The sequence below is a fragment of the Macrosteles quadrilineatus genome, unplaced genomic scaffold (assembly GCF_028750875.1).
Source record: "Macrosteles quadrilineatus isolate MER2022 unplaced genomic scaffold, UCM_ALF_1.0 Scaffold_1__1_contigs__length_201487025, whole genome shotgun sequence".
Classification (NCBI taxonomy): Eukaryota; Metazoa; Arthropoda; class Insecta; order Hemiptera; family Cicadellidae; genus Macrosteles; species Macrosteles quadrilineatus.
This window is the reverse complement of record NW_026542594.1, coordinates 129202341-129268628: the sequence shown is the minus strand read 5'-3', so window position 1 is coordinate 129268628 and position 66288 is coordinate 129202341. Positions and strand designations below refer to the sequence as shown.

At 33.7% G+C, this 66288-nt stretch overlaps 1 protein-coding gene across 3 annotated transcripts; it reads right to left on the bottom strand.

Moving 5' to 3' along the window:
* Positions 1-32992: 32992 nt before the first annotated feature.
* On the bottom strand, positions 32993-63266 carry LOC128984831 (protein BCL9 homolog). 3 transcript variants are annotated; one of them, XM_054404205.1, is made up of 9 exons: positions 63191-63266; positions 60492-60836; positions 58411-58506; positions 49593-49834; positions 48870-49058; positions 45144-45324; positions 43603-44229; positions 40568-40775; positions 32993-35264 (listed from the first exon to the last, which is right to left on the bottom strand). In XM_054404205.1, the coding sequence occupies exons 2-9, from the start codon at positions 60769-60771 to the stop codon at positions 33689-33691; spliced, it is 3399 nt and encodes a 1132-aa protein (XP_054260180.1). In that variant the 5' UTR covers positions 60772-60836; positions 63191-63266; the 3' UTR covers positions 32993-33688. The 3 variants fall into 3 exon arrangements, with proteins under 3 accessions (XP_054260180.1, XP_054260175.1, XP_054260188.1); XM_054404200.1 differs by having other exon boundaries at positions 62987-63258; XM_054404213.1 differs by having other exon boundaries at positions 49593-49831; positions 62987-63258.
* Positions 63267-66288: the final 3022 nt, after the last annotated feature.

Here is a 66288-nt window from a genome sequence, read left to right as displayed (position 1 = left end):
ATTGCATTGATTGATCCAACTCATTACAAAATTAAAGATTGACTCCTGTTTTTAAATGTTGACCCTGTCTTCATATAGTTAAAGTGTTGTTTAGAATATAGCTCAAATAAAATGTATCACTAATATACTAAGTACTTCTCAATATAACGCGTCATATTTAGTTTTTCTCAGAAGAAATCAAAGTACTTTCGTATTATACCAACCACACCTAAATTGGTAAAATAAACCCCTTAGACTAGGTTAGGAAGATTATGTTATTTAAACTAATTAAAATGTTATTTGGAAGTCAATTTATCGGTGTGTTCGGTATATTACGAAAGTGCCGAAATCGGTTTGCGTCCAACGAATTTCGTAGGGTACCGTTTAGAAACCTGTGTACTCATATTAGCAAGGGAAGAATTTTGTGCCTTAATCGCATACGGTGGATCACTTATGATACAGAAAACAAATAAATCATACAGTTTTGTAATTGAACTTTTTTGGTGACAATCGTCTGCAAATATCGTTAAAAACATATATGTGAGATAACAAAGTCATACAATAGGAAATCACTATAAATGCAGATATGTGTATAATGCAGGATAAACATAACAAGTACAATTTCTAAAGGGTACAAAAACTGACTTTTGTATTAAATGGCGATTGCATTTCAAACAAGATCATTCGTTTTCATTACGAGCTCATCTAAAATCAAAAGCAATCGCTGTCGGCTACATCAGGCATCGAACTCAACCAATAAGTTACCCACAGTTTCATCAAACCCTTTATAAACATGGTCAAATTCTCATTTGTTTATATCTTGGGGGAATCCAAGTCCCATACATTGAACTATTAGAGATTCACACTATTAGATATCATTTACAAAATTTCTTTAAGCTAGATATTAAAAAAAAAATCTAGAGATATCTTAGGATCTGATTCTGGTAATTTAAAATAAAACTTTAGTCTCATGATATTCCACGGACTAGACCCATAATATCTGTAGCAATTGGAGGCAGGGAGGGGGAATTGGTTTTGCCTCGGTTGGTAATAAAATGAACCATAAATAAATTATACTACTGGCTTAATTTCATCACCATTGTTGGACTCCGTACTTTACCATTCTGGTAAAATTTCTGCTTCTCACCGGGACTCTTTGGTCTCTTGATATTTTACATATTCATGTATATCCATTTTAAAACTCGATACTTTCCTAGTTGCCAGAATGTATAACATTTTATTACATGTGGTACATATAGAACAAACGTTATATTACTATACAGGAATAATTAAGTTAAACATTGTGTTTTTAGGTTTCCAAGAGGAATGCCGTAATATTGGACATTACTTTATAACTATGGTTATCAAACAACATTAAACGAGTTAGATTAATACTCAAAGAAAATTAAATAGTCTAATAGCACTTTAAGTGTATCTGCACGTACTCACTTATTTAAAATTTATGGAAGAGTCTTAAAAAATCAAACTTTTTGAAATTAAATCTCGTGAATGTTCTAGAGATTTAAAACCACATAAATTGATTAGTCCAAATAACATATCCTTTGTTTATAGGACAGTCTATAGATGGTGAAATGTGTTCTATGTTTCTACGGTTTAATTTAGATTTGAATAACTAGAAGCGACGTGTTCACATTATGAAACCCATTGAAGTTGAATAATAGAAGCCCGGTCTTCTAAACCAAGTCTTGGGAGATTTACTCATGTTTTAAGAGACGATTAGAGACTATTTATATTTAGTCTAGGCATATTAGGAAAGTTAGCGGAAAGTTTAGGTACAGTCCTAATCATTACTTTTCTTTATGTTTTTTGGGTCGCTGAACACGAATATGAGGTTTGCTGACAGATATTTTGCCCGGAACATTGTTTATTTTGTGAAAAACCTTAAAATTTAGGAATTTTTTTTAGGTTTTTCAGTCAAATATCGGAAAGTATGGGTTTTTGAGAAAAACCTGGTTTGTAAAATTAAAGATGACAAAATTTACTACAAGTTTCCTGTATATTATTTGTTTCTACGACGAACCGTTACGCCACTAGAGCACGCTAAAAATGGCCAGAATTACCAAAAATGAAAGTAAACCCTAACTATTTTACAAAGGTTTTACTTTAGGTTTCCATGGAAACAACCCATGTTACGATAATTTAAACTATTTATTCATGATAATGAACTGAAACACACTTGATAAATCTATGTCAAGATGTATGACTGACTGCTGGAACATTTCCCGTTCCCACAAAACCCCCGTTTATTTTCTCAGCACAGGGAAGTTGCTGGCCACAGGGTTGACTGCTATAGTGATTGAGAAAAAAGGATGAAAGACATTAAAAGAGTTGTAGATAACTTAACTTTGGTATCGTCAATTTCAGACGAGCAGACCGTGTCCAGACACTTGCCATAATAAATAACGCGATGAAAGTAGAGAATTCTTACCCGTAAACCCCAACACATTGTTTCAACGTTTCAGCATCGCTAAGATGTTATTGTTTTAGATGAAGAACTAAAACACTTCTTGTCCTACAAACTGGGTCCATACTCGTTCTCGTTGTTTGATAATAACGGTTTGCACAAGGAACCAAATCAAATCTTTATAGGCCTAAGCCCCTGTCCTCATTGAAAACAAGCACTTCCATGGTCAAGTGCAGTATGTTATTGATGGTGGGTTCCTACTACACAAAGGTTATGGCCAGAGCATAAACCTTTCAACCATAAAAAACCAAACATCAACCAAGAAAAACTTAATCGACAACATACTCACCACTCCTTTCCTTGCTATAAAGAAGAAAACTGTAGGCAGCTGAGAATATTCAAAGCTAAACTTGGTCCTCAGTTTCTTACCCTTGAGGAAGCCTTAGGAGCAAATGAGGATGTGGAAGAAGATGCTTTTTCTCTCCTTTTGGGCCCATCAAAAAAAGGATGGATGGAATGCCAACCTTCAACCCGAAAAGAGTTAATTGCATGATCCTACCAACCAACCTATTGCTATTCATGAGGTTATTAATATTAAAAAAAAACTGTCACCATTTTCCCCAATTTAATGTTAAAAGACGGGTATTTCTTTCAGGTGGAGGCTTGTGGTCAGAGGCACTAGTTTCTTTATTTTTAAGTGTGTTTCAGTTTATTATCATGAATAAATAGTTAAAATTATCGTAACATGGGTTGTTTCCATGGAAACCTAATGTAAAACGGCAGCATTTAGCAATGTTTTAAATTTTTTGTACTTCTGGCCTTTTTTAGTGTGCTCTAGTGGCGAAGTGGTTCGTCGTAGAAACAAACATTATATAGGAAACTTGTAGTAAGTTTTGTCATCTTTAATTTTACAAAGCAGGGTTTTCTCAAAAACCCATACTTTCCCACTTATATTCGTAATATGCCTAGCCTAATTAGATCATCAAGCCCTATTGGGTTTGATTTACCTACAGATTCAACTTGCGAACGAGTTACAAGTTAACGTTGATAATAAAATAACACCTATTTGTCTTTAGAGTTTGCCAAATTACAAGTTTATTCTTTTAATATCGCCTATGATCTTGGTAAAACTATTCATACATTTTTGAAGTGGACATGAACGTTTTTCATTTAAGATATTTGGTTCTCGCTGGGATCTTTGTGTACAGTTGGTTATGGTTAATGGTGAGTTTACGTTCTGAAAATGATTGTTGTGGTCATATTCCATTCACAGGATAGGAAATACCATTAATCATGGAAATTGTCCATAAATCATGGAAATTGTCCATAAATCATGGAAATTGTCCATAAATCATGGAAATTGTCCATAAAACATGGAAATTGTCCATAAATAACGGAAATTGTCCATAAATCATGGAAATTGTCCATAAATCATGGAAATTATCCATAACTTTCTTACTAAACTGTTTTGCTTATAACTAATAAACGGGTTTTTATTATTTTTATTTCGTTCAATTGGTCATTATCTCACTAAACGAGTATCAAGATGCAAAAAAATCAAATAGCATACTGGCTCCACCTCAGCGTGTAATCCTAATCCATACAGATTATTGGGATCAGTATATTACACTTATTACATAATCCCAGAGAGTACAGAATAGAAAGAAGAATTTCTATTCTGTGCTCTCTGGATAATACATTGATGAGATATTCCATTAGTTCAATGGAATTACTAAACCTAATGGGGATCTAGCAATGGCGTATCTCCCATGCACAATTTCGTAGACAAACACTTAATGGTTTGTCAAAAATATATTCTCCATTTAATCATAAGGTGAGTTGTATCTCTATGACGCATTTTTATTGTTTTAATAAACTAGTGCATAAGATTTAGGGGTTTGCAGCCATTATTTATACATTTCATTTTATGATTATAAGAAATATTTGACCAATTATATAAGTATACACATTTATAAACACCTTTTCGGGAAAGATTTTTTAAATCAGTTTAGTTTATTTATTTGTATGCATCTGTGGTATTTTTTGTCACGTTTACTACGTTTCGTTAAGATTATTAATCGCAAAAATACTGCTTCACAAAAAAATGAAGTATTGATTTTGACCTAGGTAAAGAATTCTTCAATTATATTTTATAAAATGGCAATAATCGTCACAAAACTATTCCAACTTTTCAAGAAAGTTATATCCAACTAACGTTGCATCAACTTGGAGTGGTGTGTAGAAATCAGAAAAAAATACTTTTTGAGCCAAGCTGCAACGATGCAAATGTAGTTTACAAAAAGTTCATTGTTTTAAATTTCGGAAAAGATGATTGACAAATTTGAAAACTCATAACCAAAACTTTTCTAGCTAGAACGTTGATATCACTCATAGAATAAACCTAGCCTATTATAGGATAATTTAGAATATGAGAATATGGAACTGGAACTACTGTCGGACAATTCCAAGATTCTGCATTGCGAGTAACTAAATGTACATTGTTGATGAGTATGAATGTTTCTTATATTTGTCCTGTTCATTCGAATGAAGGCTGTTACTTATCATAAATGTTATGTGGCTTCGATTATTGGTTTTACTGTATGTATACAGGGTGTTCATTTGAAAACTTTCCATATCTATTGTGTGCAAAGGTAAGGCTTTTAACACTTGTTTGTTCTCATTTCCCCCTAATTTGGACATGCCAAATCCAATAAAATTATTTTCAATTTTGAAAAATGCCCCAAAAGGGCCCAATTTGGGGGGTAGGGGTGCTTTTTGAGAAATTTTCAAATGTAAACATGGGTTGTGTGATACATCAATTTAAAGCTCTAATCACCCCGATCATTTTGGTGCAAAAAAAGTTTAATTATCTTTAACCGTATTTACAGGGTGGGTCAAAACGTTTTAAAAAAGGACTTTGAAGTTAAGTACCGTATTACCCTAACTACTGAACGGAACAGCGCCAAATTTCTTTCCAAGCTTATTCTTGAGCTACTCTTTAAGATAACTTGTAGTAAGGGCATTTTCCATGTTATTTTCTAATTTAAAAAAAATCTCAAATTTTAAGAATAAAAGAAAGCTGAAAACTCAAAATTCTTAAATAGCAAGGTATGACAAATTCCATACCAGGTGAAAGGTCCTTTTTTAACAAACATTTTACGTATTTAAGTTTTCTTTCTATCTCTTACCGTTTAAAAATTGCAGTAGAAAAACATAATTTTCTATGGTAAAATTGTAACTAGTTTTCTAATAAAACAGCCAAAATTCGTCTTTAGACACATTAAGTGGTGCAATAACTGAAGGAAACAATTCATAATTATTTTTAGGCAGATAGGCAAACAAGTCATTACGTTTTACTTTGTGAAAAACAAGTTTAATAGCTGATGAGAAAAACCCAAGCGTGGGCCGCTTTCTGTAGTACCATTGACTAGTCAATGGTAGTACTAATTTCAAAAGTACCATTTCCTGTAGTACCTAATCAAATATGGTGTAAACTTAAAAAAATAGACTTTATTTTTACTTATTGGTCACAACAAAAGTGTTCCAGGATAACTGCAAAGTTTTTAACAATAGATATCCAGGTATAACATTGAGTCATATGGCAGTAAATGATTTAGTTAGGAAGTTTTCTGAAACTGGCTCAGTTACCAATGAGAAAAGAACAGGATGAATTCTGACACACGTAAAAGTAGTCGATCAATTTGTTATGAATCCTACTACATCGTTGTACAAAGTGCAATGTGTTTTATTAGAAAACTAGTTATTTTACCATAGAAAATTATGTTTTTCCACTGCAATTTTTAAACGGTAAGAGATAGAAAGAAAACTTAAATACGTAAAATGTTTGTTAAAAAAGGACCTTTCACGTGGTATGGAATTTGTCATACCTTGCTATTTAAGAATTTTGAGTTTTCAGCTTTCTTTTATTCTTAAAATTTGAGATTTTTTAAAAATTAGATAATAGCTTGGAAAATGCCCTTACTACAAGTTATCTTAAAGAGTAGCTCAAGAATAAGCTTGGAAAGAAATTTGGCGCTGTTCCGTTCAGTAGTTAGGGTAATACGGTACTTAACTTCAAAGTCCTTTTTTAAAACGTTTTGACCCACCCTGTAAATACGGTTAAAGATAATTAAACTTTTTTGCACCAAAATTATCGGGGTGATTAGAGCTTTAAATTGATGTATCACACAACCCATGTTTACATTTAAAAATTTCTCAAAAAGCACCCCTACCCCCCAAATTGGGCCCTTTTGGGGCATTTTTCAAAATTGAAAATAATTTTATTGGATTTGGCATGTCCAAATTAGGGGGAAATGAGAACAAACAAGTGTTAAAAGCCTTACCTTTGCACACAACAGATATGGAAAGTTTTCAAATGAACACCCTGTATAATCCTTATTTTAAGTATTGCTTTTATTAATTTTTAAGACTCAGTTGTAGTTATTTTATTTTGTTTTTATTTTGTTCCATAATTTCTTGGAGTGATGTGTGTAACGTATGTTGTATATATTGTCCTAAGAGCTAAAAACTCAAAAATGCGGGATGTATTTTTAGATATTAATAATATAATTTATATTAGGTCTGACTCTATTCTTTGTAAATAATTTACTTGTTACAGAATAAAGAAGTTTTGAATGGAATTGAATTGAACCCAAAGAGGAAATTACCTAAGACTGCATTGTGTTAGAACTCCTTACCGTGATTTCAATTCTAATTCACCATTAAAATTTAGGCATAATGTCTGGTACCTCAATAAATTATTGTATTCAACTATTTTTTTTTTTATTTATAAATAAATTGCACACATCCACAGTACGACACCGTTCTCTGATAATAATAAGTATTTTAGAAGATAACGCAAATTAAAAATTTGAGCGGATAAATTAACTGAAAATTTTTTTTATGGTGAAAAGATCTTAATGTTCGTAACAACAATATGTGCCTAAATGTAATGTTTTATACTTACGTGTAGCAAATAAAAAAATTTTAATATATTTTTGTTTACTAATGTAAAAAAATTTAATTAGGTCACTGATTGTTTCTAAGACTACGCACATGTTTTAAATTGATGTAGGCTTATTTACAGCAAATGTTTATTTACAGTAAATGTTATTCTTCCTGGTTTTGAAAGGTTTTATTGAAACTATTAGATAATTAAATTTTCTTACCATTAATTTAGAATTTTATTATGATGTAAACTGTGATTTAAGAAGTTTACACTTCACTGGAAGTATATGAATGTTTTGGTCATTTATATATTTTTTTAAATTTATTACGATTCGATTTTAATTTCATACCTTATGTATTTACAACAATAACAGCTAAGCTACAATGACAATGCTATAACGAGAATAATTATAGCCCACAATTCTTCCCTCGAAATTTCTGGAACTGTTTTTTAAGATAAAAACATTTTCCACAATGAAGTACATTACTTGATGAGGATGAATATACACGAAGACTTTCAACATTTATTTATCTACCCAGAGGTAGCTGCATCTAATGAATAAGAAATGGCAAACATTTTCGGAATATTTTATTAATACCCTACCTATTTTAATAGTAAGTATGTTAATAGTTTCTTGAGTAGTTCACATCTTTCAATCTCATTCCAGAATATTGAAAGCTAATTTCTACTAAGGAAAATGTAATAATTTTTAGTCTAATGAAAAAAAATTATTTACCACATTAACATGTCTTTTAATGTTTTAATGCCTTTTGATGGAGGAAAATTATGTTGCAGACCTCGAACTAAATTCATTCTTTTGGTCCTGTGGCCGCTTGTTAATTTATTTAATTTAAATATACACTGATAAAACATGAACATTCTATAGTTTGTTTTTGGTACATTTCAGAAAATTTGGATTTCTTTATTTTATGAGTGGCTTATTACATTAAATTCAACAAAACTAGTACTTTAACATAACACAAATTTAAGAACCCTTCAATTCTAATACGATTGATATTCGTTTTAAGTATGAATTTCATTTTGTAACGAAACTTTTCCAATTAAAAAACTGCATATATGCTTAGAGTTCAGGTTTGCTACAACGGGGATACATTCACTTTATTTATTAGTATTCGAATCGACGAGCTTATGTAACATATCAAAGAACATTTTTGTAAGAATTCATGTTAAAAGTTTGCAGCTTTCGGGTTTGATCTTAGAACACTCACAACAAACTAAAGATCGAGTTCAATCCTGCTCCAACCAAGAATGAAATTGCACGTGTAAGGTGTAACTCCTCAGAGTTGTAGGAATTCGATTTATTTTACGTTTCGATTCAAAGACTACATATCAAACTGGGTCCGACTGTAAATACACGTTTTGAACCAGACGAACCTTGTTCCAACTACGATTTTTTTTATTTCGATGAAGCTTTACTTAAAATCAATAACTGTCAAACTAAAACTGAATATACAGGTCAATGTTACGTAAAGACAGATTGAACAAAATAATTAGAATGGATTAAAATAGTTGCATATCATATTGTTTGCAAATCGTATAGTAATTTTTCGTGTTTGCAATCGTATTTTGTTTGTTGTAAGGTAAACTGATTATCTTAATTTCATTGCTGAATTAATGTAAAGAGAGGTCTGATTATGTATAGTTGTAATATAGTAGTTAATAGTCTACAAACGTATGTAGATTTTCAAGCATTTTTCAATTTAAACGTAGCTACAAACGTTCAAATTCAATGTATTTTATCTGATATTCAAAATAATGTTAAACTTGGGCATTTCTATCATAAAAGTTCTGAGGTTTGTATTTAGAGTTAATTAAAATAAAATCATATAACATTTTGAAACCTTGAGTATCGTGATACTGTAACTTATAGTTAAATTGTCACAAAAGAAAAGAAAATACTAAACGGATCAGATTTATTTCAATACATTATTTAAATATCAGAAAAACAAGGTTTGCAGTCACTAGTTGTAAGTATTAGTAAATATCGCCACCTGGTGCTCATTCATGATTATTTCTTTGAGACGGCGACACACAGGTTTGCTGCGACGGGGAGTTTTAGAGTAAAGTGAGAGGTTGAATACCTGTCGTTATCAGTACAACCTAACTAACTCGACACCCGGTAACTCTACAGTCAACAGCTGACGGGGCGCGCGTTTTTTACTATTGTGTTCGACTTTTAAATTTTAATTGTTGAAAATTCGACATTTCTTTAAAGATTGTCTACTCGATATGTAAAAATACTAATTAAAGTAATACATTTTTATGTTGTTTGTTATTAATTATTTATGACAATTTAAATATTTGAAAACAAGTTTAACCGTCAATAGTATTAAGTGATGGAAAACATCACTACCCTGTACACATTGGCTACATTATGATTCTTCGGTGCTGGTTTGCTGCGACGAGGATTTCAAATATCCTAGATGTAAATAATGGAGAAAGTAAGAGTTCCCCTAATGGTTAAAATGGGTAAATAAGCTCTGTTGTATCACTGACAAATTATATTAATATAACAGAGCAACAGCTTACACTGTTGGTAAACACTGATAACTGGGTATCATTCATTCTCATTATTATTCTTTCGTTATCTATACTTTGAAGAGCAACGCACAGGTTTGCTGCGACGGGGATTTCTGATATCCAAGACTTTTTATGGGGAAGTAGTATCTATAGTATTATCTATAGTATCAATGGCAAACTATAATAAAATAGAATAACAGTAAATGTTAGTAAACATTACTATACCCGGTTCGGTTCACATTCATTATCATTATCGATCAAATGAATTAGTTTCCTAACTGTCCTTAATTATTATTTTACACTTATGTATTGGCTAATTAATTAATATTATCAACACTTTTGTTGTATTAGGTTCAAGTTATATAGTTAAGATAACCGTTAATTCTCATTCATTGGTTCTCATTATTATCACTTTTATTCGTTCATTATCACACTTTAACACAACAACGCACAGTTTTTTATGACGAGGATTTCAGATGTCAGTTATTTGACTAGTTTAAGTGTAAAGTGAGAGGTAAAAGTATCATTCATTTGTTATCATTATCATTGATTATTGTAATTAAAAACACAATACATATATTGAAAACCAAGATTTGCCGTCACTAGGTTTTTGTGACTAAACACCGCTAGTCGGTGCGCCTACATTATCATTACTTTGACAGGTTTGCTGTGACGGGGAGTTTGATACTAAAGTGAGAGGTACGTACCGTTGTGTCCGTGTGTCCGGTCGTCGTAGCGCCGCGGTCGTTTCTGTCAGATCTAGGACACGGGCCGCATGGAAGCCGTGGAGAAAGTAACTAGCTGGTAGAGTTCGGCGTGGTACTGTAACTCTTTAGTAACCCTACCACGCCGCGGTGCCGGCCCGTAGCGCCCGCTGCATTTCATCCATTGTCACCAACGTCGCTAGTTCGGTTACCTAATAGAATAATTAGACAGTTAGCAGCCGAGTGCGATCCGATTACGGAAAACTGATTGAGAAACGCCCCGGGACTTGGGACCCCGACCTGGGCTGGACTGTCATGGGGATTAAAATGTTTAGGAGTGTTTACTTTTCATAACCTGAAGGGAAGTGGCCCACTTCGCACTGGAAACACATAAGGAGCTAAATGTCGGTGCCGGCTGTAACAAAATTGAGTCAGTGTCTTCTACGTTTACTATCAGGTGGTCCTTATTTGGTTTGTTTGTGGGAATACCTGCTGATCGGAAATTAAATTATATGATTAAATTGTAGACATACACCTGTGTGTGTATTTAAGGTGGAAAAGAGTGGAGAATGTGTTGAATGAATGACATGATATCTAAGTTACGGATAAGATAGCGGATTCTTTAGCCAAATAATTAAAAGCCAATGATCAAGGACAGCTGGGCCAAACCAACCAAAAGCTTTTGACTTTTTTAACTTAACCGACTAACTTGTGGTAACTAAGAGAGCTATATCCACTCCGCTTTCCAGATTTTACACCAACTGCACGTAAGAAAGTATTAATATTCCAGTTTCAATAACTTGAATTATATTACATTTACCTTTGTTGTTGTTGCCTGAGTTCTTGTAAGTAAGATGTTTGTGTCACTTTATGAATTTTTGCCACCTTGAGTGGTATCTTCAGGGGTCTCTTGTTAACTCATATTCTTATATCTAACACAATAGTCTATATTAAGAAAAATATTTACACACCCATGATCAGGTCGATCGGACGACATGACGACGAACACATAGGTGAGTCAAGGCAGTATAGGTCTTTCTTCTTCAATTTCAAGAACTCCTTCTTGCAGAACACCTACTCAAGAACTCAGGCAGCAACAACAAATATAAATGTAATACGATTTGATGACATCCTTAGGTTTTATGACATACTTTGTCATCTTTCAACAAACTATAAAATATATCAGTGTGCACACAAAATGCACGAAACAGATGCATGATAGTAGTGGAGAACTGCCGGTTTTACCTCACTTTAGACACGTTTTTCCCATGTTATTCTTATGGGGATCATTTTTTGGCCACCAATTCCAAAAATCCTGATCTTTGCCCAAATATCCCTATAAAATTGTCAAACCTTATTTCTTAGTTATTCCCTATAAATATATTCGATATTAAGCAAAAAATAAAAAAAAACTAATTATTTCATTTATTGACCCATGCATGTGTATATGTATAGTAGTATAGTTTGTCGCCGCCGTTTTTTGCGGCACGAGGTTTTTGGGCCAACTCCCCGCCCATGCCTAATTGCTAGTACATTTACCATTCCCCTTTCTAGTTGATGTATTATATTTCTGTCTTATCTTATCTATATATTAGACGTATGAGTTGTTTAATATTGTTAGTATAGTTTGTCGCCGCCGTTTTTTGAGGTTCGACATTTTTGGGCCAACTCCCCCCCTCACCCCTCACCACTCCCCTCTGCCCCATGCACATCTACCATTCCCCTTTCCAGTTGATATATTATATTTCTATTTCAAAATCATGTATGTGCGAACTCGGCTCATGGCGTGGGCGCGATCCTGACTCATGGTTGTTTCTTGCCTCTAGTGGTGACGTGGTGAAAACGTCACTCACTTGGGCTTGTTCCTTGCTAGTCTTGGATCTGTTGAAGTAATTTTTACAAATTTTTAATTTCTAGCTGAAAATTATTAAAATTTCCAAAATTTTGAAATTTTCGAAAAGTCTATAAATAGAAGTGACACAAATTTTTTTGTTATATATAAAAATGAGGCCCACCTGTCAACACTGCTCCGTGTCGCTCTCCACCAAAAGTAATATGATTCGTCACTACAAGGTAATTCATCAAATGAAGGTGAAACTGTGCAAAGTTTGTAATTTAATCTGTGATAGTAACATTGCTCTAAAATCACATATATTACAAAGTCACAAGAGTTGTAATTTCTGTAAAACGAATATTGTTGGACATTTTAAAAGACATGTTAATTCTTGCATGAAATGTCCATACACAATGATTAAATTTGTTGGTGAATCGATTAGAACTGACCTTGAAAATACTCTGAAGTCTTGTCCTCTACCGATAAAATGGACTTTAGTTAGGAGAATCAAATTTATAAAATATTCAATGGATCAAAATGGTAAATTAGTTAATGAAAAAGAATGTATAGCAGATTTTCGAAGTCTTACTACCTTAACTATTGAGAAGAGAGATTTAAAGCCTCAAATTGAAAATGCACTTTCAAAGATTAATGCTTCCATACACAAATATCAAGCCCAAGGCAGTGGATGGATATATGACCATACTAAATATTGGCAGTTGCATGTTTACAAGTATAAACCCCTAACTCCAAAGTCATATATCCCCACACCAAAAAGTATTCAATCAAAACATGCTGTTTTAAATATAAAGAATTCTGACAATAGATGCTTTCTTTGGTCGATTTTAGCAGCTTTACATCCAAGGTATGCAAACAATGCTGAAAGGGTTTCTAATTATGTACCCTATGAAAGTCAGATGAATATGACAAACATAAAGTATCCTGTGAAAATATCTGATATAGATAAATTTGAAACACAGAATGATATAAGTATTAATGTATTTGGGGTTGAATATGATAAATTTATATATCCATTAAGAACGACTAAACTAAATAGTAATACTCACATAGATTTATTATTATTACAAGAAGGTCGTAAATCACATTATTGTTTAATTCGTGATTTTGATAGGTTAATGTTCCACTCTACAAAACATGGCCATAAGCAGCATTTTTGCAAGTTGTGTTTACAACATTTTTACACTAATGATATATTAGAACGTCATGTAACATATTGTAAAAACTTTGATGCTCAACGAGTGGAAATGTCTAAACAAGATACATTACAATTTAAAAACTATAAATATCAACTTAAAGCCCCATATGTAATTTATGCAGATTTTGAATGCTTTATAAACTCTAATATACATATTCCATCGGGATTTGCATTTGTCGTAGTAAAAGATTCAAAAATTATTTCTGAAGAGTTGTACAGTGGCACAAATGTTATGGATGTGTTTTTTGAAAGATTATTTCAGGCTTATGATTATATTAAAAATCAAATGGCAATATATATTCCTCTTCAAATGACCCCTGAGCAAGAGGTATCTTTCCAAAACTCAACACATTGTCACATTTGTGAAAAGCCCCTATATTTTGATAGGGTGAGAGATCATTGCCATTCCTCTGGACAATACCGTGGAGCTGCCCACAATGATTGTAATTTAAACTATAAAGTAACAAAGAAAATACCAGTATTCTTCCATAACTTGAAAAATTATGATGGTCACATAATAATGCAACATTTGGGAAAATTTAATAATCGTAAAATTAATTGTATAGCTAAAGATATGGAAAAATATATATCATTCTCTGTTGATGATTTAGTATTTTTAGATTCATACAACTTTCTGTCCCTTCCATTATATAAATTGGCTTCCAATTTGAACACATTTAGATTCATACAAAATCCACTACTACAACGTAAAGGTGTATATCCCTATGAATATATGACGGGTCCAGATAAGTTTGCAGAGTCTCTACCCCCAATTGAAACATTTTACAGTTCTATAACTAAAGAACATATCTCTCCCAATGAATATGAACATGCTAAAAATGTATGGACCCATTTTAATGTAAATAATTTACAAGAATATCATGATTTATATCTTAAAACAGATGTATTGCTACTGGCTGATGTGTTCGAGACATTTAGAGACCTATGTTTAAAGGATTACAAACTTGACCCTGTACATATGTATTCACTTCCTGGACTTACATGGGAGGCCTGTCTTAGAATGACAGGAATAAAATTACAAATATTCAAAGATGTTGACATGCATTTGTTCATAGAAAGTGCGATCAGAGGAGGAGTCAGTATGATTTCTACACGTTACGCTAAAGCAAATAATAGATATATGGGTGAACACTATGATCCCAATCAAGAGAGTGTCTATTTAATATATTTAGATTGTAACTCACTATACTCTACAGCAATGTGCGAGCCACTGCCTGTGGATGGATTCAGTTGGACTAATGAGATAGACTACAAATATAATCAAAATGATGAGTTTGGATACATTTTAGAAGTTGATTTAAAATATGATAAAAGCTTACATGATTTACATAATGACTATCCATTAGCGCCTGAGAAAATGAATGGCAAATTAATACCTAATTTAAATGACAAAACTAAATATATTTTACATTATAAAGCATTACAAAAATATGAGGAATTAGGTTTGATTGTAACAAAATACCATAGAATTTTAAAATTTAGACAGTCTAAATGGCTTGCGCCCTATATTAATTTTAATATTGAAAAACGCAAATGTGCTAAAACTGATTTCGAAAAAGACTTTTATAAATTGTTAAATAATAGTCTCTTTGGTCGAACAATCATGAATCAACGCAAGTTTCGTGATATATATCTCAAGGATGAGTCACTATTAACAAAATATGTCACTAATCCAAGGTTTGACTGTAGCAAAAAGTTTGATAACAATTTACATGCTATACATTTAAATAAATTAGTTGTAAAGTTTAATAAACCAATATATTTAGGAATGACCATTTTAGATATCAGTAAAGTAATAATGTATGATTTCCACTATAATTATATGTCAAAATTTAAGAACAAAAGATTTCTAATGACAGATACAGATTCATTAATGTATGCTATAGTTACAGAGGACTTTTACAAGGAAATAGAATGTGACTTACACTATTTTGATACCTCTGGATATAGTAAAGACCATTTCTTATACTCTGATAAAAATAAAAAAGTCACTGGAAAGTTTAAAGATGAATTAGGTGGTCATATTATGTATGAATATTGTGGTTTAAGACCAAAGTTATATTCTTACATTCCTCTAAAATGGTTATATGAAGAAGACAAGCAAGCTTTAGAGGTGAAGAAAGCTAAAGGAGCTGATGGTGCCACTGTTAAACATCTCCTCAGACATCAACATTATTTGAACTGCCTTGCAACTGGGCAAGATTACTATGAGAATGTGACAAGAATTAAATCTATAAATCATCATCTTCAAACCTTAACCATGAATAAAAAAGTACTATCCTTTGACGATGACAAGAGGTTTATTCTAGAAGATGGCATCAATACTCTTGCGTTCGGTCATTATAAAATTGATGTTCAAAATGTGTAGATATATAATAAATACAAATGTTAAAAAACTCCAATCTTTCATTTATTTACCCTTACCATCCTCTTGATAGAATTGGTCAAACATAAATCTATATTTGCCATTATTCTTTGGCCTTTCTTTGTCTATTACAAGAAAGCCGTATTTAGTTTTATCCCAACATTGGTGGCAGAGATTTTTAAATTGGTCAAATGAAAAGTCATTACCAACATGATTGTGATATACATGTTTTAAATTTAAATCATCTTGTTTAAATAATATTAGGAAATTTACATTATCACGTAAATGTTTGTGTACTTTGCTGTAAGATTGACACAAGTAAAAACAGTTAATATTTTTATGTCGACCCATTGAGAAAAATTGTGTAATATTTGGACTATTTATGTCATCAAATACAACAACTGACTGTGATTTTACATCATTTGGTGTGATTTCACAGTCAGTAAACGTGTGTAATTTCACTTCATCACACAAACTAAATATTTCAATTATTTTTTTATATTTTTCTTGTTCTAACGATTTGGATATTAAATATAAGTTTGTAAATTTTAATCCTTCCTTTCTTACAATTAAGTTATAAATTACAACCGTCTTCCCACTTCCACTTGGACCACAAATAACACATCGAATATTGGTAGGAAATAGACCCAACTTCTTTGGTATATACTCCTTAGTATGTGATATTTTGAATTTATGTTTTTGTTGAATAAAAGACATTTTTTATATAATAAAAATGGTAAAAAATGTTAATAAGAAAACATGTAAAAAGGGCAAAGGTTTATTCCTAAAGCCTTACAGGGGTCGAGGGTTATTGAATACTCTTATAAATAACCTTCCATTCCCACTTCACATACCAACATATCAATACTGTGGACCTGGAACGAATATACGTGAGAATCTAGCTAAAAATGTACCTCCAAAAAATAAACTAGACTCTTATTGTAAAGAGCATGACATATTCTACATGAATAATCCCGATACCGCTGCTCGGAACAAAGCAGACATGAGATTAGCAGACTTAGCTTGGACTAGAGTAACGGCCAATGATGCAAATCTTGCTGAAAAAGCTGCTGCTTATGCAGTGACAAATTTGATGAAGGCAAAAGCAAAAATGGGAATGGGATTAAAATTTAATAAAAAAGATGGACAACTACCAGCTGTTAGAGGCCGCAAAAGACGTGCCTCACTTCAGGGGAGTGTACCTAAAAAGCGAGCTAAAAAATCTAACACCAAGAGTAAAAGAGTGCGGAATAGTTAATTTAGACAGTTCATCTGGCACACATTGGACAGCATATCGTAAAAATAAAGATATTGTAATTTATTTTGACCCATTTGGAATCCAACCTCCAAAAGAAGTAATTAAATATTTTGAGGGATATAAAATATTCTATACAACTGATCAAATACAAGATTTAAATAGTTCTATTTGTGGAATTTTATGTTTATCATTCATAAAAAATATTTCTTTATAAAAATGGATTCATTTACTATAACATTTTCGGGTACAGAGCCAGAGCTAAAGTCAGTATTCTTTCCTCCCATAGAATTAAATGATGATTATGTAATTGGATTAGTAGATTTTCAAAGTTATAATTCAATATTTAATGTTAAAAAACCCCTAAATACTTTAACATATTACAAAGTAGAGAAAATTACATTACCAAAAGGAGAGATCTCAGTTGATGATTTAAACCAGTTATTAAATGGAAAACTTAAAGTTATAATAGATAAAAATGGAGAAGCATTAATTAATACTAAATCCAAACTTTTATTCAAAGGGCTTATTCCAAAATTAAATCAGATTAAAGGCAAAAAATTAACCATTAGTGAAGGTGATGATGTTTTCTATTATAACCACAATGCTCCAGTTACAATAGAAATTTCTGAAGGAACATATGAGGTGGTTGAGCTTGCAAAGGAAATTCAAAAGCAAGTCCCAGACTTTTTCCTTACAGCTAATAATAAAACTATGAAAGCTACACTACTTTCTAGCCACGTGTTTGATTTTACAAAACCATGTTTAGGGTCTATTTTATTAGGATTTAAAGGTGTTTCTACTCCTGGTGTTCAGTTTGAATCTACAAATAAAATAAACATTAATAATGTAAATGTGATTAGAGTAAAATGTAATATTGCAAACGGGTCCTATTTAAATGGCAACAAATCACACACCATACATAGCTTTTATCCAGAAGCTCCTCCTGGCTACAAAATTATTGAAGTTCCAAGAAATATTATATATTTTCCTGTAAATAAGAGAAGTTTAGATGTTGTCAGTATTACATTTGCCGATCAACATGACAAGGCAATTGACTTTAACGGAGAAGAAACTACAATTACTTGTCATATAAAAAAGATATGAGAATTTATAAAAATTTATCTATAAGTGTACAAAATGCTAGGTTCCTAAAGTCAATAGGACTAAAGTTAAAATTTTCTATTAATAAAAATGGAAGATTTTCTAGACGTTACAGGGAAATCCCAATTCGACGATAGTGTGGTTAAAATTACAAATCACTCCTATGTTCCCCACAACACTTTAGCAATAAATAATTCTGATGAAATTCGAATATGTATTAATAATCAAGATTTGCTAACTCTCCCATGTAGGAGTTATCTGTATATTAAGGGAGAAATTGAAAATCATGATAAAGGTCATTTTATAAATAATGCATTTGCATTCTTATTTGATGAAATTAGATACGAAGTTGCAGGTAAAGAAATAGACATTGTAAGAAACCCAGGAATTTCTAGTCTAATGAAAATATTGAGCTCTTACAATAAAACAACTAAATTGACAAATGTAGCATTTGATTCTGACACGAATTTAAAAGAGTTCCATAAAGGTGGCAAGTTTAGTACATGTTTGCCATTAGAGCTGTTAATGGGTGTATTCGAGGATTTTAATAAGGTATTAGTAAATGTCAAACAAGAATTGGTGTTGAAAAGATCCAAAAATGATTTGAATTGTATATTAACAACCGCTAGTGCTCCAGCCAGTGGCACTGCTGATTTGATTCCTAAAATTACACTTAACTCAATTCAATGGGTGATGCCACATGTGATACCATCAGATGGAGAGAAGTTACAATTACAAAAGATGTTATTGCAAAATAAAAATTTGCAAATTGCATTTAGAAGCTTAGAGCTGCATGAACTTCCATCATATCCCAATACCACAAGACATACATGGTCAGTAAAGACATCTTCAAGTTTGGAGAAGCCTAGATATATTATATTTGGTTTCCAAACAGCTAGGGATAATAGTGCACGAAAAAGAACTGATGAATTTGATCACTGTAAATTAAAAAATCTCAAAGTATTTTTAAACTCTGAATATTATCCTTATAGTGATTTAAATCTCGACTTTGAAAATGGAGATGTCTCTAAAGCTTATGAGATGTTTATGAGGTTTAGAGAGACTTACTATAATACTATCCCAGATCCTATGATTAGTAGGGCTGAGTTTATGAAGAAATATCCACTAATTGTAATAGACTGTTCTAGACAGAACGAAACCGTGAAGGAAGGAATTGTTGATATTAAATTAGAGATTGAAACTGCAGAAAATGTGCCAGCAAATACATCTGCATATTGTTTGATAATACATGATAAAGTGTTTGAGTACAATCCTTTGTCAAATGAGATAAATAAAATGTAAATAAAAGATGAAAAACATTCAACAAGAATTGGTTGACTCTGCAAATCAAATACGAGAGAAATATAGAGCTTTAAAACGTGGCAAGTTTCTAGAGGCTGAAGAGAGGTTCCAAACATTCCAACCTTTAATAGAGCCATTACAAGAATTAAAGAAAATCACATCAGAGAGGCCTCGAATGGAGATACTCCCAATGACTCCATCTAGAATATCAATGATACCAAGATTACAACCATTACAACCATTACAACCATCCACCCCACAGAAATTAGATTTTGGTCTTTTAGCATCAGACTATTTAGGAAATTACCTCAGTAAAAGTAGTATGACAGACACTACATATGGTATTAGACGAGAAGCAAATAAATTTTTTATTGGAAATAAGGAAGTTGATATTGGCAATGATGATGTTACAGTTGCAAATAAAACCTACAAGGGGACAAAAGGTTTATGGGAATTGTTAACGTTAAAAGAACCTGAGAACTATACTCAGGCTGATTTGCAAAATTATAAAGAGATTTTGGAAGCTACAAATGGACATTTAAAGAGTTACAAAGATGGTGCACCAATTTCAAGTAATAGACATACTAAATATCTTAATATAATTAAACCTCTATTTAAATCTGTTGGTGAAGGTTTGAGACAAGTGACTGGTAATAAAATAGACTATATTTATTGGGATGATCCTAATGAGCTTGTAGATAGGTTAAGACTTCTTTGGCTAAGTCGCCAAGCCGGTAACTCAGGAGTGGATAATGAAATAGATTCCATTATTGAGGAATTGAGAGAAAGTGGAATTATTTATTAAATAAAAATATGTTTATAGATAAATTTTATCGTTTATATAATCCATATAATAAGCCTGCAGAACCCAGGGCGGCAACCATGAGTAGTGAACCTACTTTAAATTTACAAGATGATAGTTGGAATTGTTTAAACCGTAAAATTGGTAATGTTAAAGATGGGGAGTTTGTAGATGATGTATCAACTTTAGGACAGACATTAACTAGAAAAGGTGATGTCTTTTTACAAGGTAAAACTAAATATGAGTTTTTAGAATCTAAGAATAAAAAGTGGAATGCTAAAAAACAGAAAATTGCTAATGTGGAAAAGGGTGAAAGTTTAGATGATGTGCCCACTTTACAACAGACTTTAATACGAACAGATGGTGGTACATTTGTACAAGACAATAAAAATTATGAATTTTTAGAATCAGAGAATGGTGTTTGGAATGCTAAGAAACGGAAAATTACTAATGTAGAAAAGGGTGAGAGTTTAGATGATGTGCCCACTTTACAACAGACTTTAATACGAAAAGAAGATGGTAAATTTATACAAGATGATAATAATTATGAATTTTTAGAATCAGAGAATGGTGTTTGGAATGCTAAGAAACAGAAACTTAGCAATTTGATGGAAGGTACAGATAGTAAAGATGCTGTGAATGTTTCACAAGTTCCAAAAATGGAAGCAGGCTATTGGAGTTTTTATAATAAAAGGTTAGTACGTGTTAAACCTGCCATTGATGAAACTGACTGTGTTATAAAAGAACAGACTATAACTTTTGATAAAAAAGAAAAATGTTGGGATGCCAAAAAACAATTTATAAGGAATCTACCAGAGGGAGAACATTCGGATGATATTTGTCTAATGTCACAAGCTATGCATTACGATGGATCAAAATTTGTATATGGAGAAAAAAATTTTAATTTGATGGAATATAATCCTGATTTATTAGTTGCTGACCCCACATCTTTGAGTGGATTTAAGTATATAGATAATAGACCATATATACCAGAAAACTATGTATTTAAAAGAATGGAAGATAATCTATTGATTGGGGCTAATGGTGATGTATTTAGAGTTACAGGAAAGGATGATGTTATAAAAAATGAATGAAATTGCATACGAACTTCATAAGCCTGCAAGAAAGAATTTTATTAGAAGGTCTTTTAAAGTATTGGGTATAAACGAAACTGTACAAATAGATTTAATTGATATGCAAAACTATGCTAGAGAGAATTCTGGCAATAAATATATTTTAACTTTAATAGATACATTTTCTAAAAAAGCTTATGCTGCTCCACTAAAGAATAAGACAGGGTTGGTGGTTACAGAAGCCATTAAAACCATTCTACCAAAGGGGGTTAAAAACATTCAATCTGACAATGGAAAAGAATTTTTTAATCAATATTTTAGCAAACTAATGAAAAAATTAAATATTAATCACTATCACACATTTTCTACAACTAAGGCTGCAATTGTGGAGAGGTTTCAGAGAACTTTAAAGAATTGGTTATATAGAGAATTTAGTGCTCAGGGGAGTTATAAATGGTTGGATTTACTTCCAAAGTTAATTCGAAAATATAATAATAAAGTGCATAGATCTATAGGTATGAAGCCTAACCAAGTGAATATTAAGAACAGTAAATATGTGCATGAGAGGTTGCATGAAAGGACTTCTAAAGTAGTGCAAGTTAAAAAGCCAAGATATAAGGTAGGTGATAGCGTGAGAATTTCCAAATATAAACATGTGTTTAGTAAAGGATATACCCCAAATTGGACAGGGGAACTATTTACAATAGTAGAAGTTAAGAATACAAAGCCTGTGACTTATATCTTGAAAGATGAAAATGGTAATATAATCAGAGGAGGCTTCTATACAGAGGAGTTGTTAAAGACCAAATATAAAGACATGTATTTAGTAGAAAAGGTAATTAGGAGAAAAGGTGATTTATTGTATGTCAAATGGCTTGGGTTCCCAAGTAGCCAGAATTCATGGATTTCCACTAAGGATACCATTTCACAGCCCCACCACTAGAGGCAAGAAGCAGGAGCCCGGAGCGTGCCCACGCCATGAGCCGAGTTCGCACATACATGATTTTGAAATAGAAATATAATATATCAACTGGAAAGGGGAATGGTAGATGTGCATGGGGCAGAGGGGAGTGGTGAGGGGGGAGGGGGGGAGTTGGCCCAAAAATGTCGAACCTCAAAAAACGGCGGCGACAAACTATACTAACAATATTAAACAACTCATACGTCTAATATATAGATAAGATAAGACAGAAATATAATACATCAACTAGAAAGGGGAATGGTAAATGTACTAGCAATTAGGCATGGGCGGGGAGTTGGCCCAAAAACCTCGTGCCGCAAAAAACGGCGGCGACAAACTATACTACTATACATATACACATGCATGGGTCAATAAATGAAATAATTAGTTTTTTTTTATTTTTTGCTTAATATCGAATATATTTATAGGGAATAACTAAGAAATAAGGTTTGACAATTTTATAGGGATATTTGGGCAAAGATCAGGATTTTTGGAATTGGTGGCCAAAAAATGATCCCCATAAGAATAACATGGGAAAAACGTGTCTAAAGTGAGGTAAAACCGGCAGTTCTCCACTACTCATGATACAAACTTGTTATATAGATAAGTTTTTCTCCCTTTTAAAGTTTGAGTATGTATTGTTAAATAAGTGTATTAAAACATGTTTACTCTCACTACACACAAAGTATAGGTTCATCTTAATTATTGAAGGAGTTGGCTAAAAAAAAATCTGGATCACAAGATTTTGCGCTAGTAAGCTCCATAGCATCAAAAACTAATTACGTTAATGAAACGCAACAGAACCCTTCAAGGTTTATGTTCCAGGGATCAAGGCTTATACGCAGAATCAATGCTTTGGCAGCTACAGCAACAATATACTTAGCAACAACTAACTATCTAGTAGTGTTACCACAACATTTATTACAGATTAATTAATACTTGGAAGGTATTGCATCTGTGCAGTTCAAAAGCTCTTCTTCATGATAAAATGTATCAACTAACAATTTATAATTATTGATTAATAATAATACCACAAGCTTAGTTATTGTTCAAATGTATGTAACTAATGAAAAACTGAGACATTACAGTATGAATAAATTTCAATATAGATCTGACACATTAGTTTTGTTTGGTTTCAATAAGAGCATTGAAGTTGAAAGGATAGCCATTCAGCGCTGAGAGACAGAGTAATTTGGCTGACTGTTATAAGATTGATTCAATTGATTTTATACTTTTATCTTTTATTGGGTTTTGAAAAGTATCTGCTTTAAGTTGGTTCATTCATAAGCAAGTGCAGGTAAATATTCTAGTTTACAAAATATGTGGATTTTTTATGTTAGCCAAACCTTTTATGAAATAAATAAATAAAAAACTGTAAGTGAGGTAGTTTAAAGTTGGTGCAGTTGAGTATTATCAAAACAAACACCAATAAATTAGCAAATGTTTAGTTTTAAAACTAACGGGTAAAAACATATGTGTAAACCCAAAAGGACAAATAATCTTGGCAACGTTTTATGCCTTGATAAACCACATTCAAAACATTAAATACATTATAACTAATACTTCACATACGTGATTTTATTGTAAGCTAAAGTAGAATACAAAATAATTAGTCAACGAGGTCTGGTTTATTAATTTATTAGTCCGTCCACCAACCAAAACCCCTTCCTTCGATTTCAGATTTCAATGTGAAACGATTGATATTTTTACAATACAAGCTTAAAACTAAAATATACACATTGATTGAAGTAGTTACCTGCATTATTGTTGACAGATCTTGGCAATCTTGATCTATGTATAAGTCAAACACGTCTTCCAACACTTTTTGATAAATCTCCACTTCTTATACTGTAAACATTTACAAGACATAAGTATTCACAGAAGATGTTGATGGGGATTATTTTAAACAGTGGCACCAGTCATCATCAGGCCCAATTCTAACTTTATCTTCAACCTTTATTTTTTAACCCAAGTGTTCAAGTGTTACCTTCTGTGTGACAAGAAATCGACAGTTTTTAAAGAATATCAGTAAAACTCAGTGAACATAACAACTACAGAGAAGGAAAGTAAATATGGAGTAAGCAACAAGTTGAGACTCACAAGGAACTACAAGCTAAGACTGTTGTTGGAGTGGTGGTCAATATGTTAAACCATATCTGCTGAACTATCTTGAGGTTGCGTTCCTAGCCTCATTTGTGTCAGCAGTACAGTAACATTGAATAAACAGACTACACCTTTGAATAAAGAAAGTATTTCTATTGTCAGATAAAAATTGAAATATGAGGGAGATGTTTAGGAATTTTAATTTTAATCGTTAAAAATAGGCTTGGACTATTTATTGCCATGTTATTTCAGATTTAATGCTGAACATTTTTTATGTTATGAAGATGTTTTACTCTAGAAAGCCCCTAATACTACTTTTTTTAAAGTTCTACAAAATGGTTTAGAATTAGAGAATCTTTTTGTTTTTAGAATCAAATATGGGAAAAGCCATATTTAACCCATTAACCCCCTTTTCCCATAGTCTGATCATGCTGCGAACTCATTTGCATAAACTGTAGGGTACCATGAGCATGAGACCTACAGCAATAGTTTATTCCCTATGGGAAATTCGCTAAAAGGATTGTTCTCTAAGGCAAGAAGTTTCTCTGTATTAAATACCTTCCTCTACAAAAAAACATTTGATCATTTAGTTAGTTTGAACTAAAATTTTTAGTTATTCTCTTGATTTTATGCACAATTTTGATCAATCTTAAAATCTCCAGCTATTAAAAATCAAAAGCAAGTTATAAACAACCCGTATTTCTAGTTTTAGAGGAAGGTTTGCTTTATTTAGGTAGTTTTATACACTTACTGGTGGTTCTAGCTATTTAATTAGCAGGTATTTCCCCTTGCATCAATCTTGATTTTACCTTCTTGTTCAAATCAACATGATTTTTACACACATGGATTTAAATTCTTGTTAAAAACGATCTCTCAAACTAGCCCACTAATAAATGTCCAGGATGTACAGTATACTAAGATTAATGTAAAGAGACCATTAGATGGCCCACTGGTAAAATTAAGTTGGAATGGTATTGGTTGAAAACATTAGGGGACATAGAGGACTCCATTTCACTGGAATCACAAGTAAAAATCCTAGGTTAATTTATGGTATTCAATACTGGTATTCAAGGCACAAGTCTTCTGCCTGATGTGGAAGGATGGTATAGCAACTAGAACATCTATCACTAATAAAGGATTTGGCTTTCACTCATTTTGTAGCTTTGTCTAATTTGAAAACACAAACATTGTGTTTCTTTAAGGAGGGGATTTTTCTAGAGGTTTTTTAGTGCACCTAAGGAGGGTCGATTATAGGACAAGAACTGTCACTACAGAGAACTCCAGTCAGTACAACCTCTTATCTCATTTCTTCTCCGAAGGCATTTTGCAGCCAAGTATTTTTAAAACATAAAAATCTTAACTCATTCCTGATTTTTATTACAAGGAGATGTCATCTCTACTTCTAAACATGAACAATTTTTTTAGCCAAAAATCCAACACCTGACTGCAGAGTAAAGGTTAATGACAACTATCCTTACTTTCCCTAAAGTAATTAAGGTGATTCAGAAAAGATGAATAGACTATTGTGAGCAGCACAACATTCTATCAAACACATACATGGTGTTGTCAAAGGATCTATGTAGCTGAGAGGTTGTAGTGCTCATCTAACAATCGAAAGGTCGCTGGTGCAATCCTCAGAAAAGTCAAAAGCTTTTTGATGGTTGGAAACTGAACCCAGCAGTACTTGATCATTGGGATTTTAATAAATGATCTTGGTTAAAAAAAAAAAAACTGGTCTTAGTCTGTAACAAGGCTACATAGATGATCTCACTAATGCACCTCGGAGTGTGTCGCTGTCTTAAAGATTAAATTTATAGACTTATTGATCGTTTGGTAACTGTACTGATAATTTTCTATTTAAGTCCAGCCAAATACAACCAGCCATAAATTTTTTAATGTTAAACCTTTCATTGCCATAATTACATATTCCCAAGTAGGCAACGTACTTAACTAAATTAAAACTAAATACTACTAAACTACTACGTACTAAACTAAATTTGCATTTTGGATCATTATGGTTAGATGAAACCAACCAAAAGTTTTAATAGGTGAATGTAAAACAATAAAATCCTTTTCGCCATACTACAGTGAAAACAGCCGTTTTTAATGCATGTGTTGCGGGGCTAAAGTAGCATTTTTACTCTCTAGGGATTAAAAATCAGCTGTTGTAAACAGTTGTAAATTTCTATTGTGGTTCGTATCGATCAAAATATTCATCGATTGATTTCATTAGGGAAGGTTTTGGCCTATTGTTGTCGATTGCTCGACATATTAATCGGATAATGTACAATTGTAATAGACAAAATGATTGAATCACTTACTAAACAGCTGCTTATTTGCATTAGCAGAATTGAAAACAAATTGTAAGTTCTTTTGAGAGGTTATCTTTACATTAAAATTATTTTGTTTTCTAGCTTAGTTTGTGCAATATGATCAATTAATGATGCAATATGACGAAAAATATAGTTCACCACATGGGCAAAAAGTGTCTTTTTAACCCTCGCTCATTTTACGACCTCGGGTAAAAAAGAGTTACTTTGTGCCCTAGTGATGAAATATACTATTAATTTGGCAGCAAGTAGGTTTTCTTTAAAACACAGAGTGTAAATAACATTACATGTAAAATCTGAAAACAGTTTTATTTACAATTTATGTATCAGCGGTGTTTACAATCCTTAACAATATTTTTAATTCTGGTAGTTACACCAGGAAATACATTACTGAGCTTTGTAGCAGTTGAATCGAGAACTAATATTAGGCAAGACCTCTATTGCATTGTGTGCAAAAATAGGAACACTTTTATGACAGATGTAATGATCCTAATGAAAAATAATCTTGACTATTAATATTTGAAAACATACAAGTCTGTTAAAATAGATCTATTGAACCAAACCTTATATCAGCACTAACAATATGATTTTACTTTATATTTAACCCTTTGACACATAATTTATTGTACATCTTGGGTTGTAAATTTTGAAAGCATTAAGTTTGTTCCGATAAAATGTTTTAATATGATTAGTAATCGTACACTCTTTTACTTTTGCAAATTGGGCATTCTATTGGATAAAAAAATCCATCAATTGGTAACGAAACCAGAAAATTCCTTTGTGCAAGATGTTTTGTTCATATGTGACCCAATCAAAAGTACCATAAGACACACTTTAATTACAAAACAAGCTCATATGTTGGTATCCGCGTTTTCTTTACTTCATTGTTGATTAGCTGATATGCATTGTTACATAGTTATCTATGAGGTTTTATGTTATTGAAACCTCAACAAGTATGCATTTTAGAAGAATACTTTCCACAATACATACTCAATTTGATTTTGCAAAAACGCCATATTACAAGCTTTTGTGAAAAAAACAAGCACTAGTTTGTAGGATAACACGTAATAAAATAACACCCAGTATCTTTTGCATCTCTAATATTCAGTTACACTTGTAGAACTATCTGCTGCACCCAGGCCTAATGCATGCCATCCCGCGACGCCACGAACAGCCGGTTTTGGAAATATTCTTTGTGTTGGGTACTTTAAGCCGAGAACATTTTTCAATGGATAGAATGGCATGAGGACTTACTTAGGCTGAATTCTGTTTACAAACGATTAATATTAATATTGAGTTTGGTTAAAACGCCCCTGAATTATAAAAATTTGTTGTAATGAGGAATGTCTAGTAATGTGGACCAGCCAGAGTGCTTCTTTTCGTACAACTGAAAATTCTTTACAAGATAATCTTTGATTCTCAAATTGATTATCAAATGAGGGATGGTATTTGGAAATGTATGTCATCCAATTTCAAAATAGATTCATTTACCTAATAGGGTGTAACATGGTTGTCTAAGTCTCCCACTGAGCAGTGAGCAAAAACCTAATACAATAATTGGAGCACATAGTTTTGTTCTACAGTCATAGTAATTGATGATTGAAAACTTGAATTATTTGACGTCAAATAATGTGAAAATCATATGAGAATAATATGAAGTCAAATTTTAATGTATAAAGGTTTTTGGATCTTTTTTTACAATTTTACCTCTACAGTTGTGTCTCAAAAAGGGTTAAATATGTAACATTCCATAGCAAAATCATAAATGAGATCAACACCTTAGTTTATAAACTACTGATCGTTACTTTAACTTATCCTCTATTCTATTTTAACTATTTTCAACTTTTGCTCTTCAGTGATCACAAAAATTACACTGTCACTGTATGTGACGGAAAATTTTAAAACTTATTATCTTTAGCAAACAAAGAACATACATTGTAAAATATCCTAATACTGTATATAAATGATTCATGATTTATTGCTAAACTTTTGTTAAACCTATTTGTAGTACAAGAGCTCTGCAAATGAGTACACTAAACATTTTCACAAAATTCAAGAAAGTCAAGACCTTGTTATTCAAATATAAGGCACAAATTGCACAATTAGTTTCAAATTACAACCACAAACCCTTAAAAGAAATTACAAAAGAACATCCAGAATACAAGAATACTATAGTGATAAAAAATAGCATTAAGAGTAATAAGGAAGGAATTAAAACAAAAATGTTTTCATTGACCATTTAAATCGCAGAACATGTAAAAATTATTTTTGTAGAAGAAATCATTGAGTTATTTTAAACCTTTCAATGTCAAAAGCTAAATATGTCAATGTAAGTTTTGTAGATTAAAATGATGGTGACTTACTGTTTAAGCTAAGGCTATAAGATAAAGTAATAACTTCTTTGCTTAGTTATAAAAAATGGGAATTAAGTGAATAAATTTGTTTGTGCATATACGCTATACAAATTGTATGTAAAAAAGGATACACTTTTTAGAAGTAAGTTTGGATCGATTGTGCCCAATAAAAGACAGTTAGCATGCAAAACATGTACATGATTTAAGATTAGAAAACAAATAACTTTCCATTTTCTTATAATTAGATAATTACACAGGTAGGACAATTGTATCAATTCATTTTTATAAAGATAAAAAAACATATAGAATATTGCTTTACAACTTAATTTTTGGGATAGGGGCTTCCTGTGCTATTTCAGGGGATGATGAGCCTACTGGGGTTGTTCTACACTTATATCCTCCTCAGCCTTAGACCCTCTTATAGCAATTTGTATGGATTTATTTGAAGATTTCAAAGGGGGTTCATAAAAAAACATTAAAACCTACAACACATTTTTTACCATTACCAAACTCACCCAACTTACTTAAAGAATTTAACTAAAGGAATTTGGTACTTTAGTAGAAGTAAAGTTCCAAAAATAATACTTGAAAAGTTACTCTGTCATACATAAAAAAGAGGGTAAAATCATTAGCCAATGCAAAACCTTAATAATGATTCCAAGTACATTTTCCCTTTGTCATTTGTGTAAATTACTTTTTGCAACCATGTTTGAACAGTTGAGCTAAGTAATTTATGTAATAAAAATTACTCAATATATTTTAAATTTTTTTTGTCCTTCATTAAAATTTGTTAAGCCTACTATACAAATTTGCCTTTGATTTTCAATCAACAAAATATAGTCAGCCTAATTTCCCAAACACAAAATAACACTTAAATAGTTTCACTTCCTAAGCTTATGATTTTTTAAAGGGATTCTTTTATAGACTAGCAAAAAACAGGTGATTAAAAAGTCAACCTACTCGAAATATTAATGTGAATTAAAACATCGACACAGTTTAACACAGGAACTAAGGCTTCCATAGTTACTGAGACTATCGCTGGTCATCAAGGTCCGATCGTGTCACAGAACTGAACTTATAAGTAAGCGCAACAGATGTGTACACAAATTTAATGAAACATAGATCCAAAAACAAAAACAAAAAACAACTTATCTTCAAAAACAGCTTATTCAAATGAAGAACGTCACATGATACAGTGTCACGAAGGTAAAGTTTAGGCTCAATCTACAAATTATAACGAAGTAAAAATGTTTAACTTTAGAAATCAGGAAACGTACAGACAACTTCAATAAAGATACTGGTCTAGAATATAGTAGTATCTGGACAACTCCATGAAAAATCTAAAATGCCAATGTACTGGGAAGTCACAACGCGGAGGACAACGACACTACCACGCCTAGAACATTCCAACTGCCTCAAGTCACCAACCCCCCAACGACAACAACCCCTTCCCACTGCTGAGGAATGCAACGCTACCAAAGTACCAATATAATCTGTGTTCTTGAGCCTATGCCAATAGTAGTGCCTATCTGCAATTAGGTTAAAAACTTTAGGGTTAAGTTTAAAGTTTAGTTCTGTGACACGGCTTGACACAGAACACCAAGTTTGTAGTGATACACACACTTTGAAAAAAGATAAATTGTAATCTGAGACTAAAACTACTATTGCAAAGATTTAGAGCAACACTTTCAATACAAAGCAGTTAATAGTGTGTTTCTAGTGATGTGTTTAGTTCAAGACATAATGTGTTCTTGGTTTTTACACAATATTAGAGAGAAAAGTTATAAATACTGTGTTTAACAATATCAAAAGTTAAGGGAAATTATCTAATAGAGCAAACCCGCAAACTTAAACAAATTTTTGGGACAACACCCAAAGAGTGGTCGAAGAAATATCCCAAACACCCAGAAAATTCTAAGCAATATTACTAATTGTTGTCTTTAAGTGGACATTTTAAGCACTCTTTACTTTCTGTAATTTGTTTATTTGTATGTTTGGTAGAGACAGTCACTTTAGAATCACCTGTGCATTGCAAAGTTAGTAAGTGTATTATCTTTTTGTTCATGGTTTTATAATACAGCTTACGAGCAAAAATTAGAGCTAAATAAATACATTCAAAAATCAAGTATATACTTAATTCTAGCACCGATATAAAAAAACAGTCATAAGCACTACCAAAAAACTTTAAAGAAGAAAAATCAATGTGTCATATAAGTTAATAAGAAAGTTTTTATTCTTAACAAACGTGTGAAGAATCAACTATATTTGGACAATGGATTGTTTGATAATTATGTAGCACCTCAAAATGTATCCATGAACACATGAATCAACCTGTACAGTTAAAACTGTCAGAAACAAAAAATCTTATGTACCTAGATAATACTACACTGCTCAATTATAAATATAATTGATATTAAATCCATTTATTATTTACCTAATAATTCATGTTTTCCTAGTTCAGGTCACAAGTAATGTGAATGTTCCATTACTAAGTTAAATTTGCATAACATTGTTTAGCAGGAAGCCCCTCTGAGTTTCAATTACAAAAAAAATTACTTATGAGAAATTAGTTTTGCATATGAATTAATGAACTCTGATGAGTGGTTTTACAATAACGCTCAAAAACTCACTTCTGGAAAAAAAATATTTACTAATAAAGAAAAAACAATAAAAAAGTGTACATGATAAAATAGCTTAAAAGTAAGACATAATTTTGTTCTTCAATACTTACTGCAGTACATTTCCAATAATAGAAACTATCATTTGTTTACTTTTGACAACAAAAAAATGTTTATTTTTGCGTATTCAGGGGTAAAATAATTACATATCACTTTTAACGATCTGCTAAAATATATTTCAAATAAGAATCAATTAAACAAATAAATTTTAAAATAAATAAAAAACTATAAATGTACGAAAAAATATTGTTCAAATGTTACATGTATTTGTAAAAGTGTTTGGAAAATGTATCTAGCCAGGCCCATTTTCACTAATTTACAGGCAGCTAAAAAATTTTGAAGAGCTTTGTGTTTAGCCTATTAAAAAAACGCCAACTAAGTTGACTTAAAGGATAGCTGCATGCAGCTTCTTAAATGTTATTTTAAAAATAACAACTATTTTAAAATCTTTAAAAAAAATTTTCAGCAAAGAATAATAGTTCGCTATATATACAAAACGTATTGAATCTCAATAAAATTCAAATACAAATTAAAATTTGAACTTACATTATGAGAGTTAAAAGTGAGAAACAAAAAAACTCACATTATAAAACAGTAACATAAGCCTAAAAATAAATTCTATATTAAAAACGTAAAGTTAACCTTAAAATTAATTATGTAAACAGAAATTTGATGTTATACATACAAAATACATTATGTAAAAAAAGCCTCAAGTTTTTTGTACTTAATATTATGTAAGTATCATTCTGCCAAACAATTCAGACTGCTTTTCAAATTGATACAACAAATATATTATGTATAAACAGTGCTTGAATTTCAAGTTTAAAATGTATTATAAATGGGTTGTTCAGGACATAACTTACTGATTTACCTACAAAATCAGGTAATTTTACATGTAGTAGAAAGTTTTAGATCTTGGATTGACATACTTTGTTTGAGAAGCAATTAAATAAACAGTATTAAAATATATAATCTGTTAAAATTGATTGAACTATTAGATAACAAGGTTTAAATTATACTCTTTAAATAAGGTTAAATACAGTTTAAAAGAGACTAAATATTCTATAATATTACAAACAAATGTGAAACTGTAAAATTATGTTTTGCATATATGATAACAACAATAAAAACTACCTATCACAGAAATTAGACAATAGAAAAAAAACATGTAAATATTGACAAAATCAACTTGCCGCAATGTTAATAATGCCAATTGATATGTCTTAACAGCTAATTTGGGTTTTGAGCCAATGAGGGCTTTGTAAATTATGACAAGGATTAAAACCATAAATAAATTAAACACAAAAGACAATATTACAACAATAAAACACATGTATTTAAAATTACATTAAAATAAAATCATCTTCAAAGTTCAAACAACACAATGATAAACAGATCAAATATGATTTGGCCATTACATAAAACTTTTTTGAAATATGTCTGATTGATAAAATTATTATTCTAGTTAAACTGTTGCACGTTGAGCTCAATCTATTAACGTAGTAATTCGCACAACTAAACCCGAAGACTTAGCAAAATACATCTATTTTCGATTTAAAACCTTAAAAATATAGTCTCGTTTTAAAAGTTAGTTTTAATTTTAAATGTACATTACAAAAATTGTCTCACAAGTAAGCGTCATAAGTAATCTAGCTATGTACACTATCCGTTTCAATCCAAACTACGTTAATGTTCATTTGGGAACAAAAAACTGTTGGTTTGCTCCCATCGCCTGATTGCCAAGCTGACTTCTCGTGTTTGTGGCGTACAGTTGCTGTTGGAAATTGTGAAACTGTTGAGCGTAGTTAGGGTCAGCAGTAGTAGGACCGATGAATGACGAGTTTTTGAAGTTGTTAGCTTGGCCCATGGAGGGGGGTAGAGGTTGACTGGCATCAGGAGCCATTCCACCCATACCTAGAGGAGATCCTTTTGAATTAGGCACAAACATTTGACAGCTCGATCCTCCAGGATTGGGGAACATCTGCTCATTTCCCCCAAACCCACCCATGTTGGGCCCCATGTTAGGGACTCCGACTCTCATCATACCACCAGAGCCTCCTCTCAGAGGCCCACGCATCACGTTCCCAGGTCCTTGGCCCATACCTCCACAGTTCATGTTACCCAAGATATCTCCGCTGGGTGAATTGTTCTGCTGGAAATTGTTGGGGAAATATTGTAGATTATGAGTCGGAACCTTGGCTTCTAGATTGGAGAGGGGGTTTGAAAAGCGCTGCAGAAACTCGAGGCTAGGAGGTCCACGGGGCCCTGCAGAGCCGGGTTGAGGTCGTGTGGGAAGGTACTGTATCGTGTTAGGGGCGCTAGGCTTTACTTGGATATTAGCACCATTGTAGGAATTGGGTACTGGAGGTCGAGGAACCATTCTAGGTCCGTTGTACCCTCCTTGCATCATGTTGGGTTTGGGAGAGACAGACGGACACGGCATCCGTCCGACTCCCACCCCTACTCCTCCTCCGTTACCAACCGCACCAGGACTGAACGAATGAGGATGTGTACCCATTTGAGGGTTATTGATTCTAACACCCACTCCCGGGTTACCTATTTCTTGCCCAGGTCCCGAGCAGACGTTCATTTCATTCATTGGCATCATATGCATATTGCCCGGACCACTGTGATTGAAGGGCATCATACCCGGATGCATTCCTGGCGAAGGTCCAATCATTCCTCCTGATTGGTTGACAGGTGAACTACCGACATTGTTCGTGAGTTGTTGGCTCATTTGTGCCAGTGATGTAATTGGATCAAAATGAGAAACTTTATTGTTGTTGCCGACAGATATCCTCGTCATTCCATTTGGATTCAAAGGAATATTATCTGGCCCGATACAGGGATAGTTTCCACCGGGATCTTTTATAGGTTCCACGCTGCAGTTCTTGTTCGGTGAGGGAATGTCCATGAAATGAGGACCGGGGCCAGGACCAGTACCGGGGCCTTGTTTGGGTTGTTGTTGCTGCATGAAACTATTGGATATGACAGGAGAAGAGGATATCATGTTGAACCTTGAGGTTGCTATGGAGTCTTGGAGTTGTCCTGGACTAGGACAGAACCTCTGATCCGAGGGTGTGGGTCTAGACCCAGGCTTGTCTCCAGCAGGCTGAGGACTCGTCGTGAACTCCCCTGGAGTCCCTGTGTATCTCGATACTCCCAACTCCATGGAGACAGGAGTCAAAGGCGTGGACCTGCCAGATACTTTAGTGTTCATCTCGGTGTTGGATCCTGCCAGCACACCTTCAACACTTTTTTGAGGCAACCTGTAGACAGGATTAACTATTTTTATTCTCAATTCAAAAGTATTCATATTTAAATTTTTATTTCAAAATTAAGATTACTTGTGAGCATATCAGGTTTACCTAAATGGGAAAGCACGGGGAAGCATGGAATTGGTTTGGTTGTCGGGGTTCTTACACAAGAAAAATGAAAATTAACACTGTGCATATAGAATTAGTATATTTTACTTTCAATGACCAAGTAAAGTTTGAGCAATGGATCGGGTATTATTTGATAAGGGTGGTTACAATTATCATGAGATCATGATCACTTATATATCACCAAGTGATAAGATGTAAGGGTACCAGCCAAGCCAGGCTAATATCCGATTAAGAACCCCCTTCTGGCTACCCAAGTATGGTACTCAATCGTCATGCCAATAAACTCAAATTAATACCATAAAAACATATATTACTAGTATGAGTATGACCTATAGTTATCTAATTTACTGGCAACTGTTATGTAATTTGCTTCACCCCATCAAAACCCACAGTTGGTTAATACCCCAAGACATATCTGAACTTAAGGCATGTTACTTTTTGCATCCAAAATATGCCTGGCTAAAAAAGTATGAAGAAGAAAACCTTTTTTGACTTATAAAATCTGTATAGACACTTCTTAAACTTCTCATATGGCAAGTGCATTTAGTAAAAGGTTCAACAGGAGATTGGGCAATAATTTAGTGAGCGTTGGGCAACCAATGTATGTATCCAACCTAGATTAGGCCTAATGAGGGTAGCATAGTTGTTAACAATAGCCAATAGCTTTGTTATCCAATCACAAATACAGAATTTCAATAATAATTTCAATTTGTTTTAGAACAAAACAAGATTTTTTCCATTAAAGGGTGAACTGAGGAATTAAGTTTTTGGATTATAGTACTATTAACATGTTCATTTAAATGTACAATGGACAAATGAGAAGTATCTTAACAGTTGCTATTACAGAAGAATAATACCCCCGCCGCAGCAAACCTGCAGATTAAACCAAATTTCTATTTGCCTGAATTGATATACAATTAAATCTATTCAAATAACATTATGTTAAACAAGTCGAGTACCTAGGTTTTCTGCTGAAGGGAGGCTAAAGTGTGTTTTTAGAAGAAAATATTAATAGCTTAGTATTAAATAAATAAATTTGCCATGATTGATCAAAATATATCCAAAAACAAGCAAACTATAACATTTTACAATATTCTCCATAAGAACATGGGAATTTTAAATTTAATTTTTTTTTAATTTTCTACGTAACCAATAACAACACAAAAACACTTCAATAAATTATTTATTTTTTTAAGCTCTTTAAATTGGCCAAGAGAGAAATTGAAACAATTTTTTACCCTACATAAAACTCCCCATAAAACCTCGTTCCCATCATATATACATACAAATATATATCTTACTAATATTATAAATGTGAAAGTTTGTGTGTTTGTTTGTTTGAAGTTCAATCACGCATAAACTACTTGACGGATTGGGCTGAAATTTGGCATGATGATAGCTCACATTCCCGATTAACATATAGGCATATTCTTATCTCAAAAATCCTTTCGGGCTCCGCCCCAGTGGCTCTGTGATTCCCCATGTCAACCTTATGAGTATTCATATCTAAAGGGAATTTAAAAAATTTGTCAGCTGTTTAAACTAAAAACGTTGGTTCTATGTTATGCAAAAGCATTAAAAGTTATAAGATTTACCAACAGGGTGCAGCACTATAATTATTTTTTGCATTTATGAAAACAGTGAATTTTAACTAAGCAGCAACAAAAACCTGTGATATGCAATGAGAACTGTCAAAGTAGGATTGTTTACAGTTATGTTTATGTTTTGAATTTAATTAGGCTAATAATTTTGGATATTTAGAGAATTTTTAATAATTTATTTTCTTTTATTAAGTGTAGGTGAATTGGTGGAACATTATGGCTATGGTAGATGTGTAATACTATAGTATACCGTAAATTTAAAGAAGCAAATTTTGTCAAAATGTGTCCTCCCCCATTGCAAACGCAAAGCTTGAGTATAACTGCAATAAGCATTTTATACTTATATGCCAACCCCGTACGAAGGACGGATACTCTGCTAGTCATATATACAGGGTGTTTTTAAAAGAATGCCGGGATTTTAAATGGTACAGTAGAGTCTCTATAATCCGGCCGTTCATTAGACCGGCACGTCCAGTAATCTGGCACTGTGTTTCCGCCGATTATTCAGTAAATTTTCATGTCTAGACTTGAAAACGCGAGTGTCCATATTTCACAACAGCAGTACACTGACGACTGACGTCTGCTACGGGTAGTTGCGTACAGTGCGTGGCGTGTGAGTTGAGTGAAGGCAGTGTTGTGAGTACAGTGTATATACTATACAATCTACAAGTGTAGTGCGATGTCGGGAAAACGTAAGCATGTAACGCTGACTTTAGATAAAAAGTATACGATTTTAAAACGTTTGGAAAAGGGTGAAAAGTTGGCTCATCTGTCTAAGGAATACAATATCGGCCGTGCAACTATACACAACATAAAGAAGAAGAAGGAGCAAATCGAATCATTCTTTAAGAGGAATAGTGAATCATCTTCGAAGGTAAGAAAGACATTAAAAGTAGGCGAATTTCCGCAAGTAGAAGACGCACTTTATAATTGGTTCATGCAAGAAAGGAGCCGACACACGCCAATTTCACGTGATATTATAATGGAAAAGGGGAAACTGTTCTATAACAAAATCATGAAAAAGGACGACTTCCGTGCAAGTGTTGGGTGGCTGGATAAATTCAAACGACGCTTTGGAATTCGACTGCTAACTATGACTGGTGAAAGGCTTTCGTTTGATGTTGCGGCTGCAGAACCTTTTATTGAAAAATTTAAAGAAATCGTGGATGAAATGGACTTAGGCCCAGATCAGATCTACAATGCTGACGAGAGTGGTCTGTTTTGGCGTCTTTTGCCGAAACAAACATTCGTTCATAGAGAGGAAGCTAGTGCCCCTGGTTGCAAGTTGGCCAAAGATAGAGTAACTTTTATGCCGTGTTGTAATGCTAGTGGCACGCATAAATTAGAATTGCTTGTTATTGGGAAAGCCAAAAAGCCAAGGGCTTTCAAAAACACACAGTTGCCAGTTACATACACAAACTCGACAAAAGGATGGATGACAAAAACTCTTTTTTCGGAATGGTTCCATCAAAATTTTGTTCCATCAGTAAAAAAGTTTTTGAAAAGACAAAAACTGCCTCAAAAAGCCCTTTTGTTGCTCGATAATTGTCCTGGACATCCAGATGGGGATGAGTTAAAAAGTAGGGATGGAAAAATCACTGCTTTATTTTTGCCCCCAAATGTAACTCCGATACTCCAGCCCATGGACCAAAATGTGATCCAAACTATAAAATCGAATTACAAAAAACCCTTTTGTACAGTGTTTTGTCAAAAGAGGGGAGTGTTGTTACAGCTCTGAAGGAAACCAACCTGAAAGATGTTGTTTTTAATCTTGCAAGCGCATGGGAAAAACTTGCAACAAAAACAATTGTTTGTTCATGGGCGAAGTTGTGGCCTTCTCTTGATTTATTAGAGGATTACAGAAGACAATCAAATCCTCAAACGACAGTGACAACAGATGCTGAGCTAAATGACTTGAGAGAAGCAATAGCCGAACAGTTAGTAGACGATCCAGAAGATCTGACATCAGCCGATGTTACCGCCTGGTTAGACGGAGCAGACGACGAGCAGTGTCAAATCATGACAGACGATGAGATAATCAAAGATGTTCTAGACGGCAGTGACGTGGTGGAGGGGGACGAGGAGGGCGGAGTGGGCGGAGCCAGTACGTCGACAGCTGCAGCTGCACACACAGTCAACACGGATTCGGCGCTCTGTGCCTACGCAACTGCAATAACTTGGGCGGAAGAAAACGGTGCTTCGGCTTCCGATATTATGACACTAAAGAGGCTCCAGGAAAATGTTTTAAAACTTTCTTTTAATGCAAAGAAGCAGAAAAATATTACAAACTATTTTGCTGTTGTTTAAGTAAGTCTTACATGTAAAGTGTACAGTAGGCCTAAAGTTCTGTAATTTTAATTTTACAGTATTTAGGGATTATCTTTGTTCATTGTCTGATATTGTACTGTGCGGTTGTTTGCTGTTTCATATCACTGTTTATTTTTTACAATAATACATTAAACAACATTTCATTAGGCCTATACTGTACAGAAATTCAAATAATTGTTATCATAGTTTTCGTAAGCAATAAAATGTTGTTTATTGTAAAACCACTTCAATTTCTGATGCATTTCCACTAATCCGGCATTTTCTATAATCCGGCCCTACTAATCCCCATATAGGGCCGGATTAACGAGATCCTACTGTAATTGCTTGGATACTATTCAAGGCAACTAAACGTTTTATACGTCAAATTGAAGCTAAAATAACTAAGTTTTGTTTCCTGTTTAGTAAGGGAGAAAACTTTGACCTTGGCATACCTAAAACAGGTGTGGGGTGATAGGTCGCTATTGTAACTCATACGCCTGACGCCAGTCGCCAGTACGACGTTTATGGCGCAACAGAAGGCACAGATTGTAATCTGTAGTTCGCAAAGTTTATATCCATTCCTAATTAAACTAAATTTAAATCTACTTGATGACAAAGAAACTTGAAGCTGGTTTAATGAGTTTCGTGAACGAAGTGTTTTGAAAAGACATTCACCTGGCCGGCTAAAAACAAGCGATGACATACTCGAAGAAATCCGACAATCCTGCATCAGAAGCCCGAAAAAATTGATTGCCCGACAAAGTCTTCAGTTTAACAAACCTAAATTGGTCACTTTATGATGTTATCTATAAAAGATAAGAGTCTTTGTGCTGAAAAAGGTTCAGTTAAGACATCAGATAAACCCGCCGATCACCCTAAGCATACAGACTTTACCAGTTTTACGCTCATATAAGATTGATGAAAATCTGAATCTTATTAAATCATTCCGAATTGTATGAAAGAATGAGAAAAAAACTGAATTCTTTTCCCTTTAATTTGATGTTTAAATCGTTTAATTATCTTGAATAGTCCCCGAGCAACGACCGTTTAAAATCCCGGCATTATTTTAAAAACACCCTGTATATATATGCATATACAAAAATTTGAACGAATTGTTTTTTGCCTCTGGGGACATCAAAACAAAATTTAAAAAAGTAAATCGGTCCCGTGCTCAAGTCTTACCATGAGACCTACGGTAATAGCTACTTCCCTAAAGGGAAATTCGCTAAAATGAGGAAATGATTAATATTACCACTCAGAAAAGATAAATCAACTTACGATGGTGACATAATGTTAGTTTCCTTGAGGCTGGTATTAGGTTGTTTCTGGATGGTCAGTTCCTGGCCTTCAAAGGTGTTTAGGTATTGAATCTGCTGAGGGGAAGGCACCGGCATCAGATTGGGCTCCTTCGATGTAGGAGTGGAGTTAGACGAAGGCTGCTTTTGTTGTGCTAATGATTGCAGAGATCGGCAGAACAAACTGTCCACTGGAAAGTAAAAATTATATTTCAAAACTGTTCAAATACAATACTTCAACTGTGTACACATACACATTTGCAAATTTACAGATACTAAATTATCATTCCTGCTAGAAATTGTGATTAAAAAGTGTATACTGGAACTCTCTTTTTTTTGAGGTTGGCACCGTTGGCAGCCTCTTTTAACCTAGTATTTGACCGTCCACATAGACTACAGATCTGTGCGTGGAACGTATCCAGCAAAGCAAGGGATGCGCCCGTACAGTACGATGGTGAACTGTAATGATAAAATGTTTGCAGCAGTGACCATGATCCGAACCCACGACATTGCTGCCTTGGGTCCGAAGTCCGCGACGCTACCAACTGAGCCACCGACTCACCACATCAACCGAAACCTAAGCTAATCAAAACCAAACCAAATCAGCTGGACAACAGGAATTGTTTGCAATGACGTGGATAGTTTGTTCAAGCAGACAACTCCAAGCTTCAGCTATATGACCATGATATGTGATGTGGAAAATTAAAAGAGACCTCTTGTCGGCGATGCAAAATTTTCAGTATAGCCAATATAGGTGATTAAGGTCGAAAATATTGAAATTTGATTTTTTATCGTTATACCTTATTTAACATAGAACAGGACAGTATCGGTTAAAATATTGAATCGATGTATAAGGCAAAACATCAAAAAGATGTTAAAGGTCGAAATAAATCATTTTGTACATGGTCTGAGAAAAGGTACCTCTTATCGATCAATGTTATTTCGTCATAACGACAAGAGGTCCCATTTCTAATATTCTTTTAAAAAACAAACTTTAGTGCAAAAAAGCAATTGTCCTGCATTCTAGTGGAAATTTAGAGAACTACAAAAAAGTTCAGTTTAGGGAGAACAAAATATCTCACTAATTAGTCCCTACAAGAGGTACCTTTTTTATGTTATGGTGAAATAATATAGGGCCGACAAGAGGTCCCTTTTCTGAAATGTGATTTTCTCGACATGCTTGGATAAAACAATTATTTAAATGAAAACTACTGTGAGTTAAGACAAAAATTGGTATTGCCCCCAAAGAGGACCTTATAAGCTTTTTTTAATACCAAAATCGTTTCTTGAATACGAAAAAAACTGTTTTTATGCATATTTGAAATTTTAAAATAGTTTTTTTCTCAAAATGACTCTTTTCCCTAACAAAATTTCAAAGTCCTATAACTTTAACAAAAAATTTGTGTACTTGCACTAGTGATGCGCGATTGCGAGATGTTACAATCGAAACGTTTCGATTGTTTGAACCTCTCGAGACGTTTTGATCTTATTTTTGCTGAGCGAGAGGTTCTTACCGAGAGGTTTTAACGAGATGTTCATGACGATTGTTTCGTTTCAGCACGGCTTCTCTTCTCTCGTATCTCGCATTCGTCTAGAGAACCGAGAGGCGAGAGGTTCTTACTGAGCGGCTTTAACGAGATGTTCGTGACAGTTGTTGGTGACGATTGTTTCGTTTCAGCCAGGCTTTTCTTCTCTCGTATCTCACAAACTCTCTCTTCTCTTGTATCTCTCGTGTTCTCTCGGGGAGATATGAGAGGCGAGAGATTTTAACGAGATGTTCGTGACGATTGTTTCGTTAAGTGCGGCATCGTCATTTATTATCATATAATTTCTATTGCATTTGCCGGGGATTGACCCCCCAATTAGAGGTATATCTTACTTCAAACCAAGGAAGGTTTATTGATATATTACTTATTTACTTTATCTACGGAATAGTGATTTAATACCACTCAATAAAAACTATTGACAAGACGATATATTTTACAAACAAAATGCTTGTAGGCTATTTGAATCAAAATGTTTATAACAAGACAGTAGGTCCTCATAAATGTTATGTTAACAGTATTATTTACCATATTACCCATTACTTTAAAATAATTTTCTATTTCTGTTGGCATGACCGAGTGACGTACTGTAAGTGCTTATTTATATGTCAGCAGTATATATATATATATATGTATATGTTGTGCATAATAGTCTATACTATTCTATAAGAATCTAGAAAAAGAACTAACATCCTCGTAACAACTCTCATGAAATGTAGACAGATGCGAACAGACGTTTAGGCTTAACAAATGCAACAATCGCGAGAAACATCTCGATTGTACAAACCTCTCGCTAAGCAATCAAAACAATCGATAAGCGTAACATCTCGAGAAGGAACATTTCGATTGTTCAAACATCTCGCAATCGCGCATCACTAACTTGCACCAAGAGATTTGGAATTTAATAAGGAATTAAAATATATATATATATATATAGATAACTCAAAATCGAAAATTCTTGACAAGAGGTCCCTTTTCATTTTCCACATCACATAATCTGGACATGGTACAGGAAACAACAGAATGTATTGGAGCAGATGATAACATGAATCTTATACCTGCATTTGACTTGAGCCGAATCCCTGCTGCAGCTTGCATTGAGTTCAATTTATTTGCAATAGGTTCAATGAGGCTTTTAAGTTGTTAAAATAACTTTAAATACAATTCTAACCATTGATTAACTGAAAAAAAATTGGTTATCCAAAACGCCCTTGTTCCCTTTCTTTCCATTAGCCAAAGTTTTACTGTTCTGTTAGCAAATGTTATTTTTGGTGCAATTTTTTAATTTTCCCTAAAACCCCTTATGAATCTTTTTGGTGGCTTAAAGGACCACTTTATCATTGCAATTCATGTATTGAAAAACTTTTTGTAGAGATAAAAAAAGTCTATCCTATTTAATACTCCTTCCTTCGGATATTCAATTTTCTTTAATTCAACTTTCTACAAATTTTTAAGACTAACAGTAGTTGCATACCTGGAGACTGCTGACTCGTAGGAGCGGACATATTGCTAGTGGGGGAGAACTCTCCTACGACGCTGTTGTTTCCATTGGGCTTCTCCTTCTTGGGTGACAGGTGTGTAGAGGCAGGGGTGCCTGGGTTCGAGCGGGGGGGACCTGGCGAGTCTACGGCAGGGACCTTGTTCTCCGTGGGGCTGCAGGTACGAGGGGACGGGAGGGAGAGGTTGGATGTATTGTTCGCCGGAGAACCCGGAGTTTCCCCGACAGGCACACTAGCAGACCGAGTCACTTGGTGGTAAGGAGGGGGAGGTCCTTGTCCTCTTGATCCGTTATTATGATTCGCATTAGGCTGATTCGACGAACCATTATTCTTCTTCTTCCCGTCATAAAACTGCATCTGGATCTTCTGCCAGTCGGCTTGACTGACGACGGGTTGGTTTTTATGGTTCATCATGAGGTCTGGGGTATCAGTCAAGCCTGTCACCTGGTCCAGATCCGAGGGTTGAGGGTTGCTGGGGTCTCCACTACTGGGAGAGTGATGCTCCGGAAACAACATCTGCTGCATCTTCCTTAGTGTCGCCAACTGCTCTTCTCTGTGCTGTCTTTGCTGTGGAGTCAGGTTCTCATCAGGCACTTTCACACCTATAAATTCATGAGATAGTTACGTAGTTCCGTTGTGGCTTTGTTAGACAAATGATGTAATAGAGAATATATAATTTCAACTCAATTTTGAATTTTCATACTTTTTTTCTTTTTGTACAAAGATAAAACATGATCGATTCAAACAGCAGGCCTAATATTTACACTCATATATATCTTGACCTAGAACATTTGTAATAGACATAAAGCGTTTTCAATATGTTTCTGCATCCTTTCACTGCATTGTTTTTAATAGAAAGACAAGAAACAATTAGGACCAGTTTGAAAATGAATCAAATACGCCTTAAGTATATTCCTGAAATAGATACATATAGTAAAAAACTTCAATGTTTAAAATTTTAAGAAAAGTCATTTGAAAATTGTTTGGACGAATGAGTAGGCCTACTGTATTGTACTTTTATGTATATTTCGCCCTACACACATTCAACACAAAAAAAAAGCATGGAAGAGAACAACTTCCCCCCTCAGAGAAAAATTTACAATAAATCTCTTAGTGTTAAAAAAAAATAAATAAATAATGGTTAGCCCCTTCATCCTTGCATTTTCTTGTCCACATAAGTCTCGACCCTGTGTGTGGGAATATCAAGCAAAGCACATGGTGAGCCAGTGCAGGACGAGAATTAGATATACTGATAATTTTTAGTGGCGACAATGGGACACAAACCCACAAACTGCCTTGGATTTGCAGTGTGTTGTGTTACCGGCTCACACTTACTACTTGGCCTTACAAAGACACAGATTGAACATCAAAATAATCCAAATAGATAACACAATTTTTGACCAATTTGTTTGGATTTTACATGATATACTAGTAACATTTCAGAGCAAAAAAAAAAAACCAGTGATTTCTAAAAGGTCCAATACACGAAACATTTCTGAAAACTATAACAGCTTACCAGCTAAGGAATGATGAGCTCCTAGAGCCATGGAGTCGTCAGTGAACTCACTGAGGGAAGGCATCATCCCTCCCTGGAGTATGTTGGGGCCAGGAGACCCTGGTAGCATGGGAGGCTCGGGCTTCATCTGCGGAGTCATGCCTAGGTTGCCACCTCCACCACCACTCATAGCGTTCGGACCCTGGTATCAATATTGTACAGTTAGTTATTTGCTCAATAACATTAGAGAAAAGACGTTTCATTCTTGAAAGGCAGATCTCAGATAATATAGTTTTCAACAGGTAAGCCTACTAGTTGAAGGGAAATATATTTAAAGAAAAAGTTAAATTCTCTATCCATTCATAAGAAACAAGTCTTATGTAAGATATTTTTGCAGTGTCTACCAAGTCATGCAAGGAATATTTAGTGATTTGTAAGAAACATCCAGGAATAAATTCTCATAAAATAAAAAATTGTGTCCATCGCCTAGTTTAATATTTTTTCCAGGTATTTAATTACTGCAGCCTTCCCTCTTTTCCCTCAACTCTATATGGGTGGAATAAAGCCCTAGTGCTTTATGTTACATCCTTAACCGTAAATTGTACATTAGTTATTTTTATAGATGTACACAATGAAATAATACTGTCATAATGTTACAACAAACAATTGAAATTAAAAGTCTTTCTAAAAACCATTTTTTCTTATTACATAATCGACAGGTTCCCTAAATGCTTAATTAGAAACGAGGGATTCAATTATAAATCTACCACTGAATAGTTAGGCCCTATGCATTCAAGAGTTCCTATCTGCGACCGATATTACTAATAGAATGGAATGAGGAAGAGCACAAACATCGTTGATGTATTTCCACACAACACGTAGATAAGTAAGCATCTGTGCAAAAATTTACCTCAAAACATTTTATTACGTGACTATACAATTTCATTTATTGAATTGAGATTTCAAAAAAAGATCACCAAATCTAGACTGGATGATATTTACCCAATTTGGTGTTGAAAATGCTTTTGTGTCCCTAACATTGCTTAGTTGTAGTTTAATTTACTTTCATAGGCTATATAAATAAATATATTGTAATTGTTTTTTTTTCTTTCAAAATTATTCGATAAATATTTGTTAATTGATTTTGGTAACTTTTCTCTATTATCTACCTTGTATAAGTAGTGTATGGTACATTAGATTCTAGAAATAAAAAGAGAATTGTATGAAATACAAACTATTCAATTCCCAAATTCTAATCAACCATTGCGGGTCAAACAAGACCTACTTAACCTTGAAGTATAAATATATTTGCAATATACCAATCTAGACATTTCACTAATGTCTTGAAATAATAACCTGGTTTAAGTTTTATATATATAAGTTGTCAATAATAAGAAAAATAGAAGAAAAAGATTGATCTACTTGCACCCATGCTTGAAAATACAAACACTTTTGTCCTAAATTTTTAATTGGCAGCCTCTATTCATAACATCTTTAAGTACCCAGCAGCATTATTCACCATATACCACTTTATTTCAACACTAATTTTAGGCTTCCACAAAAACTACGGAAGTAAATTTGGTTTAATCATTAAAATGTTAGTTATATTAGTTATGGTTGATGTTATTTCAAAATTTATTAGTTATACCCTTATAAAACATGACTTGATAACCTATCCTAAACTTGATTTCATTGATGATTAGATTGTTTTTATTAGTTTACCACAAACCATAATTTAGCTTTTGGTTTTTTGATCAGAGTTAGAATAGATAACATTGCCTCATGCTCAGATAAATATTCTACCAGCTTTCTAATGTTAAATATCTTATCTTATCCCTTGAACCAGATAATTATGAGGAAAACTTGGCAGGAAGTAAAATAATACTTCAATACAAGCAACCTATGACTCTAGAAAACCACCATAATGGCAATCTTAGTTATTAGAATAAATTACTGTCAAAATATTTGGTGTTTCCATCTTTACGTTATATAAATTCGTAGTTTATTGTTTCCTTTTCTCAACTGATGTAAACTCTGAATAATATTTTAGGGTTTGCTAACCAATAATCATAGAAAATGATAACACATAAGTTACTCAAAGTTTAAAATGTCTGTTTGGCAAATGAATGGAACATAAAATAGTGGTGGTGAAGTAGTTTTCAATGGTTAGAGTACGGAGGTGAACTAAATCTAATGTTAGTAGTCACACTGAAATATCCATAAATAAATGATTAATTTGGCAGTTTCATGGAGCTATTCATTTTTCATTTGTTTCAACTGTGGGGCTTATTTACCACTTGAATGATACAAAATCAAACTGACCTTTGAAAGAATTATTCCTTAAATTAGCAATCACCAGATCCTTGGTACCAGACTTAAGTTTCAACTAAAACATACAAGAACCAAATTAAATCATTAAGAGGGCGAAATGTGATATCCTCATTAATGATGTTTGACAACTTAAAACCAACAATGAACAAGATATAAATAATGTGAATCTTTAATTAACCTTGGGAGTATTAGAAATCAAAAACCTTAGTTAAAACGTCCCCTTACAAACTTTGACCTGTGTCCATTTGTAAGACATAAATGCAAGTTTTTGGTCTAGATTGTACGGATAGGAACATATTCCTCTAATTTAAATCTGGAATAGTCCTTGGAAAATATGGTCATAAGCTATTATTTTAAACACAAAATTAAAGACGAGTTAGGGAGAAAATGTATGTTATGATAAACCTATACAGTATATATTTAATGAGCTTCCATCTAGATTTATATGATAGAAAAATCATTTCATTTAACAATAAGCTTGTCTTTATGCTTTGGAGGATGACACATAACTGACGTCTAATGCTAATAAATCATCAAATTGGTTAATTTATTTTTTTTTTTTATTATTCTACTTACCTTTTGTAATTGAATTTGACTTGCTTTTTTCATGGGTTCAAAAATTAAAAAACTAAATTGTTAAAAGTTTCAGTGAAATTACTATCACATCAGTTTAACTGGTAATAATATCAACGAAAATGTGATTTCCAAAAACAATCATGGAATAAGTAGGAGAATGAAGTTTCATATTCATTTTCAGACAAATCATTATTGCAGGAATACATAGTTTAAAAATGACGGATATGATTTCTTAAGAATATGCTCAGGATTTTACACTATTGCAATGATTAGCAATAGTTAACAACAAGTTTCATTAATGTTTTTTATGACTAACGACTGTTCAGTCCGAGATGAATTCAGATTCTTTGAAATAAAATACAAGATATCTTTAAGACTGCCAGTACTGATGTACAACGTCATTGATGCTTTTGGAATGGTAACAGAAAAATCAGGAATATAAAATAATGTCTAGTAAAATAATGCTTAGCATTTTAGGCAATCACAATGATGATCAATGGTTAAGAACAAACTAACTAAAATTAGCTGTTCAGTGAGAGATAGCTTCAGATTCTTTGAAATGTTTGAGACTGACAGTACTGATACGACGTTATTGATACTTTGGGTTCTTACAAGGATCGATGATTAACAAATGCTAAGTACCGTTGTACATATTCCTTCACGCTAGAACTTGAGTCGCAGCTTTATGACAAGCTAAAGCCAGTATTAATTGGCGGGATCTAAGCCAGGGACCTTGGGGACCAAAGCTTCCTTGGTCTACCACCACACCAGCTAGCTCTCCAAGTACAACTGAACAATAAATATTGGACACTAAAACTTGCACATCTATCTAAGACATACCTGATTCCAAAGAGGCATCCTGTTCCCCATTCCAAGGCCTACGTCCATCATGAGATTGTTTTTCATGCCTCTGCCCATGCCTTGACATTTGATACCTCCCGGCGCACTCTTCTGCTTCATCTGCGCCAGGTTGTTCAGCCACTGCGCCGGATTCTGCCTGTTGAACTGGGTCATCTTCAGGGGATGTTTCTGTGAATGAAGAAAAAACATTTTTAAGGTGACCCTGTAGAACAGTTTTAAATTAGAGTTCTATAAATTCAAGTTATAAAACTTTGCGCATTTCAAATTAATTTTTATAGCTTCTACGCATATGAATGATAATTACTTGCTTAGTACATTCCCCACACAAGGCTGAGACCAATGTGGACAGGCGAATGGAGGTAAAACCGTAGATATTACAAAGAACAAAATTTTTTTGAGCAAGGCCAACGTTTGCGCTGCTTAACGTATCTATAGAAACTATAGTGCAGTTGGCACTCAGTTACCAGACACTCTCGGTAATCTGACGTTATGCAAGTCGATGTCAATGTGTGTGGAATCTTCTGTGGTCATGACAAACTCATGAACGTGTTCTGCAGTTACAACAAAACCATACTTTGCAGTTGAGGCGATTATCATGAATATCTTCCCCAGTTGCGGGGACATTCTGCAGCATCAAGTTCAGAATAGCTGGACTCAACTGTATGTGTAAGTTAGAGACAGATAGGTGTCTAGAAAACTTACCTCAAGAAACTTCTTGGTGCGGGGCTGGGCACAGTGGTAGGCAATGATGGAGGAGAACTGGCCTTGGAGTACAGATTCAGCTGACTTGTTGGCCAACGCTGTTGAGAACACGAATATCTGACTTTGTTGCTGCATGTACTGCGCCTCCATGGTGGCTGGCTGTTTGTTGATGACATTGCTAGGTAGTGGCTGAACCCCTCCGTCCGGAGGTAGTGACAGTCCCAGCACGTTCTCACAACCTTCTAAAACAAATTAAACTCATGACAGTTTATGGCAACTAAACACAATAATTCAATCTATAAGATCCACCACGTAAATAGTTCCACTTAGATTTCCTGTGTTAATCTTAACAGATTATTTGTTTCAATGATTTTTGTCATCACTGGATCAGTGAAAATTTTCACTTTGGATAGAGGCAAACATTCCATTCACTTGCCAAAGTTTTAGAAAGTTTTTGCCTGAAAAGGGACAAAGTTGTATATGCTAATTGTTACTTTACACTTAAATGACAACTTATCATTAGCTATATCACTTTTTAGCATCTTTTATGTCACGTCGCATTAACAAACCTTGCGGGAGAAGATATTTTGCGAGTTGCTCATTCACCAATGTTCTATTTCATTACAATATTGGGTACAGCTGGTCTGCATGGATGGGATCTCTGCTTCGGTATCTAAGTCAATGCTTTAACCTACAAGATCTAATAAACAAGGTTACAATATCTAAAGCAGCCTTGTGATAATGTGCTATTCCCGAGAAATTGTGCGTTTTAGTTTTAACGCTTTTTAGGCATCATCATAGTAAAAAATCTTGTTCTTTCATATATCTAACGGTTACGAGTTAAAATGAAGAAACTAATGAAGAATCAAGTTGTTAACTGTAAAAAAAAATGTTGCTGCTTTACACATTTTAGGAATGAAAGTTCAATTCTAGAAATAGGTTTTGTTTTTGTACTAATCTGATGACGGTGTCACAAGAGGGTCAAAATATGTAATCAGTCAGGCTTGACACAGGATTACAAGAAGTTAAATTGAATCTATTTCATGAAAAGACATTACAGCAGAACTAAGCTAATCTAAATTCACCTAGTATTCACAAAAACTTCAAGAGTGTATTAACATGTGTTTTAGAAAATATAGAAAATCTATTGGTCCGAAGTTATTTCAAACATAGAACTGTGGAATTTTACAATGGAAGAACCTGTAGATGTCCAGATAAAAAAAACACAAGTGGGGTTGGATTGGGCATACTCTCCATAAAAACCAAGATTCGGTGGAGAAACGGGCTTTGGTGTTGTTTTGTGGAGGCCCTACGCTCTGTGCAGGAGTGAAAGGAAATAAGTCAAGTCAAACTAATCTACGATTCACTAAAATCATAAAATATGTTAACAATTTAAAAAAATGGTTTTAATCTTAGATTTAAATTTATTTTGGTCATAAATGTTCCTAACTGGATGCCGTAAAACATTGTGTTGCTAAAACATCAACAATGCCAGTCCAATGAGAGTATCATGAATAAGATCAAGTATAATGTCATGTAATAATCATGTATAACATCAACGATGCCAGTCCAATGAGAGTATCATGTATAAGATCCAGTATAATGTCATGTAATAATCATGTATAACATCAACAATGCCAGTCCAATGAGAGTATCATGTATAAGATCCAGTATAATGTCATGTAATAATCATGTATAACATCAACAATGCCAGTCCAATGAGAGTATCATGTATAAGATCCAGTATAATGTCATGTAATAATCATGTATAACATCAACAATGCCAGTCCAATGAGAGTATCATGTGTAAGATCCAGTATAATGTCATGTAATAATCATGTATAACATCAACAATGCCAGTCCAATGAGAGTATCATGTATAAGATCCAGTATAATGTCACGTAATAATCATGTATAACATCAACAATGCCAGTCCAATGAGAGTATCATGTATAAGATCCAGTATAATGTCACGTAATAATCATGTATAACATCAACAATGCCAGTCCAATGAGAGTATCATGTATAAGATCATGTATAATGTCATGTAATAATAATGTATAACATCAACAATGCCAGTTCAATGAGAGTATCATGTGTAAGATCAAAAGCCTGGAACTGAACAAAATATTTATGGGACTGGGGGGTTATTATTATTATTATTTGGTGACCTGTGGTAAACCTAGGGTATTTTGTGATTTAATAAAAAAGAATCCGGTCAACTTCAAATAAATTATTACTGTTTGGTTATTAGAAAAGTAGGTAGTTCATGTAGCTTAAAAATTATTTAAAGTAGATTGCCTAGTTGGATGTCTGTTTAGAAAATAGAAAATATGATTAATTTTGTAAAGTCAATAACGAATATGGTTTGACAATATGATGTGAGGAAGAATAATGTGCAGCTCAAGAAAATAAATAATAATGATTCCGTATAAAATGTGAGAGCTACATTGTTAGTGATGCCTTACTTTAGCTGAGCGAAACCATTTTACACACCTGGTGAAAGAGTTGGGGATCAAATGATAAATTCAAATCATACTTGAGGGCAGTCTGTGAGTTAAGGACTCTATCAGCTCCCATAGCAGCCAAGCAAGCTAGTTACAATATGAGACCAGCTTTGTGATTTTTACTTCATCCACTACTATTCTTGTTGGTTCCCACCCCTTTGGGACAATTGGTCTTGTCAACAATGTGACAGAAAGTCAATTCTCCTCTCCAGTATGAATCGTACTGTGATTAGGTATCTGTGGGAAAGGGGTCATCCCAAATTTATATCCGTTGCCATTTGACAGATTTTTGTGTAGAAAGGTGTTTAACACGTTTAACGCGGCAGCGCAATGGCCGGCCACTGCCAGTGGCGCGAACAGCAAATGTGCTGCGTGGATGGTTTAAATTTGGTTTCATCTAAATTAGAAGCATCCTACTGTGTACCAGGACGAAGTTTTCAAGAGCCCAACAGATAGCAGCACTGCAAATAATACTGCTAGCCGGTCCTCAGTATTGCCAAATGGAGGGTAAAAGCAGGGGTGAATTACCCGATACACCATCAAAAAATACCACATAAAAGCAGTCAAGTACAAAGTTTTGAGGTTAGGTTTCTTCCACAATGCTACAGTACATTCATTATCCTTATTCTATTGCATGTCATTAGATCCAAGCCTAAACCCCGTACCACAATAATTTTTTTTATAATCTCTACCCCCGATAAAATAGTCTGATCTGAAAACGAATCATACCAGATTTAAGTATAAAACTGGGACAAGCGGCAAGCGAAACAACGTCTCACGGCAGTTGCTAACCTCACACTGGAACAATAGTTTGTAAATGGCGCTTCGACGAGTATAATCGTCACGCGCCACTGGAAAAGGCCAGTGGTGACGAGATTACTCGTCATCCGCAATGAGCGTGTCAAACAACAAAAAAACAAAAAGCAATGGAGCCTTACTATCTGTAAATGTGTAGTGATTGAGCTGTAAAAATGCCGGATTAGTGGAATGTTATCAATAAAAACACTTAAAATGCACAAAATTGAGATGTTCATGATTTTGCCGCAATAGCGCAAGAGAACGATGACGTTTCAATGACCACAAGAGACGATGATAATATCTACACGGCCGCAGGAGATTTGAATTTTGTCGCAATCGCAGAAGATGACAATTATGACTCGGTCCACACGACCGTGGGAGATGTTCATAATTTTTCTGCGATCACACAAGACAATGACGTTTCCGTAATCACAGCAGATGATAATGCCTACACAGCTAAGGGAAATGATAAAAAAAAATTCCGCGATCGCGGAAGATGACGATAATGTCTACACCACCGCGGGTCTACTGTAATATAGTCATTAAAAAATATGTGTTTGGCCTATTGTTTTGTTTGATCACAGCTTTATTCGCACAAACACATATTATATTTTAGATAGCTAACAAGGAATATAAAATAATGAAATAGCAACTGAAAAATAAGCAAGAAAATTCCATAAACCACTACTGAGCTCTTAATTAGAAAACGGCTTTGTGGGTTTATGGGGAAAGGGCTAAACTTTCTAAACCAAAACATTGCTGGCCTGCCTTTCCTCCAATAATATAGGATATGGCTCTTTATGAAAAAAAAGTTGGAGAGCCTTGGTCTAACCGGTGACCATTCCAGTAAACAGATTATGTTACAAGACAAAACATTAAAATTCTGAAAAGGCTACTATTAATCTGCAAAAAATACCACTTGCAATGAAAAAAGTGATTCAGGTGTAGCCTAATCTTATGCTAAAATTTAATGAACATTGATTTAGATTAGCCTAACTAGAAAGTATTAAAATTTCAAATAAAAACAAACGTGTGGTTCAACCTAACAACTATTTACTATAGGCTACAGATTAAATTCATAATTTTACAGTCAAATTCCATTAGCTGTCCACCAACTTTTCACTTATTGCAATGTAAAGTTGTGTGCTATGATTAATGCATTTGGTAGACATTTCACTGACAATGGAACGAAGCCAGTTCCTAACACCAGCCATGACAAACTGGTACAGTTATGTCTCGATTATCTGATGTTTTTAAATCTGACGTGCTCGGTAGTTCGATACACTACCAGAAGTTTAATCGGCTAAGACAAAACAAGCCTGCAGCGACATCAATCGCCCTTGGTAATTTTTGTTTACATTGTACAGTATAACCTTGATAACAAGACTCTCATGGGGATTATAAAATAAGTCTGGTTATCAAGGTTGACTTCTTATTGAGGTTGTTATTGAGGACATGTGTTATTGAGGTAAAATAAATTCAAGGGGATTTTAAAAATACACTTGTTATCAAGAGTGACTTGTTATCGAGGGTCTCCTATCAAGTTTCCACTGTATTTTTTATCAACTCAATTACGCTTAAAAGTGAAATACCTACTGCAATTCTGAAACAATATTATCATATTTTATCTTCATAAAACCCAAGGAAGCCCATTCTTACAACATTTCCAGTTTACAATCCGACACCCTTCTGTTTAGATTGATGGGCAGCAAATAAATTCGGCCTGGTATGGCACATAAGTGATAGATAAACGACATTTCTTAACTGTAAACTCGTCATTAAGTTACCATACCTGCATTTTCATAACTCCACGTATTATATCTTCCCAACCTTGTACACCTCCAATGTGACCATTCAAGACTTGTAAAATGTGACATCAATGGGAAAATACTTAATTGTCAAAATACTTCAAAAATATATACAGATCATGGATTATAGTTCTGAAAGGTTGATTCAGAAAAAATCAATATAATTTAACATAACTTTAGCAAAAATTTTATCCAGGCTACATTTTAAGTTAAGCCAAACAAACACCAATATAGCCAAACACAAGATTTACATTAAATTACCGAGAATCGTTTGTAAACATAGTTTTATATTCATGTTAAATAATAAAACGTTGAACTTAACTCTGTTCTAAGATAAAGATAATAGCAACTCTCTTTTTTTCTTTTACGTTCAAATCGATGCATTTTAAACATTTGTACTAGCTACTTAGTGTTACAAAAAACACAAGATTCAAACTTCTTGAAACTTTAAAGATGAAATTAAGTTAGAGTATACTTCAAAACTTTGTAAACTTGAATATGTTCTTATATCAGTTTATTAAGTACTAGCTGTGTACCCGTTCTACGGACGGGATCATGTAGTCAGTTGAAACCTTCTTATAATCAGAACAGCAGTTGGTTTGCATATTTAGTGTGCATTTTTCCAGATATGCAGGCAAAACTCCGTATACAGTACTGTTTCAGGGTCTGTTTCCCGGTTATCAAAACTCAAGTACAATTTGATACACACACACACAGAATCTCCGGTTAGGGGCCTGATGCCTAGAAATTTAATTTAATTTACAATTACACATTATTGCACTTGTGATTAATAAAATCCGTTATGTAAGGCACAACATTTTTAATCTCACTTGGTTTTGGATTTTCTTACAAAAAGTTATTGGAAATGGTTGCAGTATTAGTAAACAACATTTAATGTAAACATTTCTAGTGACAGCTAGAAAAAATATTTTTTATCCAAACAGCTTTTCGTTACTTCATAGATGTCCCAAACAGATGAGCATTTCATAAATGACATATGTTGTAAACATTAAGAGAAAACTTGTCAAAAACCGCACAAAATTGGGTCTTTGAACGTACGTTATTTTATTTCAAAAGTAGTGAGGTCATATTTTAATGGCTAAAGGCACTCTTGCCAATCTAGTGAATACAAAAAGACTTTGAAAAAAAAAAAGTTTGAATCCCGATCGATGCTCTTGTTTTTCAGGTGAAGGCCACGTAAAATGCCTTCTGAGCCGTGATAGACAGACAGACCGACCGACAGACATACATACAGACAGACAGACAGAAATTGAGATAGACTAGTTTCGGCTTCTTTAATGTATAAAACGTAAAAATAACCAAAAAATATATAACTCTGGGCAATGTACAGACAAAGCTCTAATTTTATTTACATAGAAGATAAAATAACTAAAGCATAAGTGGTAGATATTGTTTCAGGTGGAAGGAATTCATACATCGTAAACTATCAGGAAAACTAACGGACCATTCTGATCAATCAACCAGTAAATGTTTGTTATCAATCACAACAGGGCTACATTAAGACTGTTGAAGACTTCTGTAGGCCTAATTGGTGGCCAGTTTATTTTTGAAGTGGCTCTGTTGTTTTTAAAGAGAAGTGTGCCCAAATTTTATAAATATTTTAACATTAATGATATTATTTATTTTTTCCAGTCTCCAATTCTAATCTAAGAATGTTCAAAATACAGGAAAATTATCATCTACCATGTTTGTATACATTTGATCTTGACCCATATTTTGTGAACAAACAACAAGTATAATGTAAGTAATAACAATTTCAAATTACTCGGTGATTGACAACGTGGTTAGTGACCATGGAATATTTCAACGTTATGTGGTTTGGTTGAACACTCATTTATTCAACTATTTGTAAAAGTTTCAAATTCAACCCGGGTTTCCTATGTCCAACGAGAGTCTTTAATTACAACTCTCAAAATAAAATATGTTTACAGAAAAAACAAACATTTCTGTTATATAAACAATGTGTAGCCTACTTACAAACCAGATATCAAATTCTTACCTCAACCATTATGTTACCATACGTAAAAATTAAAAATCTCAATCTTTCAATTATTAATTTATTGAAATTATTTAAAATGAAATGGTTCCATAAGTACTTATTAAAATCACTATGTTCAATGAATCGGTACTTTTACTATCAGAAAGACCATTAAGATTTTAATGACCAGACTAAACCAGTTTATTGCTTCAAGCTTGGATGCTTATTGACAATAGAAACTGTGTACAGTTAATGACTTTTTGAAGGTGAAGGTACATTTTGTTTTATTTTAATGTTCAGCTGGAATGATTCTTCGTTAATTGGTAACGGTGATAGCCTAGTTTAATATGCACGAATGCACCTTTGTGAGGTTTTTAATGTGCACTTAGTGAAATATGAGTCATGGGAGCACATACAAACAAAACTTAATTAGGCTAATTTAATTTTATCAGGAATAAGATCTGTCACTTCAATCTAGTTCCATATACTGGAAAAATTGTTTTATTCTATGTCCTAAGTGACCAAGAAAACTAACAATTTCTCTTTTAGTGTAGACCATATAGTGCAGAAATTGGGCTGAAAAAATATTCTTACCGTGTAGGCCTCGTATTTTTTTGGGCAGTATAGGCTATTATTGCATTTAAAAAATCAAAAAGATAGCCTAGCGGTTTTTCATTAGGCCTACAAGTAAGTAATTAAATAGATAAGTTGCTTTGTTAATTAAATAAAATAAGTAGCCGGTTTATAGTGCTCGCCTAGTAATGAAAAGGTTGTCGGTTTGATTCTGAGAAAAGTACGTAACTTTTTGATGGTTCAAAACTGGACCCAGCTGTCCCTGATCATTGGGCTTTTAATAAATGGTCCTGACTAATGAAACAGCTGGTCCTAGTCAGTAACAAAGCTAAACAGATTATCCCACTCCATTCTACACTCATGCTTCATTCATATTTGGGTTAAAATATGCACATAGGAGGCGTCCGCATCTCAATCGATAAGGATAATTCGTGTTGTTTTGGGATTCTAGCCTATTTGACAACTTTTATGGTAGGCCAGCTTGTCTGTACCGTGTTATGTAGGCTACTGTTTGGGAACTACGTATTATTTCATTCTCAAGTTTTAAATTGTTGAATTAAGAAAAAATTTCTTAATACTTGTGAGTACTAAATAATCTTAAAATGGGCCTAGGCCTACTGTACAAAAGAATGATTTTTTTTAAATTGTTTGTAAAAGTTTCTAAAGTTGTAAGCCTAGACAATTAATTGAGAATACAGAATTCGTTTTTTTACAGCTAATAAGATATTATTATCCTGAACATAATGTTTATTTATTTTTATTTATTAATAGCATTAAATTGCTTGTATGAATATACATCCTGATAACATTTGAAAAGTGCTAACATACATAATTGCAATTTTTAGCTAATTGAATAAGGCCTACACATAAAATAATAAACATGTTACACAAAAATATGACTATATGACCCTTAGGCCTAATCAAAGAGTGATGATTTTATGAGGGGAAAAACTTGGTTTAAAGAAGCATCAACGATCAACAAAATACATTTTAGGTTAGTTTTTTTGTAGCATCAACAACAACACTACTGTATTTTGGATAATTTTTTGTTATGTGAGGGACATTATAACCTTACCTTCCCATTGCTATTAAGGTAAATTTACAGGAAATTAGAAACATTATTGCTAACTTACCGTTACTGAAATCGGGTTCAGGATTAGCACCATCTTCAGTCTTAAGTGATTTACAGGAAACAGGGTTGTCCAGCAACTGGTTTTCCTCAGTTTTAGCTAGAAACAAAAACGAATCTAGTTCAGTTGACTAATAACATTCAGCATATCAACACTTTAACAGGTTGCCATCACTTCACGAGTAACCGATTGCTCGTGCTGGCTACTAATTTCATGTGTGTGGCAGCCGAATTTGACAATAATTCCCAAGGTTCTTGACACACTGGATTAAAGCTTAGTGTATGATTCTTTTACATAAAGGTGCTAACAATAGTTATTATTGCAATAAGATACGTTTTAACTAAGTAAAGAGCAAACTATAGGCCTAATTATTTTCTATTTATAAAACTATGCACTCAGTAATTTTGCCCTTTAGGCTACCAAAATTACCAACCTCACAAACGAGAGGCAGGAGTAAATAATCTATTGCTTTAGGCCTTGTATGATAAATAAGAAGATTAGGTTGGTTAACACGTTTGCTACCGGGCGGAAATCAGCCGCGCCCGGTCATTGTGGTAGCCTGCAATACTAAAATAAGGTCCTTTGCTGTGACCCATATAGGTATAAGAATGACCACCCACACAGCCCGGATTAAAAAATGTGTTTTATCTATTAGATTTCATCACATTTAGCTTATATATCATTCTGTAGGTAGCAAATATGAATTTTTTAGAAGGATTTAGGCTATTTATAGGTTTGGCTCATGAGCCGCCCGGTCTACAAAATCTACATAAACACGTTACCGTAGTCACTACACGTCTCACTTCAACCATCTACAACAATAAAAACACATGTTCAGACTGTTTAGGTTAGTTTCCATATAAAAATCTGATCGGCTTCAAGTCAGCTGTGGTTGTCCAGGAGTACCAACATAGCAACACTGTATTTAAACCCTCTAAGTCAAGAAACCCAGAGACCATACATACAGTATATGCGGCCATATTCCTAAAGACCGCTACAAAAGTTTCAAGCCTCTAAAATAGACGGGTCTCACAAACGACCATTTAGTCACCGGCTCGTATTAGAGCCCTCGGGCTATTTCGACGGACCTGGCCGGCTCAAATCTGAGCCACCGGGCTATTTCGACATAACAGCCGGCAAGGCTATGTTTCAATGGGCATTTACTGTTTTTGAACTAAAAATGAACGTTTTTGACACCTTTAGATTCAATTTATCATACAGAAAAAGCATTTCTGATAGAGGTCAACCCCAATTGTGATTCACAACATTGCAAATAACAAGTCCAGTACCAGTACATCAACAAAACTAGTTCCGTAAAAAATGTGCATTGGTGAAGACAATGTGTTTAAATAATTTTATGTAGGTAAGATGACAAGGGCTTGAAAATTACACAAATGTTTCGAAACTAGTCACCCTTAAAGTACAGTAGGATTGACGACATATGGTACGTGTAAACCTATTTCAAATTGTTTACGTTGCTAAAGGAGTCGTTAAAAAAAGACCAGCTATGAAGGGTGCTTTGTGAGGTGCACCTCTTACTTAATAGGACGTTTTCCTACTTCATACTTATCCACAGTGTATGCCTATATGTACCTATGTGTCCATTAGAAAATTTTATAGGTAGGACTACTTTGGTAATACGGAGCCCACCCTTATACAGCGCACTGCGGCGGTTATGTTAGGTTGGGTTATCATGAATAGGAAGTATGACTCATCTGGTATTGTTCGATTCATAATGAAACGAGGAAAGTCCTACAAACATATTCATGATGTCCCAACCTTGAACATAACCGCAACAGCGGGCTGTAAAATATGTGGCCTTCGTATAGGCTAATACCAAAGTACCATTTTATATCCAGGCCTAGACTAATCGGATTTTAGTGTTTGAATATGAGAGGAAATGGTAATGAAATAGGCAAGTTGAAGATAAATTAATAATCCCTGGGGTTAGAATGTCTAGGCCTATTGATAGGCTAACCCACTTTAAAATAGGGAAAAGATTTTTGGTAGCGACAATTTAGTCTCATAAGGGGAATTAAATCGATTTGTACTAGATTGTAGAATTGGACTGTCAAGTTACTTACGGTCAGGTAATGTGAGATCCGGTGGCTTCACATCCGTTGGTGCACCATCTTCCGAGTGCTCCGTCGCTTGAGGATCCTCCGACGCCGCCGGTGGTTCCTCCTTCACCTCCTCATCGCCTCTTTCTCGTTCTCTCTCCATTGGTTCTGATTTGATTCCGACACTAGATTCACTACCGCTTCCCATATTCCCTGACCCGTTTTCTCCCCCATTTCCTGACACTGGCACATTTCCGTTATTTCCTTTTTTCTTGTCCCTAATTATAGGTTTGTCTTTGCTCATGGCACTGGTTCAGTTAGCACATGCTGGTTTGAGTTCACCCAGGATATATGACTGAAGCGTGTAACCTGTAACAAAAAAGTATAGATTGAATGAAATGTTATCAAAAATTATGTTTAAATGGGAGTTTAAAGATAGGTAGGTACTGATACATTAAATCATCTAAACCAATTGATTGGTTCATGGGTAGGCCTATAGTAGGTCTATACAAGTTACTGAGTTTTTCAAAAATCTTCCCATCCTTAGTAGGATTCCTTTGATAAACACCGCTAAGTCAGGGATTCATTCAATTGAGCAACAATGATGGCGAAATCATTGAAATCATCACATTGAAATTTGTTTTCAAGCAAGTTTATCTTTCAGAGTTATAATGTTATCTAAGGAATTATAAAGGTACAAGCCTACACAATCAACTGAAGGACTAAAATCTATTCAAATAAGAGGTTTTAAAGTTTAACACTGAGTACTAGGTCTTCTGGGTAAACGACCGTTTCGGATTACTAGAAGAATGTATTTAGGTATATAAAATGGTATTCGGTAGGCCTACTGTATACACGATGAATTAACACAAAATTTGTGAGTCGTTGGCATAGATTAGAGGATCATGTTCACAAATTAAGCTACACACAAAGTAACTTAAATCTAGATCTCAATCTTTATATAGCCTAATCGAAACCAACAGACACCTTGAAACAGCAAAATTAACTATGTAGCCTAATACAATTTTATAATATTTTATCAATTTTTAATGTCTCAGAATTAATTTTAGACCTATTCTATAAAGGCTTAACACTTTAATCAAATGTGGTTTGGCTCCGCGCCTATTCAATATGTACCGGTATACCAAGACTAAGCTTCAGATGCAATAAAAGTACTTAGGCCTACACAGTGTCAATACTACATTCACTAACACATAACTTAAAATACAATATAGACCTAGACCAAACTTGGACCCTTTCAATCCTACCGGTAGGCTACCAGGCTAGCCACAAACATGTGACTAGTGTTGGTAAAATTTCACAAAACATTAACATTAGGTACAAAAAAATCGACGGCAAAAAACATCGAGTCCTAAACATCAATGTTTTAAATAGGCTGGATCGATGTTTTAACATCAATGAGCAAAATAGGGAAAAGATGTTAGTGACTCAACTGTACACAATTTTTAAAAAAACTTAACAAAACAGGAACAATAAAACCAACATATCTTGTGTTTTGTCTATTTAAAATTTAAATAGGCCTATAAACATTAGAGAAAAATAAGAATGTGAAATAAAAAGAAACCCATAAAACTTAAGGTTACCTAGGCTAAGTTATATGCTTTATGAGCCTAACAAAAGTGTTAACTGAAAAATATGTCAAACTAACATAAAATAATAATAAGAAGTGACGAAGAAGGAAAAAAATTTCAAAACAGTGTTGCCTAGGCGTCTGTTCTGTAGCAACTAGCAAGCAGGCTGGAGTAGTGTCTAGTGAAGCGAGCTGTCGTCTGCTGTGTCTATGGCTAGTTGGCCTGTTCAGACTAGGCCTATTTAGTCTTTGAAAGCTCAGCTAAGTTATATCATATCAGCGAGATAATAACATGTTAATGTAAAATTTCGTTCAAAATACAAATATTAGGCCTAATATAATAAATTTCTAGTTCAGGTTGCCGAATAGGAAAGTTAACTACATAAATAACCGCTGATAAACTATAAAGGGTAAAAATCGATGTTTTTGGGTAAACACATCAATGTCCGATATAATATCATAGGCCCTTCCACAAAAATTGGTGTTAATCCATCGATGTTTGAAACGATAACTTAAACATTGATGTTCGGAAAACGTCGATATTCATATGCCATCACTTCATGTGAGAGTAAATCAAATTTGCCTGAATAAACCATAGGTCATAAACAAGTTGGGCCTACACTATCAGGTCTGGATCATTTTGTTGACATGTTGTTGCTTAAAAACTACTTGTAGGCCTAGATCTTTCTAGTAATTCTGATGAGTTGAAGTTATACTTTGTTAACATGATATAGGCTAGGCTACTTTGACTAAAGAACGATAAACATCAGTCTGTGATCAAGTTGTTTGTGGACATGAGACATTTGTATGAGGTTATTGATGATATCTCATTGTCCCTCTAATAGTTAACATGCGATAATTTCTTTTTTATACGCAAAATACTTGATAAGTTGAGCAACCATTAACCTATTCTACAGGCAAAACTTACCCGAACGTTTTTTACATGTTAAAATATTCCTGCATACCCTCGGACACAATTAATTGCTCCCAAAATAGGTCGTCCCAAGGCAATACACAGGGGCTTTAAACGGCATAAAATACACAATATGCACAAAGCATAACTTTGGGTTATTACACAGCTTACTTTTCACTTGCATTTGTTTTGTAAAACTGAGTAACAATTCATACTAACCATTTACAAACCGAGTACACCATAATGAGACGTAAACAGCGACAGAACCTCCCTCTACTTGCCTAACCATTACCTGCCATTTTGAATTGGAATATTGGAAAAGGGCAATAGCCCAAGACCGTCACAATTATAAACATGTTATTGAAATGTACTATATAAAGTCATTTTACGTACCTCAGCTGCTTAAAATTAAAAAGAGATTGATTTAAAATAAATATCATAGTTTCAACATTTACTTTAAATAGCCTGGTATAAGAAGGCTTCTAATCATAATTTAAAATGAGAACCCTGTTTTAAGAGTATTTGTGTTTCGTGTTGGTTTGGCTTGAGTGTGCTAAAATCTACTTAATGTTAACTCTTTTATAAGGGTAGGCCTATATTTTACGATTGTTGTTTAACTCTCTGGCTAAGATACCAGAAAAATAGCAAAGTTTACTATTATAGTAATTGAGGCGGGTCATAGCAAAACTGGCTAAGTGACATTTTTTTCGAAATTGAGATTTCGACGTTTTATTATTCTATGGGAGTCAATACACCAGACTGTGTGCTCACTTTATGTCAAAACTGGCTATTTCCTATTTAAAATTCGTTTTTTAAGTTTAGCTGTTGCAGCAAAACTCGCCATTTCCATCCCGACTTTTGTAGCAGAACTGGGGCCCATTTCATAATAAAGTACAAACTAATATTATTAGTAAATCAGCTGATCGCCCAATGCAAATCTAATGGAAATTACAAGTTACAAGTTGTAACTTGTAACTTGTAGTTTATTATGAAATGGGCCCCTGGTCATTTGCTTACCGACCAATGGTAGCGCAGCTTATGATCACGTGACATTCAGTTTGTGTACACATCAACTTTTGAAGAGTTAGTCTTGATTTTTAAAATAATTGTTTCACGTCATGCTAATCTAGGGAGTTAAGAACGTTATTAAAAGGTTTTATATGTCAAACCTATGCTTTTATTTTATAATCCTTATATGCCATTTTAAAATGTTTGCCGAAGCAAAACTGGTTTTTTTATAACAATGGTTGTTGCAAAACTGGTTATTTTTAGTCTGTCACAGCAAAACTGGCTAAGTGGTATGTTTAATGTATTTTTACTGGCTAGTTAATAGTAACAGCTGAAAAGTATTTGTTTCCCAAGATATTTAAGTACTTAATGTACTTGCAAAAAAAATTACAACTCAATAACTTTAACAGAACAAAAGATATATGTTTTTTGTGCTTCCTGAAAAATTTAGGTATTTTCACTTAGCCAGTTTTGCTATGACCTGCCTCAATTAAAGTTATATTTCGTCATAAAAATAGTTTCAACGATGATTAAAAAGGAAACAAAATCTCAGGCTGCGACAGAAGTCTTTCACGTAGGTTGTGCTACTGAGAAGTTACTGTTGGTACAAAGGAAATATTCGATAGTGCACTTATGTAGTGTCTGGCACTAGCATAGATAAAACATACTCCTCAGGGAGTATGTTTTATCCAAAATGACCCCATAATAGGCTGTCATAAGGACAAGGATGTTATGATCAGACAATTTTGACATTTGTTTTAAAAGAAAGATGCCAGAACCAGCCCTCATACACACACTGTCGACATGGTCATAAAAACAAAGGTGGTGGTCTAATATTAAACCAAGGACCTTGACACCTTGAGTCGACTCAATTTCCACGTTGTCTAAAAGGATAATTGCACGGCCACCTCTAACTACAGGCCGTGGCCTGGTAGCATTGGCAACGTCGCAAAGTGGTGTTGTCTAGCGCCAGACGTCCCTTAAGATAACATGGCAGACTGGTGACACCAGCTCATTATTACGAATATTATTCATTAAAATTAAAATTTATGAACATAAATTTACTGAAAGATTGAAAATAAAACATATAGAATTGAAAACAAAAATAATATTTGTGATGTGGAAAGCTAATAGGGACCTCTTTCGGGAAAATTCGATTTCGAGCTTTGTATATTTCTTATGAAATTCCGAATCACTCTTTGGTGCAAGTCCCAGGCATATACGTTTTTTTTTCTTATTTGCGAATTTTCCATATAGGGAATAAGCTATTACCGTAGGTCTCATGGTAAGACCTAGACCCGGGACCGATTTAATTTTTCGTTTTGAGGTCACCAGAGGCCAAAAACACCATCCGCTCAAATTCATATATATATATATATAATATATTTATATATGTGTCCGTTAGCGCGATAACTCGAGCAAAAAAGACAAACGTGTAAACCTACGTTTATTCGAACGAGTTCGCGAACCAGCATGATCGGACCATGGGAACAGGGGTTTATGGGGGGTTTTATGGGGTAAAAATAGGTTTTTCCCATTTTTGACCCTAAAAAACTTAAAATTTAGCAATTTCTTTCCAAACCATTTTGTAGAGCTTAAAAAACAAATAATTTAGTATATTGAAGCGCTGTTGTATGCCTAAACGGTCACGGAGAAAAAAAAAAAATGTAATTTAAAATTCCCATGATATTCTAATGGAGAAAATGAAAACTGTTGTAATTTACTTGTTTATGGGTATAATGTTGATAAAATTTGGCAAATTTATTTATTTCATCCTATACTATTGAAATATTGTCAAAAAACACTTTTTACCTTCCCCGTAGCAGCAAACCTAAGCACTCGTTAAATCTTATGTTATTTAAATTGGAAATATATAACTTATGTTTATTTACGGAAATATTTTAGTAACAATGTAATCAGACAAGTTGAAATTCGCTTAGTCTGCAGGTTTGCTGCGGCGGGGGTATTTTGTTATAGTTATAGGACTTTGAAATAAAATATGCATAAAACAGTTTTTTTTTCGTATTTAAGAAACGATTTTGGTATCAAAAGAAAGCTTATAATGTCCTCTTTGGAGGTACTGTGATACAATTTTTTGTTCTTTCACGGTAGTGTTCATTTAAATAATAGTTTTATTGAAGCATGTCGTAAAAATCACATTCCAGAAAAGGGACTTCTTGTCGACCCAAAATGCTATTTCTCCACACGGTAAGAAAAGGTACCTCTTGTCGGGACCGCAAAATTTGTGAGATATTTTGTCCTCCGTTAACTGAACTTTGTTGGAGTTCTCTAAATTTCTACTGAATGCG

Coding starts and splice junctions, on each gene's coding strand:
- LOC128984831 (XM_054404205.1), bottom strand. CDS start 60,771: ATGAGCAAAGACAAACCTATAATTAGGGACAAGAAAAAAGGAAATAAC. Junction 58,507..60,491: donor GGATCTCACATTACCTGACC/GTAAGTAACTTG, acceptor TTTTGTTTCTAG/CTAAAACTGAGGAAAACCAG. Junction 45,325..48,869: donor GGATGCCTCTTTGGAATCAG/GTATGTCTTAGA, acceptor TATTGATACCAG/GGTCCGAACGCTATGAGTGG.